We start from the raw sequence: 60,948 nt of genomic DNA, 5'->3' as shown, positions 1-60,948 counted from the left end.
TGTTTCCCCTTGCTTGAGTTCTCTTCCCATTTTGCAGTTAAAGTGGAGCAAAAATGCCCCTGACCCACCAAATCCCCCTTTCCCCTTGTGACCCAGAGCACACGCAGCCCACAGGCTGGGTTTAGTGGGTTTAGTGCTGGGTTTAAAGCCAAGTTAATAACTCAGGCAGGAGCCTTGGAAAAAAGCATCAAAGAGCAGCACAGTGGGTGAGATCTCCAAACACTGGGACTAAAGAGCCTCCACAGGGGGGACTTGCAGGTTGTTCTGTTGTTGGTAGGATGTTGTGATCTGTGGGTTATAGATAGTCCTGTACTTTGGGTTATTTGGAGCCTTAAAATAACATTTGCTGTTTCCCTGCTGTTTTTCCCCTGCCCTGGACCATCGCAGACGAGCAGGTGATGGGGATTTCTGCTGCAGTTCCCAATGCCTTTGCAGAGCTGCTTTGGGATCTGAAGGGTTTGAGGGGACCCTCTGGATGGGTCCTCCCCACACCCCACTTGCAAGGCAGCAAACAGGAAACGTGTGAGCGCCGGCAGTTGAGTGTCACCCCCGAACGGAAAGCGCCTTGAGTAAGAGAAAATGAGAGCTCAGGCACGGGGTGCTGTGGGACCAGCACCTCCCCTGGCCCGGGGGGCCCCACTGCCTCGTGTGCCCCAAAACTGAGGGTCCCTCCCGGCACGTGGGAAGGGTAAGTTCTGCTGCCCCGGGGGTAGTTCGTGCGTCACCTTAAGGAATAGGAAAGAGGGGAAATAAGGGTTTTTTCTTGGTGTTGGTGAGCTGTGGGAGGTTTTTCTTGCTGCTTGTGGAGGACTGGGGGCTGGGGGCCCTTTTCTGATGGCTGGGAGCAGCACGGGGGGTTTTGGAGGGGAGGCAGGTTGCTGGTGATGCCGTGGGGGGCCTTGCTTGGCTGGGGGTGCACAATTCCCACCCCATCCCCCTGTTTGTTCAGTGCCTCTGTGGTGCACTGGGCTCAGCCCACCCCCTGCAGGTAAGTGGGGGCTTCCTCATTCCTTAAACAACCCTCCTGCCCCCCCAAAGCTCCCACTTTTGCTGCCTGGGGGCTCCCACTTCTGCTTTATGGGGCTGGGACCACCATCAAGGCACTTGGTTTCTGCCCTGCCGCAATATCCTGTGGGACTCCTGCAACTCCACATTTAAGGGTTGGGGCTGGTTTTGGGGCCTGTTCCCACATTTCTGGAGCACACTGGGATTGAGGAGAATTGCTGTTTCTCATTGCAAAAGGAAAGAGGGCTGGGGAAGCCGGGGGTCCCCCCAGGCTGGGAGAGGAAAGCTGGGCTCAAACACGGCCCCGGCTCTGCGTCACAGCTCTCCGTGGCTGTGGGTTCCTTCCCGCGGTGTTTCAGCTTTGCTGCACAGAAAACAACCCCTCACAGGGATGGTACAGTGGCTGTTGGTGTTGGCCACCCCCCCCGGGGCTGGGGAGAAGGGAGTGGGGGGGTCCCCAGCCCAGATCCCACAGGCCAGGGCAAGCACACGGCGTGATGGAAACCTCCCGAGGCCCCGCCGCTCTCCCCGGAGGTGACTCACGGCTGTGAAAACTGGGGGAGGAATTTTAAAGCTGCTGCTGAGCTCTGAGGAAGCAGGTGGAACCACCACGTCCCACTCAGACCTCCAGCATCGCCTTGGCTGGTCCTTTGCTGGGGTCACCTCCCGGCTGTGTCACCTCCCAGGTGGCCTTTGAAGGGTGCCCTGTGCAACCTCCACAGCCAGGGCACGGGGAGGTTTGGGATGGGTTAGGCTGGCAACAGGAGAAGCTGCTCACCCAGTGTGTGCTGGGCTGGAATCCAGGGGGATGGCTGGGGGGAATGGCCATTGTTTGCTGTGGATCCAGGCTCTGTTTGTGCTGTGCAATCGGAGATAAGACCTTCTCTTCCTATTGCCAAACCCTTCTTGCACCAGCAAAATGAACTTCCAGCTTGGTCTCTCTCTGCCACCTCCCACCACGCTGGAGCAAAGCTTTCCAGCAAGGACAGAGCCGGCCAAGGCTCAGCACCCACTGGTTTCCCAGGCAGGACGGAGCTGGAGCCATGTCCGAGCGCCGGGCGGGCACCAAGGGCCGGCGTCTGGGCTCCAGCCGGCGCAGACAGATCCAGGAGGGCTCCAGTGAGGTACCAGCACCTGGCCCAGGTGAGGAACAGCCATCTGAAATAGTGCAGAGGGTGCACGACTTCCTCAGGGAGCAGGACAAGGACCAGGCAGGGTTCATCACCCGCTCAGACATACAGGTGAGGAATGGGGTCGTAAGGGGTGGGGTTGTCTTCTGCAGGTGGCTGGGTGATGGGTTGGGTTATCCCCCTGATGTGCTCTGTTTTTAGAAATTCCAGGAGGAAGGTTTCCCGTGCAGCACAGAGGAGCTGGAGCTCGTCTTCGACGGGCTGGATGCTGCTGGCACCGGGAGGTTGAGCACCGAGGAGTTCACTGCCGGGCTCCGTAAGTGCCACACGCTGCCTCCAAACAGCCCAGGCTGATCCTGGGCACGGCCCCAGTGCTCTGCTAGAGGGGTGGGAAGCGCTCCCCTTGCTGTGTGGCACGTGATGCCCCCGGATTGTCCCCATGCCCGGGTCTCAGCCCATGGCTCACCTGGTGAAGGGTCCCATTGTGCTGTAGCAGCTTGTTGAAGCCATGGGGTGCGAAGTGCCAGAGGTTTGGGCTTTGCTGGCACCCCGGCTGGGCACTGAGCATTTGGGATATCTGTTGGCAGGGCAGTTCCTGAGCTCCCAAAAAGCTGCCAGGGAGCACCGGCGGCGGAAAACGGCGTCCAGGAGGGTCCGCTTGGTCCTCCCCAGCCCGGCCTTGGAAGGGGTGGACAGCGAGGAGAGGAGACACTTTGCTGCCTTTATGGACCAGCTGGGCACCAACAACGTCTCTGAAGAGTAAGTGCCCTGCTTAGCACCCATGGGTGTCCTGCAGGGAGGGTAGAGGGGGAAAGGCCTGGGGCAGGAGATCCCTGTGCAGACCAGGAGTCCAGAAATGTGTTGGAGGTGCCTTTGGCTCAAGCACAGGAGCAGGGGACAGGATCCCAGTGACCCCAATGCTCATCTGTCCCCACACATCCTGAATGACGTGAGCTAAACAACCCAGGAGCCCACAGCTGGCCTGGTTTTGGGGGGCCCTGGGGGATCTCACCCCAAAACACCCCTGTCCCTGCAGACAGGAGATCTGGCAGCTCTGGGTGAAGCTCCAGCAGGACGAGCCCCAGCTCCTGGGCAACCTGGAGGACTTCCTGGCCAAGATGAGGCACCGCATCCAAGAAGCCAAGAGCAAGAAGGAGGCTTTGGAGGTGACCCTGAACAAGTGAGTCATCCCAGGGCAGTGGAGAGGGATGGGGACAGGGATGGGAAAGATGGCTCATCCCAGCCGTGGGAAGAAACCTGAGTGTTCTCAACATCTCCATCAGTGGCCAGAGCAGAGGTTTCGCTGGTCTTTGGGGTTGGGCTCCCTCTACAGTCAGGGATGGGATGGCAAAAGGGCTGGATTGTGTTGGACATATCCATGCTGGGTGAACCCCCCTGGGCAAACCTGGCTGCAGCCAGAGGGTCCTGTGGGCAATGTGGGGCCCCAGGGGCCTGCACCCCCTGCAGCAGAGTCTGACCACCCACCCCTTCCCCTCGCTGTCCCCACAGGCGTGTGGCTGAGCACGACAAGGAGGTGCAGCAGCTCTGCGAGGTCCTGGAGCAGCAGATCCAGCAGGAGCAGCAGCGGCTGGAGCAGAAAGTGGGTCACCAGCTGCTCCTCTCCCTTTGCCGCCCACCCCAGGGGGGACCCAGCACCCCCAAACCCCCTTGGCAGCTCCCAGACGGGTGAGTGGGTGCCAATGTCCTTGTTGCCATCCCAGAGCATGGCCCGGAGCCACCAGCAGGGCGTGGAGCTGCAGCGGGTGCTGGACGCCAGCGAGAGGGAGGTGCAGCGCTTGGTCACGGCACAGATGGAGGTGGGCTGGCCCCAAACCCCGGCCCCTTTATGTGTTATGGGTTCTCTGGGCTGTGCTGTAACAACAACACGGTGTTGTACAGCTGATCCCAGTCTGTCCCCACCAGCCCCTGTAGCAGGTTGTCACACAGGACCCTCATCTCCACCTTTTCCACCCCCATCCCCACACTCCCCCGCACCCCCAGGGGACACAAGTTGAGTTTCCCACCCACCACCCTCACGGGGGGTAGGGGGGAAGTTCAGCCCAGGGTCTAGAGGAGGTGGTTATCCATGAATTATTTTACCTGGGGATTTTGGTGGGCTGTGAGTGTCCTGGTTGCCATCCCACAGCTGGAGCGGCGGTGCCGCAGCCTCCACAGCACCCAGCAAGTCACCAGCACGGAAAACCGGGAGCTGGAGGCGAGCAACAGGATGCTGGAGGATCACCTGCAGCACCTCCACCAGCAGCTCAAGCAGACCCAGGGGCACCTGAGGACAATGAGGGCTACAGTGGCTTGGGAGCACGTGGAGCCAGGGTGAGTAGCCGAGTGATGTGTCTGCACATATGTGGTTTCCTCCTGGATGGGTCTCAGTCATCATGGTGCTTCAGAGGTCTCCATGGTACAGATTAACCATGGCTTGGTGTGAAAAGCAGCAGGGAAAAAAGGCAGGACTATCAGCACCATGCACTGCACCCGTCCCTTGAGGACAGTGCCAGCAGAGATGGGGATGCCCTTCACCCAGAAAGACCCAGCTAGGACTGCTCCAAGGGTGGTGGGGTTTGCTGTCCTGTTCTATCACTGCCCTGGGGGCTGAGGAGAGCCCTGGGGCAGGGGTGGACATGGTGAAGAGGATGCAACTGCCATTTTGACCCCTGTGCTCTGTTTGCAGGGACAGAGCTGTGGCAGAGTTACCCAGCGAGATGCCAATGTCTCCACAGGTACTTGAGCTGGGTGTGTGGGCACAGGATGAGGTGTCCATGCTCCAGAGCCTTGTGGTGCTCAATTTGGGACTGCTGGGGAGCCCAAGAGCACGGGGTGCTCCTGCAGCTGAGGCACTGCCTCCCCTGAAAGCTTCCTCACATGGGGTTGTCACGATGCCATGCAGATGTTTGGGAAGGGAGGGGGCAGCAGCACCTTAGTTCTGGTACCCCCAAGACTTTGGGTGGGTACATTTGGATACCTGCTGAAGAGCTCAGCATTGTTTCAGGTGGATACATTCCCTCACCAAGAGTTTTTCTCTTTCCTCTCCCCTTCTCACCTTGTTTCCTGCAGATGAGTCCGGGGAAGAGTGAGAAGTTCCGCTCGGAGATGCGGATCAGGCTGGGATCCCAGAGTGAGGAAAGCAAAGCCAAGAACACCCACCAAGTGTAAGGGGTCCTGGGCAGCAGCTGCTGCTCCCACATGTGCCCCTGGGGTCTGTGAGCCAGTGCTGAGCCCCCAAGTCCTCCCTCCACCCTCCCCAGGCAAACCATGATATTTAGTCCTTTTAATGCTCCCCTCCCACCCACTCATCTCTCATCCTGGAGATCACATCTCTTATCCCAGCTCATCACTCCCTTGGCTCAGGAACTTGCTGTACCTGGCTGAGAGACATCTTTTCATGTCTGATAATGTTGACATAGATACTTGTCCCCACTGCTTCCCGTGTGAACCCCAAGTGCACCCAGAGGGTAAATAAAATCAGGTTTGGAGAGGGATGGGGTGAGGTGGCAGATTGGAGGTCCCCTGGGACTGGCCAAGGATGGGAGGGAGCTGGACCCTGATGTGGGAACTGGGCTTATCCCCCCCCCCCCCATTTTCTGCCCTTTCCAGGGTTTGGGAAATGCTGCCAGCAGAAATAAGCATTTCAGGAGCCCCTCCAAGAGTGAGCTCTGCAGAAGAGGAGCCCTTCCCAGAACATCTGAAAGAGGAACACTTCTCTGACCAAAGCTCTTTGCTAAGAGAGATGAATGATGCAATCGCAGCTCTGAGCAAACATCTGAAGGCACAGGCACCGGGTGCACCCCCTGCTCTGGCAGACGCTGCCAGTCACCCCCAGGATGATGCTGAGCCCCAAGCAGAGCAGGAGGCAGCCACAGCCCATGGAACAACCCCTGGGGTTCTGCAGGACACCCTCCCTGGCCATGTCAGCCACGAGCTGTTTGAAGGAGACCTGAAAGAAGGACCAGCCACAGCTGAGTTTCGTGCTCTGGATGTGACACAGGCTGGTGCGTCCGTGGGAGCCGGGCACCACATGGCTCAGGAGCCAGGGGCAGAGCAGGGAGAGAGCCCAGAGGAGGCACAGAGGATGATATTCCTGCAAGGAAAGGGTGCTGGTGTGAAGGAGATGGTGCTAAAGGTGACAGAGCACCTGGGAGCGAGCAAGGAAGCAGGAGAGCAGGCAGTGATGGAGGTGGAGGGAGCAGGGTGGATGCAGGAAAACACAGGTTGGGAAAAGGCACAGCTCCTGGGAGAAGCTGAGGAAGCAGGGATAAGACAGGGAGAAAGTTTGGAGGCAGGTCTGGGGCCACCTGAGGCTGGGCAGGCAGGTCTAGCAGTGGGACAGTGCCTTGCCTTGGAAGAGGTTCAGCCAGGGGCAGCTCCAGGTGAACGTGCACAGGCCCTGGGCATGGCACTGCAGGAACGGGCTCATCCATCACTGGGGCTCTCTGAGAAACTGGAAATAGAGCTGGGAGAGCACCTGGAGCCAGAGCCACCGTCCCGGGGTGAGGCACAGGTGGGAGCAGCCCAGGGGGACGGTGTCACCCCGGAGGTGACCGCGGCTCCTGGCCCCGGGGGGCAGGAGGAGGAGGAGCAGGAGCGTGTCGGTGCCGAGCTGCAGCCCCAGGGAGAGCCCTCGGGTGCCGAAGTGCTGCCAGCCCCAGCTGAGCACGGAATGAGCTGCAGAGCCGGGGGCGAGGAAGAGGAGGTGGAGGAAACCCAGCCCAGGGAGGCAGAGCTGCAGCTGCAGGGCGGGTCTGTGCGGGGGGACGCGGGGCGGGGAGGCAGCGCGGGGGCCGAGGGGCCGCTGGCAGCGGCTGTGCCACCCCCCGACGTGCGGGAAGGGGGCGTGGGAGCAGATGTGGAACCGCTGGAGGCCCAGAACAGCGATACCAACACCACGCAGGTGCTGGCAGAGGTGGAGGCAGGGCTGCAGGTCTCGAGCGAGGCTGGATCCCCAGGGACAGAGCAGGGAGGGAGCGTGGATCCAGGTGTGCAGCCACTGGAGGAGGAGGACGAGCCACAGCTAGGGCTGGGGGAAGAAAGGGGGGCCGCTGAGGTGCACAGTGAGGGTCCTTCCCTCGCAGAAACACCTGCAGGGAGCTCAGGCCTGTGTGAGCTGTTCCCAGTTAGGTCTCAGGCGTGGGAGCTGGTGGAGGCAGAGGATGCCCAGGCAGACGTGCAGCTGCGTGGGGGTCTCAGCCCAGAAACCTTGTGGGGAGCGAAGGGTGGAACAGACATTCAGCTTGAGGAGGAGGAGGAGGGTGGGGCACAAGGACAGGGGGAGTGTGAGCTGCCACAGGAGCCTGTGCTTGAACCACATGGAGCAGCAGTTGGGCAGGGAGAGGGGGTTGGTGCAGGTGTGCAACCACAGGAGGCTGAAAGCCTGGACACACTGGAGGACCAGAGCACTGCTGGCAACGTGCAGCTGCTTACAGAGGTGGATGAGCTCAGACTGACCCCAGGAGGGAGCACAGAGGCAGATCTGCAGCTCTTGGGTGAGGCTGGATCCACAGGGACAGAGCAGGGAGGGAGATTAGATCCAGATGTGCAGTCCCTGGATCAGGTCAATAAAGCAGAGTTTCTGGAAACGGAGGCAGAGGATGCCCAGGTAGATGTGCAGCTGCGTGGGGGTCTCAGCCCAGGAGCCCCGTGGGGAGGGGAGGGTGGAACAGCCATTCAGCTCGAGGAGGAGGGTGGAGCACAAGGACAGGGGGAGTGTGAGCTGCCACAGGAGCCTGTGCTTGATCCACAGGGAGCAGCAGTTGGGCAGGGAGAGGAGGCTGGCGCTGGTGTGCAGCTGTGGGAAGGGGCTGCAAGCCTGGACACATCAGAGAACCAGAGCACTGCTGGCAATGTGCAGCTGCTTACAGAGGTGGATAAGCTCGAATCAGCCCCAGGAAGAAGCACAGAGTCAGATCTGCAGCCCCTGAGTGAGACTGACTCCCTGGGGACAGAGCAGGGAGGGAGTGTGGATCCAGGAGTGCAACCCCTGGACCAGGTGGATAAAGCAGAGTTAGTGGAAATGGAGACACAGGACTCCTGGACAGACATGCAGCTGTGTGGGGGTGCCAGCCCAGAAACCCCCCAGGGAAAGGGGGACAATGCAGCTGTGCAGCTCAGGGATGAGGCTGAGGATGGGGGACAAGGACAGGGTGAACTCGTGCTTGATCCACAGGGAGCAAGAGCCAGGCAGGGAGAGGGGGTTGGTGCAGGAGCACAACCACGAGAGGAGGCTGGAAGCCTGGACACACTGGAGGGCCAGAGCACTGGTGCCAATATGCAGCTGCTTACAGAGGAGGATGAGCTCAAATTGACCCCAGGGGGGAGTGCAGAGACAGGTGTGGCACCCCTGGGTGCAGCTGGGATGTGGGAAGGGGAGCAGAGCCTGACTCCAGGTGTTGGGGCAGGTCTGTGTGCAGCTCACATCACAGACACGTGGCAGGGAGCTGCTGCTGCACATGTGCCCCCTCCAGCTGAGGCTGATTCGTATCCTGGGCCTGTCACTGCTGCAGAGGGTCTTGGTCTGGAAGCAAAGCTGGGAGCACCCACTGGTCCTGATGGGCACATCCTGGGGGATACCCAGGCACTGGAATTACCACAGGGAGAGAGGGCTGCTGCAGAGGGGAGGCCTCTGGATGGAGCTCAAGGTCTGGAAGTGGTGCAGGGAGAGAGGCTGGAGGCAGGGGTGAGGAATGTAATCGAAACCCAGGGTCTAGGACGAAGTCAGGGCCACGATGACGGTGTGTCTGCACCGGCCTCCCCGGTCTCCGAGGTGCCGTCACAAACTGGCACAGTAGAGCTGGAAACGATGATGCAGGAGGATGTTCTCATTCCAGATGTGTGGCGGTTTTGTGCTTCAGGGCAGGCAGCCCAAAGCGAGCTCCAGGAGCAGGTCTCAGCACAGGGACACCAGGTGAGGATTCACACCCCTGCCCAGCGGCCGGAGGGGAAGACACCGCGTGCGGTGGAACCAGAGCAGGCGGCTGCCGGACCTGCTGAGCCTCCAAAGCAAGAGGTGACACCAGTGTCAACCCCTCAGCTGAGGGTCCAACCGCAGGAAGATGCTGGGAATGATCAGTTGGGGATGGTTCTCACAGACAGCTCCCTGGGGGATGCAGCCAACAGCTGTGTGCAGCCTCAAAGGCAGCTCTTGGGAGAGCAGAGCGAAGACCTCAGAGTTGGTCAACGAGAGAAGCCGCAAGAGTTTGGTCAGAAAACGAGCCAGGAAGGCGAGCCCAGCCCAGGAGAGCCAGAGGCTGTGACTGCAGAGGGAGCAGGAGCTGCCCCAAAGGGTTGTCCTAAAGCTCCCCTGGACCCAGACCATCTCTACAATGTGCTGTTTGTCGGGGACTCCCACGTGGGCAAAACATCGTTCCTGTACCGGTTACACGCCGACAGCTTCAACCCCAACCTCACCGCCACAGTGGGTAGGTCTCCTCCAGCTCTTCTCTCTTGGATCACCACTGCAACTCCCTTTCCTCCACCCCACAAGCTGCTGGTGATCTTTACATGCCTGTTACAGCTCACACCAAGCGTGTGGTACAACCCACCCCCAGGGACCAACCAGAACCACCAAATTCCCACGCCTGGATGCTCGTGAGCAGGCACCAATACCAGTGGCTCTCATGCTTCCCCCTTTGCCTTTCAGATCTATTCTCTTCCCTTCACCCCACTTCTCCCAGAGTCCATATTCTAAAATGAAGAGAGTGGTGAATGGTATTTAGTGATGATATTTGCAGATCTCTTTGCAGGGGTATGTTAGTCTCATCTTGAAAGTAAACATACATTAAGCCATGAGCACTGTAATTTTTCAATCATTTTGTACCATTTAAGTGCAAAAATAACCCTATTTAACACGTAGTTTTTTAAATACATAAAGGCAAATATTGTATCTATCTGTTGTGGCTTGGCTAAGCTCTTTATATTTGCATTCTTATATATTTTTCTCTTGAGTACAAGGGTATAAGAATACAAGGGTATTCACTTCTCTTAAACCAACCCCTGGAGCTGCAGCCTCAGTCCACTCTGCACCATGTTCCTTCTCCATCCATCCTCTGTCACAGGGAGGAATGCTACAGTATCCAAATATCCCCTTTCGTGTCTTCCAGGCCTGGATTATCGGATCAAAAACCTGGTTGTGGACAACAAGCGCTTTGCCCTCCGCCTGTGGGACTCAGCTGGGCAGGAGAGGTGAGGTGCTGTGCTGTTGCTGAAGGACACAACCTGTGGCTTTCTTTCTCCTGCTGGTTTGGTGGAAATGAATGTTCTTGGCTTTGCTAAGCAAAGGAGGGACTCTGTACAGCACGTGATCTGATAAAGCACAATAAAGGAAGTAATTAAGATAAAACTGGCACTCGGGCTGGCCTCTGCCATCAGGACAAGAGCCAAACCTGGGGGTAGCCTTTTTTTGTAGACAGTCCCAGTTATCCCTCTAGGATTTCACGTCACTCTGAGGCAAAACCTCCTTAAGCTGTGCTGGTGACCCTCTGAATTGCTGACAGGTACCACAGCATGACCAAGCAGTTCTTCCGGAAGGCGGACGGGGTCGTGCTCATGTACGACATCACATCCCAATACTCCTTCTCCGACGTGAGGTACTGGCTCAGCTGCATCCAGGTGGGTGAAGTCCAAGAGTTCTTGGAGCTGGTGGTGACTCTGAAACCAGCATTTCCCCACCTCACCTCTGCCACTGGTTAGGGATGGACATCTAGGGGTGGCCAAGCGCTTTGACAGGGGGACTCGGCTTGGTTTTGGTTATAAAATAATTTTTCTTGGAGGATTTAAATCAAATACAGACAATTTTCATATTTTTCCAGTGTTTCCTGGAGTAATTTGTTGATAGCACTGTTAGGATAATGAGCAACTCTTGAAAAATTAAAAACCAGCGCAGAGGAGTGGAAAATGTTGAAACTGATTTTAGAGGAATGGAAAATGTTGAAGCTGATTTTGGTAATGCTTTTAAATCAAAAATCGTCCACTTCCAGTCCCCACAAAGGGGAGGTGACTCATGTCTTACGAAAAACTTCTCGTCAGAGATTTTACATTTGAGTACAAAGCCACTGTTTAAGATCTCTGGAACAAAATAGGATGTTGCCTTGCTCAGTGCATGTAAATCCCAGCCAGAACACCTCCAGGAGGGTTCCTGAAGCTGAACACAAAGTAAATTCATTTCATGCCCTGTTAGTAGACCATGACAGATGATTTTAGGGGAAAAAATAATTTCTTAAATGCTGTTAAACTTGTTTAAGAATTTACAGTTTTGTTATCAGCCCAAATCCATGGGCATCCTTTCATGGTGTTCCAAGAAGTGTGTAGACAGTGTGGCCAGCTGGGATTCAAGGGAGATTCAAATGCTCTCCTGATTCTCCCCTCTTTGATTACTCAGGAAGCAGCAGAGGATGGAGTTGCTGTTCTGCTTCTTGGGAACAAAACCGACTGTGCTGCCGAGAGACAGGTCCCTGTGAAGGAGGGGGAATGCCTGGCCAAGGTAGGTGGTGAAGTGTGTCCACCCAAGCTTGGCAGGGACAGCTATGGATGGATTCCACCAGCCTGAGGACCTGGAGAAAGGTGGAATCCCCTAATTTACCCCTCATGCACCAGTGGTTGGCAAAGTGCTCTCTGGACTCATCTCTTGCCCTTCCCTGCCTTGCTTTCCCTTTGCTGTTTTAGCTTCAGCTCAGCACCACCCCAGTAAATCAGTTTATGGAACTGGATCTGTGAATTAAAACATTTTCAGCTCTGCTTATCTTTGCTGTGAAGTGTCACACGTCTTCTTAGCACCATAAAAACAATAAACCCACCAAGCCCTATCCTGTTTTAAAGATACTGGAATACTTAAAGTACAGTTAATCTCTACAAATATAGATGGTTAATAAAAATTAGGTGAGAAGAATGAGAAGAATCTCATCTTTACCGAGTTAATTTTAAAGTTTAGGGGAGTTGGGCCAGTATCCATCGAATGGTTTTACAAAGGAGACAGCAGGGCAAGGGAATAGATGCTTATTTTCCCAAATTGGTCACTGTCAGGCACAAATGAGCTGGTAACATCTAGTTATGTCTCTGCTAACCAAAGGACATCACATCTCATACTGCTTTGCAGTGTCAGCCTTTTCCTTGGTATTAAAAGTTGGAGTCATAGCGACCAAAAAAACTGGATTTCACCCTCACATTCCAGTAGATAAGTTACTGAGTTATTTGTTTCCTTGATTCTTTCCTGTTTCCCCTTGACAGTGACTGTCCTATGGCTGTTTATTCCCATATTAAGATATTCCAGGGCAAGAATATTACATTTCTGTTTGGGATCTGTGTCTTCCAGGAGCATCAGCTGATGTTCTACGAGTGCAGCGCTGCCTCGGGCCACAACGTCTTGGAGTCCATGGTCAGCTTCATCAGGTGAGGGGAATGTGCTTGGGTTCTGCCAGCTCTCCCCTGTTTAATGGGCTCCCTCCCTGCTTTTTTAACTCCAAATTCTGGTGTGTCACTGCCACCAGAGGCTCCACGTGCCCAAACATCAGGGAGAACTCAGGGCAGCACGTGCATGGCTGGGGTGAGCCAGAGAAGTGCTGTAAGTTGTCTCCTGAACACTCAGAATTGCAAGGAGATTAATAAAACCCTTTTTGGGATGCTGCTGGTTTCCCTCTGCATTGACTGAAACAAATTCTGTCTGTGATTTGATTTAGGTTGGTGTTTTTAGCAGAGTCCCCAGTTCTCAGATCACGCAGAGCTGGAAGGCTCCTGACTCCTTCCAGCCTTGCTGAGCCTCCTTTCCCAAGGCTTGTCAAGAGAAAGAGCACAGCAATATGAAATATAGGGAAAATACCCACCTAATTTGCTTCCTTTTCTCCCAGGTTGCTCAAAGTTCGTGAAGATGAATTAAAAAAAAAGGCAGAAGAGGTACCAAAGGCACCCCAGAAGAAAAAGAACTGCTGCTGGTGATGGACAGAGCTGCCCACTGTGAATTTAAACTGCAGGGACAGCCAGGAAAGCATAAAAATAGCCCTTGGACACCTTCTCTGCTCCCTGTGTGTTTTTCTTGCCTGATATTCCTTGGATGCTGAGAGCAAAAGGCACTGTGGAGAAGCTCCTGCCATGCCCCAGGGCACACCAGCCCTCCAAAATGCTTGTTGGGAAACTTTATCACTTTCTTTTGGAGATAAAAAAAAAACAAAGAAAGAGGTAGAAAAGGAACCTGGCTGGATCTGAGATGCTGGAATGATACTGGAAGCAGCAGGGAGCAAAACCAAGCCTTGGGATAGAAGAAATGAATACCTGGAGTCACCCAAGTATATAAAAAAAGGGGGTTTAAGGCTGTTGGTGTTCTGGACAGTGGGGACTTTTTGGATTGGATTTACCTGGAACAATGGGACATTCAATTTATCCTAACTGCACTTAAATCTCTCCAATTAGGCAAGGTAAAGCTAATTTTCCCCTCTCCTGGTTCATCCTGCCAGTGAGCAGTGATGGGTCCTGACAGAAAACTACTGAATATTTTGCTCAAAATAAGTTCAAAAGCCCCAAGAGCACATCCAGGCTAACAAAAAGATAAATGCTTCTGAGAGCTTTTTGCATTGTGTTGCCCCCAGAGCAGATTTTTGGACTATTGTAGCAAATCCCAGGCTGGGCAGGGAAGAGGGAGCTGCTGCATCCTGTCCTTCTGCAACTGAGCCAGCTCTTTATTGGTTTTAAACCCAGCTTGAAAAGTCTAAATAAGCACATGTCACAATTTCAAGGGTTGTTTTCTTTTGTTTTCTTTTTACAGCTTGATACAACTGTATTTTTTGCAGGGAAAAAAAAAACACATGCAGACTAAATAAATAAGAATACCAGTGCTTATGTTTTAGTATTTTTATCAATTCTGTGTAAATTCCCAGCAGTTCAACAGGAGTATTTAAAGACTGTGTTTATGTGCAGGTTTTGGGGAAATAATTCTGCCTAATTGGGTTTGCTTTTTGTTATTTATATGAATATAATGGCAAAGCATAATAGTAGCCAGTTTCTGCTTTAGAAAAATAAAGTGACAACAAGAGTGGGGTTTCTAGTAACACCATATATTTTTATATATAATTATACATGTTTTATATATCCCAGCTTCACCAGCCAGGTATAACTTTGCAGCGACACAGGAATTTCTGAGTCTTTCAGGATGGGTTATCTCCCCTGCACACCCCAGTTTGTCTCCCCTGCACACCCCAGTTTGTCCCCCCAGCCCTCTGTACTCTAAATTCTCCATCCCCTACGTGTCTTCCCCAAGCCTGTCCCAACTCATCTTCCCTTGGCCCTATCATTTAAATGCTTTCTTTTCTTGGTGCAATATATTTATGCTCCCCTTCCATGTCTATCCCTCTTTACCATGTTTCTTTATATGACATTTTTACTGCTGGAGCACCTCCTTGGGAAGGGTTTATGTGGCTCAGCTCAGAGCTGGGCCTGGGTTTGGTATTTGGGATACCTGGAATGGCTTCTTGTTTTTGTTTAGGCTCATCTTCACTATTTCTGCTTTTATCTTAAAATAATGTAAATCCAAGAGTACTTTGCAAGTTTGACCCATAATAAGAGATGCATCATAACAAGATCTGTAAAGTTTGATCCACAAGAGAAGCTGAAATGATGGATCAACCCAAAAAGGTTCTTTTTACTGGATCTGCAACACTTCCTGTTCAAAGCCACCCAGTCACCCATCAGATCAGCTTTTCCCTTTGCCTAAATGTGCTGGGATTAAGTGTGGAAGATGCTGGTTCACTGAGTGGCAGCAGGATTGTGCAGGAAAAGGTTTTATTTTGTTTTATTTTATTTTTAATTTTATTTATTTTTAATTTTTTTTTTAAATTTTATTTTTTTTTAATTATCTGTGGAGGCTGAAATCTCCCATTAGATGGCAGCAGCTGCAGCCATTCCTCCCAAATGCAACATTGCTGCTGCAGAGAAGGACCACCAACAGGGCCCAAAGTGGGAGCTGAAAAATAAAAGGCTTCCCAGAACAGCAGGCAGAAAGAAAAAAGTCTGTCTTGTTCCACTGGAAATCACCTCTACAAAAAGAAGCTGGAGTTTGTGCCCAAAGCACAAGTTACTCCAAACCTCCACACGAAACTTGGAAATGAATTTTTCATTGCCAGGCTGGGAGAAGTACCAGGAAAGCAAATAAATCACGTTGGAAAACATGGGCAGCGCGTTGCACTTGAAAGCATCTTTTATCTTTAATAATTCACGATCCCGGCAAACATTCCCACTCTGGAATCAAAGGCACCACTCCTCTGCAAGCCCTTAAATGCCTGCATGAGCATTTGGAGGAGGATCAAGGCCTGAGATATTAATAGCAAGCGGGAAATGCATATTTGGACCACAGGAATTTTTTTTTTAAAACCAGGTTGTTTCCTTTTAAACTGTAATTCCCCAAGGCGCTCCACAAGAATTAGAGGAGCTGCCTCAGCCAAGCCAAGAGTGGGAAGATCTCGGATACCAGCCCAAAGCCAGCAGGCGTTTACTCCCGTGGATGAATCCACCTTGGAGAATCCAGAGGAGCTTCTGACAAGTTGGAACAAATCTTCAGCCAAAGCTTTCAGTGTCCCAGCCAGAGGTTTTGGGTCTTGCCCAGCAGCATCTCCCAGACTTTCACCCCATTCCCCCTGAAAGGCAGTAAAATCAGGATGAGGAGACCATCCCACTCCCCACACTGTGATTGACAGGGCAGGAACTCCAAACCTGGGAAGTCCTTTTTCTCACAATGTTTAATTCAGCTGCAGAGTTCAGCGCTGCAGGAAGTTGTTGAGGTCAAGAACTTTTAAATGAGGCTGCTCTGAGCAACCTGGTCCAGTGGAACAAGGGCGGTGGAATGAGATGATCTTTAAGGTCTCTTCCAACCCAAACCATTCCAGGATTCTGTGAAAAGGGAGCAGAGAGATACCAAAAACACCTGTCTCACCACCAACAGCTGCCTCTGAAAATGCAATTAATTGCAATTAAGAACTAAAGTCCAGGCCTGAGAATGGGGTGAGACTGAGACCTCCTGTTCCTGCTTTCTCCTGAGCTTTTCACACTAGGGGTGGCTCCAGGGACCTCCTCTTGCTCCATCTCCCAGCCCTTTACTCTTAGAAGTCTTTCCCACAATTTTTTAGGGCTTTCCCATGTTTTTTAGGGAGTGTTAACTGCATGCTCATTGCTTGTCTCTTGTGCTGTGGGAATGGGCATCCATGTCCCCCCTGGGGTTGGATGTAACTGGGGTTCAGGGGGGCACTGGGTGGGTCTCCCTGGGGGGCTGGAGGAGATAAATGGGCCCGAAGGAGCTTCTGGTGGGGCTGGAAGGGTGATGGGTGGGTGCTATGGGGAAATACTGGGAACTTTAGGGGTGCTTGAGGGTGGAGGGAGGTGTTATGGGTGCTGTGGGATCTGTCTGTGGAAGGCTCGGGGGTGCTGGGGTGGGTCTCAGGGGTGCTGTGGGCTCAGGGGGTCTTGGTTACTGGGGGTGTTTGAATATGCTCGGGGTTCATGTGGGTGCTGTGTGGGGTGTCTTAAGGTGATGGTGGGGGTGTGGGGTTCTCAGGTGGTTCTGGGGGGGGGGTTGTGGGTCATAGGGGAGTCAGGCAGGTGCTGGGGTGGTCTCAAGGTGTTCATGGGCTCAGGTGGGTGCTGGGGGGTGTCTGTGGGTGCTGGAGGAGTCAGGCAGGTGCAGGTGGAGGTCTCAAGGTGTTTATGGGCTCAGGTGGGTGCTGGGGAGCATCTTAGGGGTTCTGGGGAGGTCTGATGCTCCAGCGGGGCTCGGGCTGCTGCTGGAGGGGGGTTGAGGGTAATCACGAATTCAGGTGGTTGCTGGGGGGAAGGTGTCTCCGTGTTCTGGGGTGAAACGTCCAGGGGGATGTCTCAGGGGGACTCCGGGCTCCGGTGGGTGTTGAGGAGGGGTCTCATGGCCACGGGCGTGGAGGGACACGGACACCGGGGGGTGTAGGGGGAACGGGGGCGGTGTCCCGGGGCCAGGGCCTGTTGAGGGCACCGGGGGCTGTTGATGGACCCCGGGGCTGTTGATGGACCCCGGAGCTGTTGATGGACCCCCGGCGGTGTCGGGGGCCCCGGGAGCTGTGGATGGACCCCCGGAGCTGTTGATGGACCCCGGAGCTGTTGATGGACCCCCAGAGCTGTCAGGGGCACCGAGAGCTGCTGATGGACCCCCGGAGGTGTTGACGGACCCCCGGAGCTGTTGATGCACCCCCGGAGCTGTGGATGGACCCCCGGAGCTGTTGATGGACCCCGGAGCTGTGGATGGACCCCCGGCGGTATCGGGGGCCCCGGGAGCTGTGGACGGACCCCGGAGCTGTGGATAGACCCCCGGAGCTGCCGGGGGCACCGGGAGCTGTTGACGGACCCCCGGCGGTGTCGGGGGCACCGGGAGGCCCCGCGGCCGTGGCGGAAGAGGAAGCGGCTGTCCCGGGTCCCGCCTCCATCGCGGGCGGGGCGGGAGGAGCCGGAGCCGGCGGCGGAGCGGGGCGGCCCCGGGCGGGCACCGGGTGAGGCCGGGGGCGCTTCGGGGGTGGCCGGGGAGGGGGGGTCCTCGGGGGTCCCGGAGCGCTGAACCGCGACCCCTCACCGTGGGCTCGGGCCTGGGGGGGCTCCCGGGCTTGTGGAGGCCCGAGCCCGGCGGCGGGGGGGGGGGGGGGGTGTGTGTTCTGCTGCGATTTATGGATTTATTTTTAAAAATAACCCCCCGGCTGGGGCTCCTCTGCCTCAGAGAGAAAGAGGGGCGAGGCTGTGGGGCTGTGGCTGGGTGAGGGTCCCTCCGGAGGGGTTTCAGCCCAGGGCTGGGACCTGACCCTGGGGCAGGGCGAGGGGGGCGGCATCAAGGGTGTTAAAGAAGATGGGAGTGTATTTTTATATATATATATTTAGTGTCTGTATCTGTTTACATAGATATGTTTCTATATGTGTGTGTGTATATATATTTTCTATATTTGTATGTATATATTTGTATGTATATATAGATACATATTTCTGTATGTGTGTATAGAAATACATATTTCTGTATGTGTGTATAGAAATACATATTTCTGTATGTGTGTATAGAAATACATATTTCTGTATGTGTGTATAGAAATACATATTTCTGTATGTGTGTATAGAAATACATATTTCTGTATGTGTGTATAGAAATACATATTTCTATATGTGTGTATAGAGAGATACATATTTCTATATGCGTGTATATAAATATAGATACATATTTCTGTATGTGTGTGTATATATGTATATATATATATATATATTTTGTTGTAGGTTCACCAACAAGGCACGCAAGCTTTCCTTTTAAAAAGGAAAGACTCCTCCAGCAGCGTTTCTATCAAAATATTTACCTTCTAAATCCTTGGACTAAACACCCACCTCAGGACTGGGCTCTTGGGTGGAAACCCTTCAAGCCAAGGGCCGTTGCTGTTTCTGTTTGTGGAGAGAGGCTGCTTATTCCTCCCAGGGTGGTGGAGTTCATAAAAAACCAGAATAACATATGGGTTCCTCGTTTAAAGGCCTTTCTCTGAGGGGTTTGCAAGGGATAAGCCCAGCTCAGTGTGTGTGATGGTACAGTAGCCTGTTGTTACTGTTTTGTCTGTTTTATTGTGGGGATAGGAAGGGAAGTAATGGGTTGTTATTTGATTTTTAAGGCCTCATCTGTTCTCCCAACAATGTGGGAGCATAATGCCTTATTTCCTAGCTGAGGATTGAGTTACTCTTGACTTTGTCAAGGAGCTTCGTTGGGTTTTTAGTGGCTTGTCTACAAAGGTGTGGAATGTAAATGTAGAGGGGTGGGAACTGGGATGTATCTCGGTGTTGTATCACAGTAGGATTCTTGTGCTGTTTGGAAAGGGGGAAACCACCGTGTTTGACAGCATTTCTGTGGGGATAATTGTTGTAAGTGCTTCCAGGCAGATCCTGCAGGCAGGGGAAGCTTGATGAGTCTGCTGGAATTCGGCACGGGACAGCTTCCTACGTGAAGGCTTTGGCACTGGGGAGCCAGAGGACACTAGATAATCTTTCAGAGCATTTAGCACAGCAGGTACTGTGTCAAGGCAACTGGAGTAATCAGGGGAAAAGGGCATTTAATATCCTGCAGATGTGCTGGCTCTTGCTTGTTACATGAATCAGAGTATTGCATGAATGAAAGTAAAACAATGGCTTGTTTTTTATCATCATGTGCGTGGCAGGTGCTTTACAGACGAGAAGAAAAGGTCCCTGCCTTGGAGAACTTAATCTATAATGAGATATTATTGATCCAGCCTGCTCTGGGGCAGCTTTGCTTGCCCATGGGGCTGCTCAGGTGGTAAGATCTGGGACAAATATTTGCATGGAACACAAGGAATGTCGGTAGAAGAGGGCCAGGAGCTAATTAACCTGGCAAAGTAGTGCAGTGTGTTCTCATTGTGCACTTGGGGTTAGGTTTTAATTTGGCATTTTACCCTTTTGGTGTTTCTCATTGTGCACTTGGGGTTAGGTTTTAATTTGGCATTTTACCCTTTTGGTGTTTGGCTGGAAATTTGACACTAATGTTAATAGAACATGTGACACTAACTGCTGGAGTTGGATGCTTAGGCAGCTGCTGACCAAACAAATCAGGGTTATTTTCCAGCCAGATAATTTTCCTGATCTGATTCACCATGTGACCACATAAACAAGTGTGCAAGAGCAGGACAGGGAGCTGATCTTGGGAGGAGAGGAGCAATGGCTGAAGCTGGTAGTCCTGTGAAAAGTGCCCTAGCACTGCAGAAAAACATGTATTGAAATTGCCATTGCTCGAGTTCTGACTTTTAGGAGCACATGGTTTAGGGGGAGAGCTGTTGGCCAGTGCTATAAAGGCAAATCAGAGTACAAATTTGGTTGCCTCACAAGAATATCTTATTTTTTGATATATCCATACATAGATGTGAGGCTGATTTGTGCTGTGGGGGCAGCCAGAGCGAGTTACAGCCGAGCAAATCTAAGTTTAGGTGGCACTTTACACTGGGCTGATCAGCATGAGCTGGTTCCTGAGGCCAGGCAGTTTTAGAACAAAAAGGAGGCAGTGGCCTGATTTCCAGCTGTGAGTATTGATTGTCATTCTTGTGTTTTTCGTGATGGTCCTCAGTCTGTGCTTCCAGGGCAAAGCATTGCTAAACTCTCTCTCCCCAGTTGTCCCAGTTTAGACCAGATTAGAGTTACCCAGCTCAGAAAACAAGAGGCAAAGCAAAACTTGGCAGATTCTGCCATTCCCCCAGCAGTGTTTTTCCAAGGCAAAATGTCTCTTTACCAATGGGATTCTCGCATTGGCAGCTTTTACCTTGTCCAGCAATTTATTTCCATCTTTTCTTCAGCCCATCTGCGAGGCCTTTGTGGCAGAGGGTGAGTGGGGGAGAAACATATTTCTTTTTTTTTTTTTTTTTTTGCCATTTAGCGTTTCTTGCTCACAGATGTGTTCTTACAAGCTTGTGTTCTTGCTGAGATATTTAGTTCTGTGGCATTTCTGCCTGTGACGACCTGCAGGCAAATTTGGGAGAGAGGAAGGTGGGAGCTTTGTTGCCTGCAAGAGCAGCTGCTGTCGCACGTTGCTGTTACTCAATAATCAGTTGGCCTGGACATTAGGTTGCGAAAATTTAAACAAATTGTAAACTGCTGAACTTTGCCCCACACATCCTGCTTGTTTCCTTGTCCTGTTCCTATTGCTGACGGGCGGGGATTTCACGAAAACAAATCCAGGTTAAAATAAGTGACTGAAATTCCAGCGCGGGAGAGCTTAACTTGGCTGCTGCGTGTGACGATCAGCTTTGTGCTGTTGGCTTTTGTACTGGGTGAGCAATCGCTTTATGGGACGGACTCATTTGGAAGAGATGAATAAATGGAGTTTCATTGATTTCTGGGAGGCTTTGTTCATTTACATAAGCTGCGGATCTCCGCCGGTTCTGCTCTTGTCGGGGGATTTCACGGCTTCTTTGAGTCGGCGGGAGCTCCTGAGCCAGCAGAGGCTGTGAGGGCTGCAGCTGAACATTGTGCTGTTGGCTGGGAGCAGGTTTGCTCCAGAGGCAGCCTTCCTGCTCTCCTGGGCATTGCCACGTTCCAGGGATCCCTGTGCCCGCGCTGGTGCTGAGCTGTGGGATTTCTGTTAACGCACCCGATCTCTCCACAGGGATTTCTCACCAGAGGCCATGGAGCTTTCGGCCAACGAGCTCAGCATCTATGACAAGCTCTCAGAGACGATTGACCTGGTCAGGCAGACTGGCCACCAGTGTGGCATGTCAGAAAAAGCCATTGAGAAGTTCATCAAGCAGCTCTTGGAAAGGAACGAACCCCAGAGGGGCCCTCCACGGTACCCTCTCTTAGTGGCTCTCTACAAGGTAAGGTGGCTGCTGTGCATGTACATCATTTGAGGGTCAGAGTCCTCCTTTTGCACCCGAGCCTTTTATTTCCCACTGCATCTTCTTGATGAACTTTCCAAGATCTTTGTTTAAAAGCTGGGAAGTGTAGCTTCCTTCCTTTGTGCCGTGAGCTGGTTTGAGAACAGGAGACAGCTGACAAAGATTTGAAATTGCTCATGTGTGCTGAAAATTTACCACATCAACACCTTCCTCTCCCTTAAATTATTAAATAATGAGATTTTGATTCGTTTTTCAGATAAAGATTCCCTGTGTTGGCAGTCTGAGTGGAAATATGAGGAAGGAAATTCTTGAAGTTCAGGGTTGAATAATGAACCCAACTCTGACCCTGCCACAAGCCTCTACCTGTCTTTATTCTCCTTCTAGTCTATAAAATAAACCTGCTACCATCATGCTTGATGCTAGAAGAAATGTTTTGAAACACTTAACTAAAAGATGCTGTAACAAGTTTTGCAAAGTAGGTGAAAGGATGCTATTGTTAGGTAGGTTTGAGGTCATAGAATCCCAGGCTGGTTGGGGTTGGAAGGGACCTTAAAGATCATTTAGTTCCAAGCCCTGCCATGGGCAGGTACACCTTTCACTAGACAGGTACTTGCTACAAGGATAAAAACCTTCCCACTGACATAATATTCAGTAATAACTTCAGTGTCATCTTTACAAAACCATCACAAGGGTTTCTATTTGGAAAAAAAAAAATCCAAGCTTTCTTCCTCATGTCCTATAAAAAGCTGTAAAATGAGGCAGGAGAACAGGAAACTGCAAACTTGAACTTTCAGCTTCTGTTCTTGTTTTTGCTGTTGATTCAGTTTGACTTTGGCCGGGGGGGGGGGAGAAATGCGTCATGTCATCTCTGGGAGGCTTATTTGGGATTCTGGTATGGAGGAGGGAGCTGGTGCCAACTCTGCCAGAGTGTTTCGAGGCTTGACGGATGTTTGCAAAAGCCACAGGGTTTTCCTTGTGTAAGAGGGATGGCAGGAGTGCAAGTTTTTATTTGATTAGGTGGGAGGAATCGGAACTATCTGTAGATAATCCTCATTGATCTCCTGCTGGATTATTTGCAGTGCTGAAATACAGGAGCAGGGTTGTGTGGTTTGGGTTTGAAGGCTGCTTAATTTCATCCTTGGGCAGCCCTAATAATAAAGCTGAGTGACAGCTCTGTACATAAATAGCAGTGCAGCTGAACGAGGAGCCACAGCAAAAATGAGCGTTCGCCTCGCAGTGCACAACCACAGCCCTCTGGTACCAGCCAGAAGGTGTGTCCTGGGCTGAGGACAGCTCAGCTCCCTGCAGGATAGTTAACTCTGTGCCTGTTTTCCCTCACAGGGCCTGCTCACTCTGGGGTTGGTCTTGCTGACTGTTTACTTCGTGATCCAGCCCTACAACCCGCTGCCTCCCGAAGCTCCGCTCTCCAGAGCCCAGGCCTGGGGCTCCCTCATCGGCCACATCCGGCTGCTCCCTCTGCCCATTGCCAAGAAGTACATGCTGGAGAGTAAGGAAATGATTTCTCTGCTGTAACATAAGCCTAGCAAGAAATACCAACTTAAATACCAGCCACAGAAGTGTCTCCCAGGGCACCAAATAACAAATGTGTTAGTGGCTTGGCATCGTGGTTTTCTCTTTTCCTATTTAAAAATAGCATCCTGAGTTCTGTCTTCATTGGGGCTGGAGCATATTTTATGTCTAACTTGATAATTTCGTTCTTGCACATTCTCTTCTCCTTGCTTTTAACACCTCGGGTTTTTTCTTCCCCAAGAGCTCCCTTTCCTCTAGAAATCTCTGCAGTTCTGAGAAGCAGAACTGAGACAGCTCTGCTGGGTAAATGTCACCTTTTCTTACTTCTTCTGAGTAATGCAAAAGCAGTTTCTCAACCAAACCTTGGTATCTGTGAGCAAAGTGTAGAAACCTCAACGTGTGACCTGGGTTTAAGGAAAAGTAGTTTTTGCCAAGTGGTATATTGGGAAAGGACTGGGGGCTTGAGTGCTGTGGTGTTTATAGCAGTTAATATAACATTAAGGGCAGTGTGTGTGTGTGAGGAAGTCAGATAAGGGCTCCCTAATGAGGTGATCCCATCACAGCAGAGGAACATCATAGATTTTCCTAGAATGGCAAAACAGAAATGGAAAAGTTTGGGTATTTCTTATTCTCAGTTCATTATTTCCACTGACTTAGCCTGGCAGATGGGTGCGAGCCTGGGCTCTGCCTCTCTGCTAAAACACAAAGACTGTCAGGAATGATAAAGCTGGGAATTATTTGGAGCAGGGATGTGGCACAATACTGATGGTCTGTCGGCTCACTGTAAAAACAAACTCCTGTAGCTGTGCCCTCGATGGGTTTATATTTAGCTTGGGCACCTCATTGTGTTGGAGTTGTCTGTGCTGGCTCTGACCTTCCTGGCAGAGCTAAAAAGGGCTCCCTGAAATGCCAGCACCATTCTGCATTCTCTGTGTGTGCCTCCCTCTCTTCCCCTGACGTTGATTCGGGTTTGTATGGGTGGGACAGGGTATCCCCCATTGTTCCTCTCCTTCCTTATACACTGGGATCTCTCTGGGAGTGAAAAAACAAAGGGGAGGAGATGGCTCTGATAAGCACCTGACATTAGGAGCCTGCTTATCTACTGCATTTCAGCTTTGCCACAGTGAACACCCCTCTGCTCCTGTATGGAGATGGGAACTTTAATGCACATTTCACTTTTCACAAGGGCACTTTTCACAAGGGCACGGACAAGGGGGAATGGCTTCCCACTGCCAGAGGGCAGGGTCAGATGGGATACTGGGAAGAAATTGTTCCCTGTGAGGGTGGGGAGACCCTGACACAGGTTGCCCAGAGAAACTGTGGCTGCCCCATCCCTGGAAGTGTCCAGGGCCAGGTTGGACAGGGCTTGGAGCAACCTGGGCTAGTGGGAGGTGTCCCTGCCCATGGCAGGGGGTGGAACTGGATGAGCTTTAAGGTCCCTTCCCACCCAAACCATTTTGTGATTCCATGATATTTGTTCAGTCAGATTTTGTCCAGAAGGTTGAGAGGTTCTTCCTTCAGATACCACAGGGTTGGGATGAGGAGAGCCCAGGGAGGTTCCTTGGGACAGCAAAAGGTTTGTAGGACAAGGGCTGCCTGAAATCACGAGCATCTTCTTGTGAAGATAAATAAGAGCAGGAGCAATTCTAGGCTACCTTTGGGGAAACAAGCTGAATGGTGAGGAGACTGGGAAACATGGAAAGGAACAGGGGAAAAGGGAAGGGTGGATGCAGAGGAAGGATGTGATGTTGTTTAAATGCACATAAAATCCCTCATGCTTCTGTGAGTCCTGGAAATCTGCAGAAGTGGTGAGCAATAGGGTGGGCAGCAAGCCAGTTCTGGGGAAAGGAGGAGAGGGGACAAGGGGATGAGGCAGTTGCCACTCTTGTTTTTCCACAGCATTAGGTTGTGGTGGAAGCCACAGCATGTCCCAGTTAACACACTGACTAGGGATGGCTGGGCAGACTTTGATCCTGCCTCGGCAAAAGGGACTGGAGGAGACCCTGGCTCTTTGAATGGGAGGGTGCAGCACCCAGCCTGAACCTTGGCTGGGTTCCTGTGGGAATCCCTCGTGTCCTGGCTTCCCAGCAGGCAGCTGCAGCCACCAGGGCTGTCCCAGTGACACTGGTGTCACCTTCCCAGCTTGCTGCTTAGAGGACACTGGTAAAGCCATCCAGTGGGGATCTGGAAGGGGGAGTTTCATGATGTGGGGCTGAGTGGTCTAATAAGCTCTTTCAGCCCTGCCTTGTGCATGTTTTCTATTATTTTGCCCCTAATTTTGGCCTTGTGGTCTATTGAAGGGAAAGGGTAAAGTTGCATCTTGTCATCCTGTTTGTTACTGGGAGCATAAGGCTGGGAGGTCTTGCAGGCAGGTCTGGTGTTCTCTGATCACAGAATCCCAGAATTGTTAGGGTTGGAAAGGACCTCTGGAGATACCCAGTCCAACCCCCCTGCCAAGGCAGGGCCACCTGGAGCAGGAGACACAGGAATGTGTCCAGGTGCCTTTGGAATGTCTCCAGACAGGGAGAGTCCACACCCTCCCTGGGCAGCTGTTCAGTTCTCTGCCACCCTCAGTGTAATGAAGTTCTTCCTCGTGTTGAGGTGAAACTTGTTGTGTTTTAGTTTATGGCCATTGCTCCTCATCCTGTCGCTGGGCACCACTGGATAGAGTCTGACACCATCCTCTTGGCACCCTTTGGAGATATTTATATGCATTGATGAGATCCCCTCTCAGTCTTCTCTTCCCTAAAATGCACGTTTGCACTGAGCAGCAGAGGAAACCACTAACGAAGGGACTCCGTGTACAGACTCCTCTTCCTTTCCTTGCGTAGATCCTGGTGGATGAAAATTTTGAGGGGGCTGAGGATGAAACTTGGAGCTTTCTGTGCTCGGGCACCAGTTCAAATCCAGCTGGGGCTGTTCTTGTTGAAAGCCACCTGTTGTCAGTGTGGAGGCTGCCTGGGCCCACCGGCGGTGCTGGCGCCGTTCCCGCGGTGCGGACGCGGCCCGGCCGAGGCGAGCGTGGGCGCACGGGTGGTCTGGTTCCTTCCTCGTGGGGCTGCAGCCTGGGATGTGCTGCCCCTCCTGAGCTGTGGGGCAGCTTTCCTGTGTCCGGGATTGAGGTTGGAGCCCGGTCCCCTGGTAGGTGTGGGCCGAGCAGCCAGGTTTGTGTTGCAGAACAAGGGGAGCTCAGTTGCTTGGTTTCCCCCAAGAGCGGTGATGAGGCTTTGGGAGGAGCAGGGGTGGAGGATTTGCTCCCTTCTCCCTCCTGCCAATGGTGACCTGACCTCCATCCTTGTTCCTTTCACCTAAGAGCCGGGCTGTGGGTGACAAGGGCTGCCTGTCTGTCGGTGGCTGTGGGTGGACCTTTGAGCAGCCGAGGTGAGGAGCAGCATCCACAAAGCTCTCTTGCGTTAAGTTTGTAGGATTGGGTCCAAAGTAAATTTCCTTTTTGCCTGTCTCTGTGCTCTCTTGCTCCCTGGCTTTCTCCCCCGGATCAATCCCATATTAAACCTAGTGTTCCCACCCTTTGTTTCTTCAAAGCTGACTCTCAGACCCTTGGGTTTAGCGTCCGTGCCTCTCTTTCAGCTGTTTTCCCAGGGCAAGATCCCTTCAGCTGGGGAAAAGATCTGTGGAAATGTGGTTTGCATTTGCTCTTCCTGAGCTGGTGTTTATGCAGAGCTCGTGAAAGGCTCAGTGCTGGGTCACACTGGCTGTTCCAGGCCTGCAGCTCTTGTCCAGGCACATCAGTGCTTCACGTAGCCCCAGGGAGGTGATGGGTTGTCAGACCTCTGGGTCTGCCTGCTGTACAGAACACGGTGGATTTTGATGGGCATGTGGGTTAACTCAAGGCTATCTAATGCTATTCCAAGGAGAAAGTAGGGTCTGTGTAACCTGGATTCATTTCTCTCCTCTGACATAGGCTGGGATGGCAAGTTATTCCCTCTGTGTTTCAGTTCTCTGGTGCAAAGTAGGAGTATGAGTACTTCCCTCTCCCTTACAAGCATTAGGAAGTAATATATGAGTTGTCAAAGTCTGTAGTAATCAAAGCCAAATGAAAAGGGGTTTTCTCTTCTTTTAAACAGAAGTTTTAAAACCACAGTGGTGGTCACTCTACTTGATTTCCAGTGGTTCTTCCCTTTGCAACCGTGTGTCATCTTTATAGCTTTTTTAATGTCTGAATATGAATTTTGATGTCAGCTGGTTGGTGACTGCTCCCTGCCAGCCACACAATGATGTGATGGGCAGAGCATTAAGCTGCTCCCAGATTGACTTGTGTGTCTGCCCATGGGAAGTTCAGTCCTTGCAGCTCAAAAACCTCAGCAGAGCAGGTCTGTCAGTGGGGTACAGGCTGTGGTCCAGCAATGGGACAACTTGCTGAAAGCAGGGGGCTCTAATGACCTCGAGGAAAATCCAGTTTTGCTTCTCTTAATGAGGCCTGGGCCTGGCCACACTGATCCTACACAGCTCAGAATCAGCTGGGTCAGAAGCTGCTCAGCACACCTGGAAAAGGGATGCTGTGCAAGTTACCCCCAGCTTGGAGAACGCTCCTTGTGTTAAATACTCCTTTTTGCTTAGACCAGTAGGGCTAAAATCCTGTTTATGGGGTTCATACATAATTATTTCAGAGCAGGGAACCCAGCTGGAGGAGCAGTGTTTAGCAGCACCTTGTAAATGGCCTGGCACTGTCACATCCCAAGGCCTGCCGGGTGCCAGAGCTATTTGTGGGGACGGGTCACAGCAGGCTGGGTTACTGGGGGAGGACAGCAGCTGGTTACTGGGAGAGGGCAGCAGCCTTTGCCTCTTGGCTGGCCACCTTGGGTTTAGCTGGAGGCTTGCCTTGGCTCCTGGCCAGCTCCTGTCTTCTCTCTGATCTTAACCCTTTGCAGGCAGCCTGCGAGGGGCCAAACACGTTTCCTTTCACTCCTCTGACTGTAGCCTTGCAGTGTGTTTTTCCTTGGCACAGCTCTGTGCAGGAAGGGAGCATCCAGCACTCCTGCCTTGCACAGGGATGGACTTTCTGCTCCTTGAGTGCAGTGTGGGATGAGCATCCAGGTATCCAGCCAGCCTTTCCCTGTGGGCTTTGCAGCCCACGCTGTGTCTGACCCCTGGGGTTCAGGGATGTCTGAGCCCGAGGAACATGGGCCTGCTCTAAAGGAAGGGTTGCACAACAATCTGCTTGGGAGGTAAGGCAGGATCTGATTTCTAACTTGTTGCCTTCAGCGTGGCTCTCTCCTCTTGCTCACAAAGGATGTTACTTTGTTTTTTCCTAAGCGAAGTCAAGCTGGTTTTTGCTCTTGTTTTTGTGCGTGTTCTCATGCTGGAGCGTTTGGAGGTGATTGTGGGTCACAGCAACTGTGCAGGGCTCCCTCCCATCTCTGCACAGCTGCCAGTGGAGCTGCTCTTGTGTGTGTGTGTGTATAAACAACCCTTTTATGATATAACCTGAGAGACCAACAGACATGTGTTGGCTCGTTCAAAGGGGAATAAAAGGGCTGACTCTGCAGTGCAGGGCAGTGCCAGGCTGTTCATACACCGTGTTACTTTGGCCCCTGTTCAGCCAGTGCACTGTTTATTTGGGTTTGCTGGCGGTAAACTAACTCCACTGTGATACTCTGAAACATGAAAAACTCTTCCTTTTGCTTCTCTGCTGTGATGCCTCCAGGATTTCTTGCTTCCTCAGTTGCAGAGCAAGTGAATTCTCACTTTGGATGTGCTTCCCCAGAAAGAGCATTTGCCCTAGGTGGCCTGTTGCAGAGGCATTTAATGGCCTGGCAGAGCCCTTTTGTGACACACACATGTCAAACCTTGTACAGGCTGAAGCCACCAGCAGGCAGGTGACAGCAGCTGGGAGGGATTTGTTTCACAAGCTGTTCCTCCAAGGCAGATTGTTGATGCGGCCACTGCCAGAGCAGCACAGGCTGTCTGGGGCAGGTAACCAGAGGTGCAGCTGGAGTGGACTTTGGATGCTTTCCTGACAGCTTGGCCCCTCTCCTCTGTTTTCTCAATTGGTAGGTGCAGATTTCTCCTGGAAATAATGCTCTTTTGCCCCAGTGGACTGTGAATTCCTCTTGGGCTCAGCTCAGCAGACTTGATTTCACAATGTCTCGTTGGATCAAAATCATTTTCGTGCTTTGTGGAGACTGACTAATCATCCTTGGGCTGTTGGAGCAGCCGGTACCCATTAGTGAGATGAATGAGTAGTTCTTCGAGCTGTTGACTTTCTTACCCAGAACAACAATAAAGGTTCCTTGATGGGTTCATTTGTAGCTGTTATTTTGTTCCTGGCTGTTCCTAAAAATGCTACAAACCAAACTGGGAGATACTTTCTTCTCCTGGCATAAATATATTCAGTATGCTCAGAGAGACAATAGAAGTTCAGTATGAGGAAGGGGTGAGGATCTTGTGCTGAACAGGGACACTCTTTGTAGTATATATTTAAACCCCCACTGTGATGCAGCCCTTAATCAGCACTCCCAGGCTGTAATTAATAATCCTTATGTTTCCTGCCTGACTTACTTAAGAACCCATCAGTTTAGCCTGACTTTGACACGACATTATAAATGATCAAATTATTTTTTTAGCCTAGTGAAGAATTTCAGCAAGATGGAGTTTGGGAAACATTGCTTGGGCAACAAAGTGCTGTGAATGCCTCTTCCAAACTGTGCCACGTGGTAACTACAGAGCTGGGAATTTCTGCAGCTGTAAAGTAAGAATGATGGGTTTACCTGTGTCATAGATTGTGATCATGAATTGATGTCTGAATTGCTTTGAGTTTTTTAAATACCGTTTTATCTTTCTGTAAAATCTGGGACAGGGGGTGGTAGGCACACAATATATCCAGCTGCAATGGTATAGCACAAGTTACAAGCTATTTACTCAAGGAGTATCTGAGTCTGCAGTGGTCCCAAGGCAGCAAGTGGCTGGTCAGATCTCAGGAGCAACAGCAACCTGCCCTGTACATTCTTGGGCTGTCAAAGCAGTAACAGTAGGTTATGAGCTGCAACTTCACTCTAAGGTTAAAGGCTGGACCTTGCAAATCCCTGCCCTTGAAATAATGGAAAGCAGCACTGGAAAATCCAGCACCTGGAAGCAAGATATGTTCAACTGCAGGCAGAGCTGCAGCCCTTCTGTGCTGGTAGGAACTGGATGTCAGAGCACTGAGGGATCTCATGGGTCCTTCATCACAGAATCATGGAATGGGTTGGGTTGGGAGGGACCTCAAAGCTCAGCTTGTTCCACCCCCTGCCATGGGCAGGGACACCTTCTACTATTCCAGGTTGCTCCAAGCCCTGTCCAACCTGGCCATGAACAATTCCAGGGGTGGGGCAGCCACAGCTTCTCTGGGCAACCTGTGCCAGGGCCTCCCCACCCTCACAGCCAACAATTCCTTCCCAATATCCCATCTATCCCTACCCTCTGGCACTGGGAAGCCATTCCCTGTGTCCTGTCCCTCCATCCCTTGTCCCCAGTCCCTCTCCAGCTCTCCTGGAGCCCCTTTAGGCCCTGGAAGGGGCTCTCAGGTCTCCCTGGAGCCTTCTCCAGGCTGAACACCCCCAGCTCTCCCAGCCTGACTCCAGAGCAGAGGTGCTCCAGCCCTTGGAGCATTTTCACAGCTTCCTCTGGACTTCTTCCAACAGCTCCACATCCTTGTGATGTTGAACCCCAGCGCTGGAGGCAGCTCTGCAGGTGGGGGCTCACCTGAGAGGGCAGAGGGGCGGAATCACCTTTTAGTGGAACAGCCAGGTTTGTACAATGGACCTCCAAGAAAGGACAGAGAAATGCCTGGGAATATTCAGTGCCCAGCCATTCTTGGGAGCCCTGACTTCATCCAAGGCTTGCTGAAGTTGCTTGAATACTCGTAGGACTGTCCCTGGTGAGGTATTTGGTGGGACTGGGGAATAATCTCATCCTCAGAAAGAGGAGTCTGGGGTTTGGAACCAACCTTTGCAGGTTCTGGAGGTGCTGCTTAGTGCATTATCCAGCCCTCTGGGGAGCTTCCTTGGAGTTATCATGGGTGATGGCAGCAACAACACCTGGGGGCACTGTGAAGTCCTGGGGAAATCTCCCTTCCCTGGGATCAGAATTCCCTGTGCTGTCACGTGCCTGCTGGCCATCGTTCCTGCCTTGGTCCTGAGTGCTGGAGAGCAAAGCAGCTTGGTGAGGAGCCAGCAAGCTGCCTCAGCACCTGCAGTTCTACACACAGGAGGTTTTGTGTTTTCAGTACTTTGTTAGGGTCAGGAGCAGCCCTTGGCTCCACATCCTGCAGGAACAAAAGGTTCCCTTTGAACCTGCTGCACAGACAGACTGATCCTGCGCCCTCCATATGGTCCCTAAAGAGAGCAGGGCTTGCTGAGATCCTGCTCCCAGATCCATGTGGGCAAGTTTCCATAAGTTAATTTGCTTTGCTGCAACAGGCAGAAGCAGGGCCAGGTCTTCTCAGAAACCTCTGAGCTTCCAGTCTGATAGTCCACACCCAGCATCTCTGGGGCTGTGCACACACACCCCTTCGTAGTGCTGGGGACAGCCAGAAATTTGGGAGATCCTCTGTGAGAAAAGCCAAGAAGGGCGGGGTACTCATTTTAAATTGATGTTGAGTTGAGAATTATTTTTCTGCATAGTGGAAAGTAGAGTCATAAACTCCTTGTAGCATTAATCATAGATGTGTTTCAAGGGAAAGTTGTTATCTCTTGGTCTGTGCTGCGTTAGCAGCTGGAAATCCCAGCCCTGGCTGTGCTGTCAGGAGCTCTCCTGACACAGGGGAGAAGACAGCTCTTGTTCTGGAGAAATAATAACAGATAAAAGCAAATCTTAGGTGGGTATGGCCATTGGGGAACTGAGGTTCTGCTTGACAGAGTGAAGGCTGCCCCTCAGAAAGGGGTGAGAAAGCACCGAGGGAAGGCGGGTTGGGACTGGCCGGTGCTTCTGTCACATAATGGACAGTTCAGTGTAACAGCTGCTCTCCTCACTCCAGCTCCACAGGGATGATTGCCCACGCCCAGCACTGTGGATGTGAGTGGATGGGCCCATGGTGTGATGGTTGTGCTGGGATGAAGAGTCCATCTTCCATTCCGTCCCCGCGCAGAGCAGAGCTTGTGTGCTCACAGGCAGTGCACTCCACTTCCACCAAAACAATCCCCCGGGCTGTCTGGGCAGGGTGATAATGTAAAAGGAATGCAGGGAGGGTAAGAAGAGAAAATAAGCATCCTGGGTAAAATCCTGCCTTGGTCCCCAGTGTGCAGCTCATGTTGGCTGCTCTGTCTCTCCTCCCGCCCTCCCTGGGAAGGGCAGGCGCTGCCCGTACTTGTCATGCCAGTCACACACATGCTGTTGCACAGACTAACACCCTCCACAATAAATCTAAAAGATTAATTACCCCCCAAAAAAAAAAAAACAAATCCCGCAACCCCACTTGCAGCATTTGAAATGCTTCTCAGCCATGCTGGTTATTCATGGGGAAAAGAAATCACCTCCTGAATCGAGCAATTGAGAATGCAAATATCCCAGCCTGGCTCAAAAGAGGAATCAAGCTCTGTACTGTCAAGCTGATTAGCATCCCATTGCATGGGGTACTGCCCTGAGCCCAGAGAGAAAATTTGGGGACAGCTGTGCTTAATGCTCTGGGATGAAGTTTCTGAGTTTTGCCCGGAGAGAAATTATAGTCCTGGTACTCCCCATCTGATGACAGACCATAAGATGTGTTTTCTTGTTCTCTTCGGGGCGACTGCCCTTTCTCTGGTGAGATCTTTCAGCCTTTTGTTTCCTGTCACTGACCAGCTGTTTTTTGTGAGTTGAGTTTTTTTGTTGTTGTAAAATTGAAGCTTTCTACAGGCAGTGGAACAAAGATTTGCTTTTTTCTCTTGTGAGCAGGGAGGGAAAGTACGTCGGAGCAGTTTCTCATGGGAGTGGACTTCTGCTTGCAAGAAGGATTTTACACTTTGTTTTGCCTTTTTACCCCTTTCCCTGAAAGCAGTGTAGATGTGTCTTCCAGAAAGACTAGGAATTATATCCTGATCCCTTTCAGTCCATATCCCAGCAGTAGGGTGGGAAATGCAGCGTTTGGGAGTCGACTGGAAATATTCAGCAGGAAAGAAACAAAATGAATCCTGGTCTGCTCCTTGTTGTCATGTCCCAGTGAACCTAAATCCTCTGTAACATTCCTTGTTGCCTGTTGCAGCTGTCAGAGGGGAAAATAAAACAAGAACTTTCCCATTAAGTGCTGTTCATCTGCTATTTCCCATGTGCAGGAGTGTGAGCATGGCTGGAAATGGTGATGGCAGTAACAGGCAGGTTGTGCGTGGTCTTTTTTCCCCCCAAAAGCTGCTGTGCATCCTCATTTCCCAACTCTGTTTTTCAGACAGACTTCACTCTTTTTTTTCCTCCCCTTTTCCATCCCCTTACTTTCCTGAATTTGCAGCAATGAGCTGTTTTGACACGTGCTGGGACGGGTGGGCCTGTTGTGAGAACAGATCCCTGGATGTTTCATGTGAGATGTGTCCCAGGCCCTGGGTTTTTCCTAACCCACCCTGGCAGATTAGGAGCTGGGATGGGTTTGCTGCCACTTCCCAAGTTAAACATCTCCCGTGGGATTAAGGTGGCAGAACCAGGGCTATTGCTGCCACAAAATTGGTGTTTGAAGTGGAATTTCCACGAAGCTCTCCCTTTTCTCACAACCTTCTGCTGTATCTCCAGGAATGAAATTTGTGTCAGAGGTTCAGGTTGGATCTCAGGAAAAGGTTATTTGTTCCCCTGGAGGCTGTTTGGGCACTGAACAGGCTCCCCAGGGCAGTGGGCACAGCACCAAGGCTGCCAGAGCTCAATGAGCATTTGGACAACAGGGTGGGATTTTGGAGTGTCCTGTGCAGGGCCAGGAGTTGGACTGAATGACTTTGTGGGTCCAACTCAGAGTATTCTGTGGTTCTCTGAGTTTAGAGCCACATCCTTTCAGTGTGGTGGCTGCTTGTGCACATCCTTTAGCATAGAAATACATGGGATATTCACCATTGTCCTGCTCATTCCATGCTGCAGCATTTCCCTTCTCTTAATGTTTGCTTATTTTTTTGTGCTGGGAGGGCTGTTAAGTTGGAGGAGGGAGGCAGGATATAGACATCAAGTTGTGCTGTCATGTAAAAATTGAATTTTTACATTGTAGGCCAGTTCAGCTGATTGTGGTATAACAACAGTTTCTGGAATTTAAAATGGATGTAGCTGTGGTCCAGGGCTTCCTCATGCTGGGACTTTTCTCCCTGTTTCATCTCCAAGTCAATGCATGGAATGAATAAAAACAGCAGCAGCAATCTTGGTGAAATCCCACATTCCCTGGCACCTTCTGCAAACTGGGCAAACATTGCCTGGGACAGAATAGTTCTTAATTAATGCAGAGGTAAAGGGGAGGATGGTGATGTCAGATATTTCCTAGCAGGGTTCCTGGTGCTAGCTGCTCTTTCCAACCTGGATTTTTTTTCTTTTTTTTGTCTCCTGGGTGTTATTTCCTTGATAACACATTTGGGTTGCTCTTTTGCTTATAGACTTGTTTCAGTTTATTACACTACATATGATGGTTGTCATCCTTCTGTTGATAATGAAAGGATATGCCTTGTGAACAAAGTGGGATTTCCACAGAGCTCTCCCATTTCAGCTGTATCTCCAGAATGTGCTGGGAACATTCTCTCAAGCTCCCTGCCCACTGAAGCTTGTTCTTTCTGAGTTACAGCCATCAGAAACTATAAGAAATCTCAGTGTTTCATGTTAGGGATAATGAGTTTATCATCGAGTTTGTCTCCTTTCCATTTCATTTTTTGGTCCTAATTAAACACATTTCTCTTTTTTCTTCCCAAGAATGCCAGGACTGGTGGGCAGCAGGTTGCAGACAGAACACTTCTGCACTTCCTGCAAACTGCACAGTCTGTTCTGCTGTGAAAAGCCTTCAGATAGTGACAGACTTAAGAGAACTATCAGAAAAGCTCCAGAGGCACCAGCCTTTTCTAATCAAGGTAATGCATGGATTTGTGAGGCTGGGTGATTAGTCCAAACTCTTCAACAGCAGCAGCCCAAGACCCCTGCCCAGTACTTTCATCCACAAACTCAAAAGTGCTGCTTGAGGTAGAACATATGTCCAAGAAGACATTTCACCCCAATTTAAAGGTGTGGGGGGTGAGAGTTCACTCCTTTGACTGATGATCATTGTATTTGGAAACTTAGCAATCTTGGATGCTCTTTGGCAGGAGGGAAATGGGAGCAGGGAGGAACTCTGGGTGCACAGCTTTGATCTTTGTTTTGTGTCCTTTAAGACAGGGCAGCATCTCTCTTATGAAGAACTGAAGCATTTCCAGTCCCAGGATCCAGAACTGGCAGAGGTTATAATAGAAGAAAATTCAGCCGAGTTGTGGAGCTGCCCGTTTTTCTTTCCCTGGTGAGCCAAAGAAAAAACATGTGAGAGATGGACACAGACTCTGCCTGTGTGAACCACCAGTGCTTGCAAATTACACTTTAGCTGGAGGGAAGGAGAACAGGAGTGGGCCACAGGCTTCTCTCTGCTTGCTGGCACTGATTTGTTCCAAGACTCCCGTGCTAAAAATGGAGTGTTGTGGCTTGGACTTCAGGTATTGCTCCTCTTACAAGACAAAAATATCCCAGTGGCTGCTCAGTCCTGTTCTTCAGGCTGTACATTAATTGTCTGGGCTGTGGTTTGATTACCTGAGGTAACTGGTTCACGTTTCTGATCACCCCTGTCTGCTCAGTGGGAATCCCCCACCACTGGTGCTGACTGAGGGGAGATTCCATGACTTCTGCAAACGCTGAGAAGTAACATAAGGCCAGGGCATCCTGCAAATTGTGTTTGGTCTCATGCAGAAAAAATGGCCAACCCTGATCCTGCCCCCTCTTAACCAAAAGCTTTTTGCCAAAGCCTTTAGTGTGGCCACCAGACGTGGAAAACTCCGAGCTCTCTAAGGCTGCAGAGCAAGCACTGGTAGGGGGATGGTCAGGGTACAGAAGTATTAATCATGTCAAAAATAACAAGCCCCACCCTGCCTTTTCCAGTTACATTTCCTTGTCTAGAGGATAAGCCTGGATCCCCCCTGGCCTCACCATGTGGTTTCAGTTATGGTTGTGTACAATGCCACCTCTCTGCATCTTTTGTAACTAATGGATCCGGTCGATGACTCGGATCATTTCAAGGCAAGAAGAGAGGAAAATTAGGTTTAGCCATCCAGCATGATCTGTCTGTTCCCTGTTCACGTGGTCCTGCTGCAGGAGCAAAGAGGAAGATAGGAAGGAGCACAGGTTTAGAGGCTGAGAGGTGGAATTTTGCTCCCAGCTCCCGGGGCTAGTCTGTCATGCTTTTATCAGGCATGAATGTTTGTGAAGAATTTTGTCAGGAAAGCATCCTTTAAATGCAGATGTTATCATTGTGTGATATTTCTTTAATATGGGTTGTTTTCTTCCGTTTAGGAACAAATCTGTGAATAAATCTCAGATTCTGCAGGAATTTTTCCATGCATCCTCTTTGCTGTCCTTCCCCAAGACAGTGTCCCTGGAGAGCTGCTTCCTCATCCGCCATCCAGATTTGGGGAATAAGGTGAGAAATTTATCCCAGAGACATTATCTCCTGTCAGTTGTCCTCCAGCAGCTCCAAGTCTTTGTGGGATTTGCAGGGCATTTTCAGCTGATACAATCCTGAAAAGAAGCATTTTAGGGTGGTATCAGTTCTGTCCATCGCTGTGTGAAGTGGCACCTCAAGGTGGCTGTTCCTCCCAGCAGTTGTGTCCAGTTGTGGGCAGGAGATACCCCGTGCCCATCTCAGCAGTTGGAGATGTCACAGAATCAGAGAATGAATCCCAGAATGGTTTGGATTGGAAGAGACATTAAGGATCATCTCATTTCAACCCCCCCCTTGCCATTGGGCAGGGATATCCATGTGGGATCCCAGCTCCATTCACATTTATATCCTGGCCTTGCTCTGTAGCTGGGGGAGGGGATGATCTTTTTGTGAACAGTTTGGCCAAATTCATTTAAGAGCTGCATTTTAGGAGCTGTTCCTGGCAATAAGTCCCATCCTGGCAATAAGTATCCCATCCCAAGGTACTTGCCCATGGAGACATTTCACTGAGGACAGTGACACTTCAGGCTTCTCGCCTGATCTCCTCCTCTTTTTTATGGTGGTTTTTGTGGTTATACATTGCCTTGGAGAGGAGGGGAACCCCTGCCTGCAGCTACCTCAGCCATGATTCTGTGATTCTGTGATCTGCTGGTACCTGGGGGGAGCAGCAAACCTGTTGTTTGCAGTCTCACCTGCCTGCAGGGCAGCGACTTGCCCCTCGTTTGGTCAGACAGATCCAAGGAAAGCTGGCCAGGCTTTTGAAATCCTGTCCTCTCATCCTAGAGCTACAGCCTGCACAACCTCTTTGCTGTTGGAAGTGGGCAGCTCACCCTGACTGTTGCACCTCTGGACACATGCAGAGGACACTGTGAGATGTTCAAGGTGGAGCTGGAAGCTGGGGATTTGGGTGAGTACTGGAGCTGTGGCGTGCAGGGACTGCTGGATCCCTTGGAGTCAGGAGGCTGCTTCCAGCTGGGTCTGTTCTGAGACCTGGGACAGTGGTTTGTGCCACTGCCACCTCCAGACTGGTGTGTGCCACTGCCACCTCCAGACTGGTGTGTGCCATTGCCACTCCCAAACTGGTGTGTGCCATTGCCACCTCCAAACTGGTGTGTGCCATTGCCACTCCCAAACTGGTGTGTGCCATTGCTACCTCCAAACTGGTGTGTGCCACTGCCACCTCCAAACTGGTGTGTGCCATTGCCACTCCCAAACTGGTGTGTGCCATTGCCACTCCCAAACTGGTGTGTGCCATTGCCACTCCCAAACTGGTGTGTGCCATTGCCACTCCCAAACTGGTGTGTGCCATTGCCACCTCCAAACTGGTGTGTGCCATTGCCACTCCCAAACTGGTGTGTGCCATTGCCACTCCCAAACTGGTGTGTGCCATTGCCACTCCCAAACTGGTGTGTGCCATTACCACCTCCAGACTGGTCAGTGCTGTTGCCACTCCCAAGCTGGTGTGTGCCTGCTTGTTGCAGTACAGAGAATGATCCTTCTGGATGGGGAGTTTGTGGCCTGGAACACAAACAGTGGGATCCCATGAGGTGCTCAGTGTCAAAATGAGCTGTGTAGGCTACCCAAGACATGATGGGTATCACAAACCCAGTGTTCCCTGAGGGAAGTGTCTCTGCAAAGAGCTCCAGCGTGCACACATCCCTTTGTGGGAAATGGGAGCAGTCATTTAAGCATGGACTCGTCTAATATGGCCTCTCCATTGCCTCTCCCAAAGGTTATGCCAGCACAGATTACTGGACAATGAGCTTCATGGCCAAAGGGACAGAGCCAGCGGTGGTTTGTGATGGAGCTGCCAGCTAAGGACAGAGGGGAGGGAAAATAGAGCTGTTCCCAGGACAAGAAGACTTTCAGCTTTGAAGCTGAGGCAACATTTTGAGAGCGAGCTGGGGCAACTGGGGCAGGCAGCTTTGCCACCCTGCATGTTTACAGTGTTTAAAAATGACTGTTTTCCTGACCCTCGAGGTAATTCTTTGCCTTTCCTCAAATGTGTTTTGGGAGAAGCTCAAGCTATTTATGACCTTCCCTGTCCCCTCAGGTAAGCCCTGAGTTTGCAGCAAAGGTTTTTTTTCCAGGAACAGCAGAAGGATTTCTCAGGATGAGATTCACCTTGTGTCCTTTGTGGATTATGGCACTTCTGAAACTTCCTGAGGGGGTTTGGGAGTGGAGGGGGTGTGTGACATTTCTGTGTACATTCCTCCTGAGGAGGAAGCTTTGAGCCTGTCTTGTCAGGCCAGTTCTATAAAGGGAATGAATTGGTGATGTGTCCCAGCCTCACCCCACCTCTCCCTCACATCTGTGGCTGTGTCTCCCCCAAAGCTGATCCCAGCTCTGTATTCCCGGGCTGGGGGGAGCCTCGAGCCTGAGGGTCTCTGCCCCTTGCCCACTGTATCATTCTTGTACCAAAAGAATCTCTTCAGGCCTCTCTGTTGTGATCACTCTTGTGGTTCTCTATCTGCAGGTTGTGAGTCAAATAGTAACTGTGCTTTTTTTCTCTTCCACCTCCTTTCCTGCAAAAAGCACCGACACACGTGTTAGTGGTGCTGGTGCTGGGAGTGCAGGAGTTCTGGATGGAGATGGGGCTGGGAGCAGAGCAGCTCTGTTCAGGTTTCACCTGAGACACCAAGGGCTGCACAGCCAGTTTCAGCTCCTTGTTTTTGGAGGCTCTGCCTGCATTCCCAGCCCAGGGGACCTACGGGAGCACCTGGAAGCTCCCTCATCCCTCATCATTTTTATACCAACTCCTTCCAGACCTGGAGCTCTGTCTTCAGAGTGAAGGTTGGTTTTTCCTGGGTCCTTTCCAAGCTGCCTTTGCATGTTTCCTGCTGCTGGAGCACTGCTGTCTCCAGTGCCCTGAGAGAGGCTCGGGTTCAGGGTCCCTTCCAAGTCTGATCCTCTGGGTCTGATCCCGCTGCTGAAGATCATTTACAGATGTGTCAGGCTGAACTCATAGGCCAGGGCTGGGGTTCAGGACATGCTCTCACACTTGTTAATATGGAACTGGGAGGGGTTTTGGTTGCAAGTGAGTTAACTCTGTTCTCAGGAGCAGGAGCCTTTCTCTCTGTAAATATTTTAGGTACGTGTGAAATGACAGATTGGAAAAATGTCTGTCCAGCCTTTGTTTTTGAGAAAAATGGGAGCAAACATCGTACTAATCTTATTAGGGGCTGACAAAAGCCGCCAAGTGGGATGACCACGTCTGGCTCCTGTACAAGGATAAGGCAAAGGACAGTTCCTGCTCCAAAGAATTTAGTCTGAGGCCTTGACACTACAAACATTTCTATGCATAACCGTTGTTTTTCTCCTGTCAAAACACTGAGAACAACCCCAGCACCTGTGTCAGTCTGTGTTAATAACCCTCAGTGCTGGACCAACACACACACCAGATGTAGTAGAACCAAAGGGGGAGAGTCTGACTCTCTCGGGATAGAAAAGGACTGATCTAATTTGTAGCAAAATATTAAAGAGAATTGGATTAATAAGACTTCCATTAGTATTCTCATTGCTTGGGGTGTATTTTACACTCATGACACTACATGCAATCTTGTACATGCCAAGACACACACACACACACACCCCACCCCCCTCCCTCCTCTTAAAACCTGGGTCTTAGTTAATGGAAATTTGGGAGTTTGGTGATGGCAGAATCAGGGCCTCGTTAGTGACTGTTGCTATTTACACTTTGGCAGCTGCTCAAATCAAATTTAAAGGCTGACAAGGTTACTTCACCTCTCACTGGTTTTGTACCTGACCCGTTTTTGTAAAGCACTTGCTCAGAGATGCTGCTGGAGCCTTTCTTGCTGAGATGGCGGCGGTTCGGTGACGCTGTCACTGCTAAGTGTCCTTGACTGTAACTTGTCAAAGAGCTGTGGAGACAATTCCCAAGTGTCTGTGAAATGCCTGGATTTCGAGAGTCGCACTTAAGCCATTGTGGCTGTCTGGCTCTTTGGGGAAGAGGCAGAGAAAATGGATCTATTTACGGTTGCTGTTTAGGTTGGGGGAGGGAAGGAGGAGGAAAAGGGCAGGTTCGTGCCTGTTTAGCAGAAGTGTTCTCACGTATATCTTCTCCCCTCCTCAAAGAGTTGCAGCTGGTTGGACAGGAGCTGGTGAGTGTGGCCTGTGTGCAGAGCAGCTCTCCAAGTGCACTTTATGGGCTCTGCATAAGTTTCCAGCTCGGTGTCTGGGCGATACATTGCATATGTCCCAGCCTTGCTCCCTTCGGAGTTTACATCATTTGTTTTTAAGCTTTCCAGTATATTTTCTCTTCCTCTTCCAAAAGCTGTAAGGAATTAGCTGCTAAACTAAAACAGGAGGGCAGTTCTCCTGCTGATAAAGAGCCGATTTTGGCTGAAGCTGCCAAGCCCCAGTCTGCAGCACAGCTTCCAGAGCAGCTCCTGTCTCCAGCTGCCAGAGGAGTGGTGCTCACACCTTTGGCTCCACAGGCGAGGAGCCAGGTGGGAAACTTGGAGGCGAGGCCAAAGTGGCAAAAACTAGGATGGCCAAAAGGAGGTTTTGATACCTTTAGCTGCAAGTGAGCCCTGGTCGTGTTTCTCATCCAGAGCTCCAGCTTTACAGAGCCCTTGGAAAGGCTGCAGGAGGCTGGGACTTCCCTAGAGAGCCTGTTGAGGCTGAACTGGGGGGATGGGGCTGTTTCTGCAGCCATTGAAGCATCTTGGTGACAGACACAACCAGATGAGTCACAGAGGGGGTGTCCCACCATGGTCTCCCTCGCCTCAGCTGCCCCTTGGCTCTCGCTGTGCTGGTTTGGACAATCCCCCACTCCCCCCCTGCCCAGTCAATGTGTGCATCCCAGTGTTTTAAAATCCCTCTGTGCTTCAGAGCTCGTGTTTTCTGAGCCGGGAGATGGATTCCTGCTCACCCAACAATCCCGGGGGCTGCAGAGCTGCTCTGAAAGCACACCAGAAATCGGTACTGCCCACAGGCAGAGGTGGGGAGGGGTCACCTCTCTCCTTGCCAGGCTGGAAAGACGAGCTGTGCCCCATCAGCTGGGCAGGAGGATTGTGGTTTAAAGCTGCTTCCCAAAGCAGGGGTCACTGACCGTTGCTCTCAGTCCTGAACTCAGGGTAATTGAAAGGAGGAGAAAGGACTATTATGATTTACTTCAGTACCAGGAAATCAGCAGCCCCCCCGGGAGCCAGGCTGACAGTTTCTATTGATTCTTTTTTTTTTTTTTTTTTTGCTTTCTTTGTTTCTTTTCTGGTTTTTTCCTCCCCGCTGGCACTGCACACACTGATTCCCCCAGGGCTCCCAGCCCCAGGCTCCCTTTGCAAGGCCCTGGAGAGCTTTCTAGAGGCAGATTTCCCGTGAGTCTCTGGACTTCAGCTTCTCCCTCTAGTCCTGTTTTTGCAACATTCTAGTGGAGAAGCTGGTCAGACTGGGCTGGATCAAAGCACCTCCCTTCCCTTGTGGCCTCCTGGGCTCCAACAGCAGGAGCATCCCAAGCAAGAGGAGTTGGGAGCAGGACATCTCATGGTAGAGATGTGAGCTCTGTAAACACCAGTGTCTCAGAAAAGGGATCCTCCTGCCTTGAAACCCCCTGGTTCTCCTCGGTAATGCTGCTCCAGGAGGGAATTTTCCACATCCATCCAATTCCAGGCTTGGTGGTCCATGTTCAACCCCATGGTTTCTAAGAGAACCAAACACTTCCTGGGGTGAGGCCATTTCAGTGGGTGCACAAAGAGCTTTTGCTTCCTGCAGACCAGACTTTCTCCTCTTGGTAAATTTTATAGGTAGAGCTCGATATTCTCCTCTTGAGGAACCTCCTCCTCTTAAAGGGCAGATTTAGTGTCCTGCTGAGTTAGACAAGGGAGATGCTGGACTTCCCCTTTGCTGTGGACATTCAAACAAATGGCAGGTGATTTATTTTTAGCATTATCTCTTTGTCTTGGGGAGGGGAGCCACATTCTAAAGGCTCAGGGGTGCTGGGAAGTAAAGCTATATATGCATAAAGACTTTCAATGCTGAACACTAAATTTAGTGGTGGATTCAAAAAAAAGAATGTAAATATGCACTTAATGCAGAATTTTATGGATGGTCATAATTTAATATATTGCAAACTTTGTAAATACTTGGGAAAAGCCTGTAAAGTGTGTAAATAAATGAGATTTGTATGTAAGAAGAATAAAAAAGTTTTTACTTTTTGCAATTAAATACAAGTGTTAATGCACCTTTTCCCTTTTCCTGATTTTTATTTCTGTGTTGCATGTCAGCCATTGAGAGGTTATTTAACCCTTTTTTAGGGCATTTTTTTCTAAGTGGAAGTGTAATTTTAAACCAGAAGTCAGAACATTTCCCAACATTGTTTGGGAAATGTCATAAGAAACACTTTGGGAAAAAGAAACTGTGCTGCCATTCAGTGGGACCTTGACAGGCTGGAGAGTTGTTGGGAGGAGAGAAACCTAATGAGGTTCAACAAGAGCTGTCCTGTTATCCCTGGGGAGGGATAACCCCAGGTATCAGCACAGGTTGGGGGTGACCTACTGGAGAGCAGCTCTGTGGAGAAGGAGCAGGGTCCTGGTGGGTGACAAGTTGATCATGAGCCAGCAGTGTGACCTGGGGGCCAGGAAGGACAAGGAGATCCTGGGGGGCAGTGGGAAGAGTGTGGCCAGCAGGTCAAGGCAGGTGAATCCTGCCCTGGTGAGGCACATTTGGGGTGTTGTGTTCAGTTCTGGTCTTCACAGTTCAAGAAGGACAAGGAGCTACTGGAGAGAGCCCAGCAGAGGCCCAAATGATTGAGGAAGTGGAGCATCTCTCTTGTGAGGAGACACTGCAGGAGCTGGGCCTGGTTAGTCTGGAGAAGACTGAGAGGGGGTCTCATTAATGCCTGTAAATATCTTAAAGGCAGGTGCCAAGAGGATGGTTCCAGACTCTTTTCAGTGGTGCCCAGGGACAGGGCAAGGAGCAGCGGCCATAAATTAAAACACAAGTTTCATCTCAACATGAGGAAGAAGTTCTTTCCATGGAGGGTGGCAGAGCACTGGAACAGCTGCCCAGGAAGGGTGTTTCTGGTCTCTGGAGACAGGAGTTGTCCTGTGCATTTGTTGGCACCAGGCACAGTGGTGCCTCTTCATCAAGGGCGATACGTGACAGGGGTGTGTCCCACGTGGGTCCAAAACTCTAATAAATACATTTCCTCCCCAATCTCGAAAAGCTGTTGGGTGTTCCTTGCTGTAAATCTCACTGCCAGAGCCTTGGGCTGCTAAGAGCAGAAGCCGACTGCACGATGCTGAGCTCGGGTCTTCCCCCCGTTTTCCTGGTGCTCACAGTGCTGGAGCTGAGCTGGTCCCTGAGTGAGGAAGAAAAGAAGATAATCCTGGATGAGCATAATAGATACCGCTCCCAGGTCTCTCCTCCTGCCAGGGCTATGATGAAGTTGGTAAGTGGCTCTTATTGCAGAGGAATCTCGGGGTGTTTGTGTGGTGCAAGCCTTGATCTCAATGCTGGGAGGGATCAGGGTGTTCCTCAGGGGAGGCAGAGCAATTGTCATGTAGGGTTACAAGTAGGTGTCAATGGGGAGGTTCCCTAAATTGGCTCTAAAGAGATGAGTTTCCTTAACTTGTAGAGTTGTCTTTGATAATTTCTGGAAGTTTTTAAGTGTGATCTGAGTCCCCTGATGCTCTGTCTGAGAGTGATGCAGTTCTCACTCACGGGTGCCTCCTGGAGCTCCTTGTGATGAGGAGGAAGGGCAGGTGAGACCTTGCCATGAGCAGGTGCCATGAGCTGGAGATGTTGCCATGGCCATTTGCAGGAGCTGGAGGGGGAATCCTGCTGATGCTTTGTGTTTGCATCAACTTCAAACATGACCCCCAGGTCTTTCAGTTTTTTGGGCTGTCCATCCCACTCCTAATCCTCACCATGCCTTGTGCATGGCTGCCTTGGAGGTGAGGGATCCCCTGTTTTGCTCAGGGAAACCGAATCATGTCCCACATCATGTGTGGCTGCAGTGGGAGAACAAACAAGCTCTGGAGCTGGTGCTACCTTTTGTCTTCTATGGACTCTTGACTAAAATTTGGATATCATGTTTTATCTTCCACCACATGATTTGTCCTCACTGTTTGCAAATCATGGAGAAAGACAAGTGTTTGTCATGGATAGTTGGAGTCCTTTCCTCTTTGGGTCACCCTGTGCTTGGAGGAGACCTCCCTGCCTGACTCGAGAGTTGCCCAGGTGAAGTAAAACTTTGTGGGCTGGTAAACAGGAGCTTAACGACCAAAAGAACCAAAAATCTAAATTCAGGGAGAGGTCTGACTAGTGACTGCAGACTCCAAGGGGCCAGAGCCAGAAGCCTGAGCACTGTGACAGTTTCTCCTCGCTGAGCTGAGGACGGTCTGTGATGATGTTGGATGTGCTCCAGGTGAGGTTGTGAGAGTCGTGCTGATGCACTGACCTTCTCCTGTTTGACCTATAAGCCAAAGTTTTCTTTGTTCTGGATCTGACCATCCTGACCTCTCCTGATGACTCTGTTGGGTGGGGATTTGAATTTTACTCCTGAATGGGCAAACTGTGTGGCCAGAGAGCCCAGAGGTCCTTGGTAAGTGCCTTGTTCACGTTGGAGAGCCCTGTGTCCCTCTCTCTGTGCTGATGCTGAGCTCCTTTCAGACCTGGGACACCGAGCTGGAGGCTGATGCTCAATCCCATGCAGAGAAGTGCATCTGGGAGGACGAGGAGAGTGGCGGACACAAGGAAAACCTCTTTGCTATGGCCCCAGCCCTGGACCTCAAACATGCTGTGGCAGAATGGAACGGGGAGAGGAAATTCTACAACTTATTAACATCCACATGTCTCCCTGGGCAGATGTGTGGCAACTACAAACAGGTACAAGCTGCTGAGCTGGAGGGATGGGGCTGGTGGGAAAGGCACTGTACCAGAGCCCCAGCTCCTCCCAAAGTCTTTGCAAAGGGATGGGGAACCAGGTGGGAATCACAATGATACAGGGGGACCTGGGCATGGTGCCAGCAATGACCAGCCTTTGGGAGAAGACCTTTTTTCTGAAACAAACCCTCTTTTAGCTGCTTAGCAAAGCTGGGTGCCAGCTTGTCTCAGGCAGAGAGACAAAGTCTGGGTGTTTCTTCACAGCTTGAGTGGGAACAAGGAGGAGCAGAGATGGTTGTGGTAATTATGTGAATGGATGTATGAAGCAGCCTTCAAGGCCAGGGGACAGGTTGCCTTCACTCACTCCCCTCACCTTCACCCCTGGTCTTTGCTGTAGGTGGTCTGGGCAGACACGGAACACATTGGCTGTGGGGCAAAGCTTTGTGAGAAGATCGAAGGAAAGGAAACAGAGAACATGCACCTGCTGGTTTGCAAGTATTTTCCCCGGTAAGTCCCAGATCCTGCATGGATTGTTGCATCTTGATGGGTTTTTTTGTGCTGGAAATGTCCTTCCTTCAGTCCTTTCATCAGAGCAGAGTTTGGCCTTGGTCAGAAATGGAAGCAAAGCAGTTCCAAAGAAAGGCCTTCCTTATCTTGGGTTGGTCACAGAGGAAGGAAGGGTTGTCTGGCGATCCTTGCCCGTGATTGCTGAGGTCTGGTTCAGCTTCTGGCACAGACCCAGGGAGGAACCTTCTGCCCTGAGAGCTGCCCGAAGGTGAAGTCGCAGTAGCTGAGGGTACAAACAGCTCCCTGCTCTGGGCCTGGTTCTTCCCTGCTGGCAGCAGTGGTTGCCTGGGGTGGAGAAGCCCTTTTGCACCAGCAGGAAGGGTTGGATGTGGAGGGAGAAGTGGGTACCCCCTTCACAGCCCTGGGACCAGCTTTGGGACCACTTGCTTGGGGCTGCTGAGACCAACTTAGAGCAGCTGGTGGCTGCAGACCTTCTTAGGGGTCTTGAGCAGAAGGGAGACAGAATCACTTGTCCCAGTGCCCATCCAGTGTTTCGTTCTAAGGGATGTGCAGGATCTGGTCCATGGAGCTGTGTCCCCTGGCTTTAGCAGCCTTGGGCTCAGGCTGTTGAGTAAATGGCACTGACAGTCTGTGGCAGGAGACCATGACCTGTTTGTTACATTAATCCTGAGTTTTGCCTTGGCTGGGATATCCCAGCTGAATCACACCCCTCTTTTTCTTGGCATCTTCTGCTTCCAGGGGTAATGGGAGTATCCGAAAGCCCTACTGGAAAGGACCCCCGTGCTCAATGTGTCCCAAGGGCACAGTCTGTGTGAACAACCTGTGTGGTGAGTGAGCGAAGCCGCGCGTGTCCCTTGAGGGGCTGTTGGGACTGAACCCCCTGGGTTGGGGTCCAAGCTCTGAACCCTCCTGGAGTTTTCAGGAAGCCCTGAGCCAGCAGGTCCAAGGCTGGACCATGAGAGCTCAGGAGCAATGGCTGCTCCTAAGACAGGTCAGCTGCCTCAGGACGAGGAGAACTGGACAAGAGCCTTGTATCCCCTTGACCAGCACAACACCAGTGTCCACCACAGCTAGACCAGTACACAAAGCATCAGAGCCCACCACAACCACAGCCAAGCCCAAACCCCCAACACCAGTACCCATCAAAACAGCCAAGCCAAAACCTGCCACCCAACAGCAACCCCAACCAGGCCAGAAGCCACCACGCTGGCAGCCACAACAACCATGGCCAAGCCAAAATCCACCAGAGCTACAGCCAAGCCAACACCCACCACACCAAAATACACCAAAACTCTGGCTAAGCCAACACCTGTTGCTACACCACCAACACCTGCCACAACAGCAAAGACACAACTGAAAACTGCCACAACCACAAAGCCAGAACCAGAAAGACCTGATCCTTCTGAGGCAGCCGGGGTAACTCTTTCCTTTGAGCCCATGTTAGACCTGGATTATAATCTCCACAGGCAGAGGTAGACACTGAAGAGCCTGTTAGCTCCTTCAGTATAGAGGATCTTCTCTTCTAACTTCATGTTTTCTCCTCTTCCTTCACATCTGCCCTGGACACTGAAGAACGGGAGACAGATCAGCCCACGACTGGAGCCGCCAGTACCTGCTCGGGGCTTTCACTCTTCCTCCTCCCCAGTGCCATCCTGGTGGGCCTTCTGCTTTGAATGGTCTTTCTCAGCTCTCCCTGCTCCAGTCACCAAGGCTTTCTTCAGCACTGGTTGTTCCACAACCCTGCTGGGCTCAGGAGACCCCTCAGACAGTTTGGGCTGACACCTCCCTTCTTACGCTGCCTTATCTGCTCCAGCCCTGGCGAGCCTTCCTGAGGAGACTAAGGGCAGGAGGGTGTCTGCCATAACACTGGTGACATTGGACACTTCTCCTTTCTTCCTGGCCAGCCTGGGCTTCTGTTCCATTTGCAAGGTGGGAGTGGTGAGCTGTCCCCCAGCCGTGTGGCCGGCAGGCCCCGCCGCACCGTGTCCCCAGGGACAGCAGGATGGCTTGGAAACCCAAGTGGCAACAAGACATGGTAGTTGGCTTTAGTGTTTTTTCAGGACGAGCCTCCAGCAACAATGCTCTCTTCCCCTCTCCATATGTCTGTTTGTCTCAGATTTGGGCAAGTTTCATCTCTTTCCCTTTTTGTCCAGTAAGAATCCAATATGAGGATTTCTATTTCCCTCCTGGTTCTGGTGTAACTTTGGCCAATACTACCCAGATATTCTCCCTGCTGCTCCTCACACCCTTGCAGCCCTTGCCTCCTCCCTCTCTCCTGTCTCTGCCCCATGTCCCACTCCTCAGTTATTGCCATTATCCATTGCCACAGCTTTATTTTACACCTGTGCCTTCACCTTTGTGCACGCACAGAAGAGAAACCTTAAGCCCTGAGAGGAGCCACCATCTCCTTTGCACAGCTTTCCCTTGCAAGGCTTCCTTTCTTCTTTCTTCTTTGTATAACTGAAGTGTAATTCAATTTAAATACAGATCCCACTTGACAAATAATCTGTGTGTGGTGGAACCTGGTCCAGGAGAAACAAGTCACCGCGTGAGTCGGTACAATCTGAGCTCAAGAGAGCCAAGTGATGGTGTTACAGGTCAGTGGTGGCTCTGCTGGCCCAGCAGCACCAGCTCTCCTGCAGGGCAGCAGCTGCCCGAGGGGTGTTTTGAGGTCACGGTCGCGGCCGGCCCAGCCAGGCAGTGACCGGCAGATGGCACTGGGAGAGACACCACTGAGAACTGGGCAGCTCGGAATGCACCGCACGGATCCCTGCCGGCAGCGCCGAGCTTTATTTAATCGCCAGCTTCACACGGGGTTAAGAATCAGATTAAAAAGAACCTCCTGCCCAGGTGCCGCGGCTGCTGCGCGTTCTCGGGGCAGGCTGAGCTCCTGCTGCCCAGCTGCTCTGGGGGGAAAAATCCATCCGGGGGCTATGGACACATGAGAAAAGTGCAGCCAGAGCAGCTGCTGTTCCCCTGGGCTGAGGGCTGAGGGGCTGGAGCTGGTGCAAAACCACGTCTGGTTTTGCATCTGGGTGGAGGAGAACGTAGGGTGAATTCCCTACAAAGAATCCAAAGAGCAGAAAAGCATTTCTCCTCCCAGCAAAATCAGGGCACTTGGGCTACACCTGATTTTTTGCAGTGCTGGAAGTGTCCCCCCTGCTCCCACCATGGTCTCCCTCGCCTCAGCTGCCCTTTGGCACTCGCTGTGCTGGTTCAGACAATCCCCCACTCCCACCCTGCCCAGCTCACAGGGGTTCCCAGTCAACATGTGTGTCCCAGTGTTTTAAAGTCACAGAATCATAGAATGGATGAATGAATAGTGTGGAAGACAATAAACTCCTCCAGAGCTCATAAAAGTGGGTGAGTAGGGAAGAGAAACATCCTGTTCCTACCAAGCCAGTGCATGAGCCTTGTTAGACACCAACCAGCCATGTTCAAGACCCTCAGGATGTGAGTCAGTAGAAAACCAGGCTTGATTACTACAGAGTGGGGCCTCTCTGGAGCCACCAGCCATGAGCAGCCCCTGTCAGGTGTCGGTGTGTGGCTCCTGTCCCTGTGCAGAGGGTCCCCGGGGTGTGGTGGACGGGCTGTTCCTGCATTCCACACACACTTACCTAATGCCGGCTGGACAGGAGTGTGTCAGCTCCAGGGTGGGGCTTGGGCCTTGCACTGCTAATCTTGATGCTTCAGACATTGGCTCCAGACAGAGCTGTCAGAGCAGGTTTGGAGTTGAGAGATGTCCCTGCACCCTTTTAGCAGCAGCTGCCCTGCCCTTGCCGATGCATCAGCTGTTACTCACGTTTCCCCACGAGCCACATGCCCTGGTGGTGACTCCTCCAGGGCTGTTTGCTCTTCCCCACAAGCTCTGGGCATCCCATTTTCCTTTATCCTTGTTGCCATACTCTCTCCTGCAAGACAGCCAGGACATTGTAGGGCCAGGGGCTACGTGGAGCCTGGCCCTGCATCTCCACATCGTTTGCAGAGACCAGCACCTGCACTGGTCTAGTGGAAGGTGTCCCTGTCCATGGCAGGGGGTTGGAATGAGATGAGCTTTAAGGTCACTTCCAATCCAAACCATTCTGGGATCCTCAGCACCGCCTTGTTCCTCATCAGCCAGGCCACGGTGAGCTGGCCAGCAGGAGCTGGGGCTTGTGTTGATCCCTTCTGGATGTTTCTCCAGGTCTATGGAGCAAGGCTGTTGAGGTGTCTCTGAGATGGATTTGCCTTAGCAAGAAATGGGAACCTCTGGTTTGACCAGCTGAGTTGAAGCCTGGTGAGATGTTGGCCTCAAACCCTGCTTGCAGGAATTGTTGGGGTATTGAGGGTATGGCAGACCCCAGACCTAAGGGAGGAGAAGGTAATACAGAGAGATCAGAGATTTGGGGGGCAGTAGGAGAGCTGTGGTGGTGAGAGAGGTGATCAGTGTGGCCCAAAACAAGAGGAAAAATGGCAAAGCACTGTCTGGGGAGCCGGGAGGGGAGAGGGGGAGGCAGAGCCGGCAGCGTGTGATTAACTTGGCTGTGCTGACCAGAGCTGCCCACCCGCTGATCCTTTCTAACAGCCTGTGATCCCAGAGGAGCCCCTGGAGCCGAGCCGGGTGGTTGCACAATCACAGATGGGGAGCCGAGGCTGCAGCAGCCGGGGGGGCTCTGCCAGACAGGCAGAGCTGGGGGCTCCAGGACCCCCGATGTTGGGCCCTCCAGGTGTCTGTGGGAGGGAGCAGAGCCTGTCCCTGCACAGCCAAGGGTCTGGTTATTCCAGCCAGCCCGGATTTTTATTATTCCAGCCCTGAGCCCGGCCCAGGAAAGGGGCATCAACCCTCTGCTTACCCCTCATTCCCAGCCCTGGGGGCCTGTTCCTCAGCTGCCATTGCTGTCCCCCCCACACAGATCTGGGGACAAGGTGGGCTCTGACCCTGCCTGGGGAGTTCCTGTGCTGCAAAGTCTCTCAGCAGTTGCCTCTTGTTGCCTTCATTTCTAACGCAGCTGCATTCCAGGGATGGGGGAGGACCCGGGTGAAAACAGGGGTTTGCTGGCTGCTGTGGGATCGTTGTTATAGACTGGGAGAAAAGGGACAGGAGGTAGAGGAGACGACCCATAACTGAGGGCTCAGGGAATGGCTGGGGTTTGGAGCAGCAGAGGCTTGGATGAAGAATGCTGATCCAGGGATTAGGATTCAGGCACAGGGTCTGTCCCAGGGAGTGGACCCCGCGCGTTCGCTGGCACCGGCCACGGTGCTGCCTCTCCATCCAGGCCGATATGTGAGATGGGTGTGTTCTGCATGGCTCCAAAACTCTAATAAATACATTTCCTCCCCAATCTTGAAGCTGTTGGGTGTTCCTTGCTTTTGGGAGGTGCTTTAAATGTGACTGCCAGAGCCGTGGGCTGCTAAGAGCAGAAGCCGACTGCACGATGCTGAGCTCGGGTCTTCCTCCTGTTTTCCTGGTGCTCACAGTGCTGGAGCTGAGCTGGTCCCTGAGTGAGGAAGAAAAGAAGATAATCCTGGATGAGCATAATAGATACCGCTCCCAGGTCTCTCCTCCTGCCAGGGCTATGATGAAGTTGGTAAGTGGCTCTTATTGCAGAGGAATCTCGGGGTGTTTGTGTGGTGCAAGCCTTGATCTCAATGCTGGGAGGGATCAGGGTGTTCCTCAGGGGAGGCAGAGCAATTGTCATGTAGGGTTACAAGTAGGTGCCAGTGGGGGATTCCCTAAATTGGCTCTAAAGAGATGAGTTTCCTTGAACTACAGAATTATCTTTGAGAATTTCTGGAAGTTTTTAAGTGTGATCTGAGTCCCCTGATGCTCTGCATGAGTGGTGCAGCTTGTGCTCATCTGGATGTGCTGGAGCTCCTTGTGATGAGGAGGAAGGGCAGGTGAGACCTTGCCATGAGCAGGTGCCATGAGCTGGAGACGTTGCCATGGCCATTTGCAGGAGCTGGAGGGGGAATCCTGCTGTGTGGGGCATCATCTGGTGCTTTGTATTTGCCTTTGCATTTGAAGAAGCTTTTATCTATAGGAGGGACCGTCAACTTCAAACATGTCAGTCAGGTTTTTCAGGGATTTGGGCTGTTCATCACATTCCTAATCCTCACCATGACTTGGTGTCTTGAAGGTGAAGGATCTCCTATTTTGCTCCAGAAAGCCAAATCATGTCCCACAGCACCTGTGGCTGCAGTGGAAGGGAAAATGAGCTCTGGAGCTGGTGCTACTTTTTGTCTTCTTTGGGCTCCTGATTTGATTAACTCCTGCACTAGGTGATTTTTCCTCACTCTCTGCAAATCACGTGGAGAAGGACAACTGTTTACCATGGATAGTTGGAGTCCTTTCCTCTTTGGGTCCCCTTGTGCTTGGAGGAGACCTCCCTGTCTGGCCCAAAGGTTGCCCAGGTGGAGTAAAACCTTTGTGGGCTGGTAAATTGTAGCAAAAAGCTAAATTCGGGGGAGGAGGTCTGACTATGGCTTCAGACTCAACGGGGACAGAGCCAGAATATTAAGGACCATAATCCTGTGGAACCCACCAGGCCAGGCACAGAAAACTTGGAGTATCAGGGCTTTGGAGCCAAAGTCTTACAGAAAGCCTGAGGAAAAGGATCTCTCAGGGTCTTTAAGTCAGTGCAATTCCAAACCTGTGACGGCTGCTCCCTGCTGAGGCTTTGATTGCAGCCCCTGTGCTTTGAGATGCTCCCCCGGCAGCGCTGCTTTGCCTCTGCTTAAACGCCCAGGACCCGCTCGTGGTCTGGAGCCAAACGCTTGGGGGTTGGTTTTCTTTGGAGCACAAAAAATGTTTAGCTTACAGCAGCCCTGACAATTCCTTGGTAGAGGTTTTCCGTGAGAGCCATCCCTGCCTCCCTCCTGGGGTGTTTGCCTGGGCTGGCTTTGCCCCCGGGCTCACCTGCTGCCGTGGCACCGCGCCTGGCTGAGGTCACCCCGCGCTTCCTCCTGGGACACGGGCTGGTTGCCGTGGAAATGTTCAGGCACTGGGGGGGATATGCAGCCTAAAGCCAATTCCGTTTCTAATGAGGCAAATCTGCAGGTGCAAGTCGCCAGTTTATGGAGCCCAGCTCGGTGCCAGAGGGAGGGGGGTGTGCGCTCCCCACACTGGGTCTCCAGCCGCCGCTCCCAGCCTGGCTGGGGCCATGGTGGGAGGTGATCCAACACCCCCAGTCCCCATCCAGGTGCTTCCTTCCCTCCCAGTGCCCTCAACACCCCGATGGTGACATGCCCTGCATGAGGGCCATGCTCTGTCCCCCTTTGGATCCAGCCCTGGCTCCAGCTGGGAAGGTCCCCCCTTAGGACCCCCTGTTTGCTGGGCTGCCTTCCAGCTCAAAGCTGCTCCTCCATCAAATGGCTCAGGGATGGTCCAAACAGCTGCGGTGTAGGATTCCTCGTGTGCATCCCTGCAGGGAGACCTCTCCTCCTCCTCCTCCTTCTCCTGCATATCAATGTGGCCAAGGGGGCTCAGCTGGTGGCGGGGCTGCTGCCGCTCCGGAGGGGGCTCCTGGCAGGCGCCCAGCCGGGAATGTCTCGGATCCAGGCAAAAACATGATGTTTCCCAGGAGCGTGTGTGCCTGGGTTTTGTACAGCTGGTAGGGGAGATGTGTCCTGCTCTCCTCCCACCCCACCCTGGGCAGGGAGGGACATCCCCAGGCCCCCTCTGGCGTGACCCGGGGTGGGTTTCCTCCTTTCCTCCACCCGACTTCACGTTTCTCCTCGCTGAGCTGAGGATGCTCCGTGATGATGTTGGATGTGCTTCAGGAGAGGCTGTGAGGGTCATGGTGATGCACTGACCTTCTCCTGTTTGACCTGTAAGCCAAGGTTTGGGTTGTGCTGGGTCTGACCATGGAGCTCCCCTCCCCTGAGGACTGTGTTGGGTAGCACTGGGAGCCTGGTGTCCATTTCTCTGTGCTGATGCCAAGCTGCTTTCAGACCTGGGACAAGGAGCTGGAGAGCCTTGCTCAATCCTACGCAGAGAAGTGCATCTGGGACCACAACAAGGAGAGGGGCCGACGGGGGGAAAACCTCTTTGCTATGGCCCCAATGCTGGAACTAGAATTTGCTGTGGAAGACTGGAACGGGGAGGAGAAATTCTACAACTTCACAACATCCACGTGTGTCCCTGGGCAGATGTGTGGCCACTATACCCAGGTACCAGCTCCTGGGGGGGAAGGATGGCTGCTCAGCAGAGCTGGGTGCCAGCTTGTCTTGGGCAGAGAGATGAGGTTTCTTCACAGCTTGGGTGGGTGCAAGGAGGAGCAGAGATGGTGGTGGATCCTGAATGCCAAAGCAACATGGGGATGTGGGATCTGGGGCACACACTAAGATTGGTGTAGTCACAGAGCAGCCTTCAAAGCCAGGGGACAGGTTGCCTTCACCCACTCCCCTCACCTTCACCCTGGTCTTTGCCTTAGGTGGTCTGGTCAGACACAAAACAGATTGGCTGCGGGGCAAAGTTCTGTGAGAAGATCGAAGGAATCGAAACAGAGAACATGCACCTGCTGGTTTGCAACTATTATCCCGCGTAAGTCCCAGGCCTGGCATGGCTTGGTGCATCTCTGTGGGGTTTCTGTGCTGGAAATGTCCTTCCTCCTGTCCTGATATCAGAGCAGGGTTGGCCTTGGTCAGAAATAGAAGCAAAGTGGTTCCAAAGAAGGCCTTTGTTCTAAGGGGAGTGAAGGATCTGGTCCATGGAGCTGTGTCCCCTGGCTTTAGCAGCCTTGGGCTCAGGCTGTTGAGTAAATGGCACTGACAGTCCGTGGCAGGAGACCATGACCTGTTTGTTACATTAATCCTGAGTTTTGCCTTGGCTGGGATATCCCAGCTGAATCAGACCCCTCTTCAGGGTGGGCGTTTCCCTTTTCCTCACGCCTGCTTTTTCTTGGCATCTTCTGCTTCCAGGGGTAATGTGAAAGGGAAAAAGCCATACTGGGAAGGACCCCCGTGTTCGACGTGTCCCGAGGGCACAGTCTGTGTGAACAACCTGTGTGGTGAGTGAGCGAAGCCGCGCGTGTCCCTTGAGGGGCTGTTGGGACTGAAACCCCTGGGTTGGGGTCCAAGCTCTGAACCCTCCTGGAGGTTTCAGGAAGCCCTGAGCCAGCAGGTCCGAGGCTGGACCATGAGAGCTCAGGAGCAATGGCTGCTCCTAAGACAGGTCAGCTGCCTCAGGATGAGGAGAATTGGACAAGGGCCTTGTATCCCCTTAGGCAGCACTTTTTGCCCCTTGCAGGGCAAGGCATTGTGTGAGGGAGATGAGGTGTCTCCAGGTTGGCAACCCCAGAGTGGGGGATGGCCCAGAGTGACCAGAGAGGGGTTGGCTGCTGCTTCTTCATCCCCTCACTGGTTTGTGCTGGTCCTGCTCAGTGCAGGGGATCCACTGAGTCAGCTGAGCCAGTCTAACCCACGGCACTTTTCATCTCTTACCAGAACTCGTTGTAGAAGAGACCACTCCGGCCTCTGTGACAACAAAGGCAAGGCCATCCACCCCAACCACAGCCCTGCCAAAACCCACAGCCACAGCCAAAACAGAACCCACAGCACCAGCACACACTACAGCCAAACCAGTACACACCACAGCCAAACCAGAACCCACAGCCAAACCAGAACCCACAGCCAAACCACTACACACCACAGCCAAACCAGAACACACCACAGCCAAACCAGAACCCACAGCCAAACCAGAACCCACAGCCAAACCAGAACCTACAGCCAAATCAGAACCCACAGCCAAACCAGTACACACCACAGCCAAACCATCACCCACAGCCAAACCAGAACCTACAGTCAAATCAGAACCCACAGCCAAACCAGTACACACCACAGCCAAACCAGAACCCACAGCACCAGTACACACCACAGCCAAACCAGAACTCACAGCCAAACCAGAACCTACAGCCAAACCAGTACACACCACAGCCAAACCAGAACCCACAGCAGCAGAGTCCATCACAGCCACAGCCAAAACAGAACTCACACCAGTGTCCACCACAGCCAAACCAGAACCCACAGCACCAGCACACACCACAGCCAAACCATCACCCAAAACCGCACTTCCAACCACAACCACAGCCAAGCCACCACGCACACCCACACTCCCAACCACAGCCAAGCCCAAACCCCCAACAGCAGCACCCATTACAACAGCCAAGCCCAAACCTGCCACCACGCTCCCAACAACAACCCCAGCCAAGCCAAAACCCCCCATGCCAGCAGCCACCACTACAGCCAAGCCAAAGCCCACCTCGCTAACAACCACCACGCCAAAACCCACCACAACAACCACTATGCCCACAAAAACAATGCCAAAACACACCACAACCAACACTACCAGCAGGTCAACACCAACCACACCAAAACCCACCATAACAACCACTACAGCCAAGCCATCACCCACTACAACCATCATGATGGCCAAACCAACACCCACCACACCAAAACCCACCACAACCACTGCTATGCCCACAAAAACAATGCCAACACCCACAACAACCAACACTACCAGCAGGTCAACACCAACCACACCAAAACCCACCACAACCACCACTACAGCCAAGCCAGAACCCACCATAACCACCACTACCATCAAGACATCACCCACTACAACCACCACAATGGCCAAACCAACACCCACCACACCAAACCCCACCACAACCACCACTACAGCCAAGCCAAAACCAACCACAGCTATGACCAAACCAACACCCACCACACCAAACCCCACCACAACCACCACTACAGCCAAGCCAAAACCAACCACAGCTATGACCAAACCAACACCCACCACATCAAAACCCACTCCAGCTTTGGCTACGTCAAAACCTGGTACAGCCACAGCCAGGCCAACACCCACCACACAATCCAAACCAACACCTGCTGCTACACCAAAATCTACCACCACTACAGCCAAGCCAACACCTGCTGCTACAACACCAACACCTGCCACAACAGCAAAGGCACAACCAAAAGCTGCCACTACCACAAAGCCAGAACCAGAAAGACCTGATCCTTCTGAGGCAACCGGGCTCGCTCTTTCCTCTGAGCCCACGTTAGACCCGGATTATAAAGTATCTCCAGAGGCAGACACTGGAGAGCCTGTTAGCTCCTTCACTACAGAGAATCCAGCCTTATTAGAAAGCAGGGGCACAGCCTTCAGCCCCAGATCAGCCCCAGAAACAAAGAAAGGTGTCAAAGAGGATGGGAAAGAGAAATCAGCCTTTTCCAGTCCACCTCCGTCCCTCAGCCAAGTTGTTCCAGGGATCAAGTTAGGTTTCAATAGAGCTGAGCTCATAACCCCCTCAAAGTCAGTGGTCCTCAGCCCTGAAGAGCCCACCTTCTTGCGCTTAACATCATCCTCCAAAGAAAGAAAAGGGCAGAGCCCCCATTTCCAGACCTCCCTGTCAGGTAAGGTATCCGTGGGGTCTGTGCTGGCACGGACACTCGGACATGCAGTGATCCCCAAGCAGCATGGAGAGGGCTTGGGAGGAACAGTGTCAGACTGGTCCTTTGGATCCCCCTCTCATACGTGGCCTTTTCCTCACTCTTTCCTCTAACACTGAGGGGCTGGTTGGATGTCTGGCCCCTGAAGCATGGTCTTGTTTGCAGCCTGCTCCCACTAACCCACGGGCTGTCACGCCTCCCCTGGACCGGAGCTCTGCTGCCCCGCGGTGCCTCGGGGCACATCACTGACAGACCTGCATGAGTGGGAGTTCCTCTTCTGTCCAGGTCTTCCCCTCTAACTCCATGTTTTCTTCTCTTCTTTCAGCAGGTGCCCTGGACACTGAAGAAATGGAGACAGACACTAAAGAAATGGAGACAGACTCGGAACAGACAAACGTGGATCAGCCCATGTCTGGAACCACCAGTACCTGCTCAGGGCTTTCACTCTTCCTCCTCCCCAGTGCCATCCTGGTGGGCCTTCTGCTTTGAATGGTCTTTCTCAGCTCTCCCTGCTCCAGTCACCAAGGCTTTCTTCAGCACTGGTTGTTCCACAACCCTGCTGGGCTCAGGAGACCCCTCAGACAGTTCGGGCTGACACCTCCCTTCTTACGCTGCCTTATCTGCTCCAGCCCCGGGCAGTGGCAACCCCGTGGGAACTTGGTCCCCTTCCTGAGGAAAGCCAAGGGCAGGAGGGTGTCTGCCATAACACTGGTGACCTCGGACACTTCTCCTTTCTTCCTGGCCAGCCTGGGCTTCTGTTCCATTTGCAAGGTGGGAGTGGTGAGCTGTCCCCCAGCCGTGTGGCCGGCAGGCCCCGCCGCACCGTGTCCCCAGGGACAGCAGGACCCACGCGGCAAAAAGAGACGTGGTGGTTGGCTTTGGTGTTTGTAGATGAAACATGGTGGTTGGCTTTGGTGTTTTCTGCTGTTTGTCAGGATGAGCCTCCAGCAAAAATGCTCTTTTCCCTTCCCAGTGTGTCTGTTTGTCTCAGATTTGGGCAAGTTTCATCTCTTTCCCTTTTTGTCCAAAGAGAGGATTTTTTATTTTCCCGTTTCCCTCCTGGTTCTGGTGTAGCTTTGGCCAGATATTCTCCCTACTGCTCCTCACACCTCTGCAGCCCTTGCCTCTTCCCTCTCTCCTGTCTCTGCCCCCTGTCCCACTCCTCAGTTATTGCCATTATCCATTGCCACAGCTTTATTTTACGCCTGTGCCTTCACCTTTGTGCACGCACAGAAGAGAAACCTTGAGCCCTGAGAGGAGCCACCATCTCCTTCATACAGCTTTCCCTTGCATGGCTTCTTTCTTTGCATAATTTCCGTGTATTTGAATTTAGGTACAGATTCCTCTTGACATATAATCTGTGTGTGGTGGAACCTGGTCCAGGAGAAAAAAGTCACCACACGAGTCGGTACAATCTGAGCTCAAGAGAGCCAAGTGATGATGTTACAGGTCATTAGCGGCTCCAGGACTTGTTGCAGAACCACTGTCCTTATCTGAGACACTGTGTTTTGTTATCCCACATCTCCCTTCACCTGAGGATTCCCAGTCAGGTGTGTTAAATATGTGACAAGCTTTCCAGACTGGTGGGAGGAAGATAACTGGAAGATACAGTCCCTTCTCTGGTGATTGCATCCTTTGATTTCTTACACAGGTGAGGTGGAGGATGACCTGCATTGTTCATATCCTCCCACCTGCTGCTCTGTCCTGTGCACTGAATAAATCCTTTTGTTAAAGTCTGTGTGGGGTGTGCAGTGTCTTGCTGCGGGATCTGAAGGCCTGGGAGCCACTTGTTTTACCTGTAAAATGCTCCTGGCTGTGTGCTCAGGGAGAATTCCTAAAAACCAACGTGACTTCTGGGGGTGCTGAAGGAGTTTTTTGGCTTTCCAAAAGCATCCAGGTGCTGCTTTCCTAAGGGTGTAACTTAGTTTTTTTAAACCCATCTAAAAGCAGCAGGAGGAGGGGTTTGAGAGTGACATGGGGATTCAGGATGACGTAGGGAATTTTCCCTGGGCACCCAGCTGAGTGCAAAGCAAAAATGTGTCCCCACCAGGAATTTTTGGGCAAGGAAAGCAAGAGAGAGCTCAGAGCAAGAAAAAAACCCAAACAATCAAAACTTCAGCTGGATCGCTTCTGGCTCCCTGTTTTAGGAAGCTCAGCACCAGCCTCTCACGCCCTAAACACACACAATTCCATCCTTGCAGCACAGAAAGAAGTGAAGTACAAATGTGTGTCCCCAGACCCCGTGTTTCTGCAGCATTTCCACTTCAGGACATCCATCTGGGAGCAGCATGTGGGGAAAGGGCTTTGTGGGGCAGGAACTCGCAGCGCAGGAGCAGCGCTGGTCTCCGACCTCGGCTTTTTGCTTTCCCCCCATCGTCCTGCCCCTGCATTTCCCGGCAAAGCTGCCCTGCAGCTCCACATTTCCCTTCCCCCGGATCCCTGCTGCAGGAGCCCAGCAGCACCAGCTCTCCTGCAGGGCAGCAGCTGCCCGAGGGGTGTTTTGAGGTCACGGTCGCGGCCGGCCCAGCCAGGCAGTGACCGGCAGATGGCACTGGGAGAGACACCACTGAGAACTGGGCAGCTCGGAATTCACCGCACGGATCCCTGCCGGCAGCGCCGAGCTTTATTTAATCGCCAGCTTCACACGGGGTTAAGAATCAGATTAAAAAGAACCTCCTGCCCAGGTGCCGCGGCTGCTGCGCGTTCTCGGGGCAGGCTGAGCTCCTGCTGCCCAGCTGCTCTGGGGGGAAAAATCCATCCGGGGGCTATGGACACATGAGAAAAGTGCAGCCAGAGCAGCTGCTGTTCCCCTGGGCTGAGGGCTGAGGGGCTGGAGCTGGGAGTGCATTTCAGAACCACTGGTTCTGGTTTTGCATCTGGGTGGAGGAGAACGTAGGGTGAATTCCCTACAAAGAATCCAAAGAGCAGAAAAGCATTTCTCCTCCCAGCAAAATCAGGGCACTTGGGCTACACCTGATTTTTTGCAGTGCTGGAACCGTCCCCACCCCCCCTCCCTTCCCCGCTGAGGTGCTGCTAATTAACAGCCTCCAAAATAATTTTAGGATTTGAGTATTTTATCATTATTTTGGGGCTAGAGAACCTTGTGAAAACTGTTGAATTTGGTTTTCCTTAAGGTTTTGACTTCTGGAGACATGCTGTTGTGCAAGGACCTATTTATAGAGTTCCTTGTAGCAGAAAACTCCAAACCAGGAGGAAATCTGCTTTCCTCTTCCCCTTGCACCCCAGGACAGCGGGGCTGAGCCCTTCTCACACAGGCATTAGGGGGGGATTGGTTTAATCCTAAATTAGGGGGCCTAGGCAGGGGCAGGGTTTGGTGTGGAGCACAGGGGAGGACACAAAACGTTCAAGGGAGGCTTTAACAGCATTTCTACTCCATTTCTGGTGTTGGCACCCCTGGTATTGGGGTGACCTTGGCAAAGATGCTGCCAGGTCCCTACAGCCCCACAGCCATGTGTGGTGGGAGGAGGAGAGGGTACCAACCATCAGTTGGGGTGAG

At 52.0% G+C, this 60,948-nt stretch overlaps 4 protein-coding genes across 7 annotated transcripts; all 4 read left to right on the top strand.

Annotated features, from left to right (window-relative positions):
• The first annotated feature begins 560 nt into the window (after positions 1-560).
• RAB44 (RAB44, member RAS oncogene family) lies at positions 561-13,925 on the top strand. The gene is made up of 17 exons (XM_027728826.2): positions 561-688; positions 2,030-2,246; positions 2,337-2,451; positions 2,723-2,894; positions 3,172-3,315; positions 3,645-3,735; positions 3,857-3,952; positions 4,282-4,466; positions 4,822-4,870; positions 5,205-5,299; positions 5,745-6,139; positions 8,972-9,562; positions 10,244-10,325; positions 10,637-10,751; positions 11,521-11,622; positions 12,451-12,527; positions 12,983-13,925. Exons 2-17 carry the CDS (start codon positions 2,049-2,051, stop codon positions 13,068-13,070), a joined length of 2,595 nt encoding a protein of 864 aa, XP_027584627.1. The 5' UTR covers positions 561-688; positions 2,030-2,048; the 3' UTR covers positions 13,071-13,925.
• A 3,627-nt stretch (positions 13,926-17,552) lies between these two features.
• CUNH6orf89 (chromosome unknown C6orf89 homolog) lies at positions 17,553-42,825 on the top strand. 4 transcript variants are annotated; one of them, XM_027728830.2, is made up of 8 exons: positions 17,553-17,629; positions 21,265-21,472; positions 22,835-23,000; positions 34,862-35,016; positions 35,314-35,435; positions 36,476-36,602; positions 37,407-37,530; positions 38,356-42,825. In XM_027728830.2, the coding sequence occupies exons 2-8, from the start codon at positions 21,284-21,286 to the stop codon at positions 38,439-38,441; spliced, it is 969 nt and encodes a 322-aa protein (XP_027584631.2). In that variant the 5' UTR covers positions 17,553-17,629; positions 21,265-21,283; the 3' UTR covers positions 38,442-42,825. The 4 variants fall into 4 exon arrangements, with proteins under 4 accessions (XP_027584631.2, XP_027584632.2, XP_039235598.1 ...); XM_027728831.2 differs by lacking the exon at positions 17,553-17,629 and adding an exon at positions 18,368-19,164; XM_039379664.1 differs by lacking the exon at positions 17,553-17,629 and adding an exon at positions 18,368-19,164 and having other exon boundaries at positions 20,838-21,472.
• A 929-nt stretch (positions 42,826-43,754) lies between these two features.
• On the top strand, positions 43,755-48,486 carry LOC113991995 (peptidase inhibitor 16-like). Its single transcript, XM_027728833.2, has 5 exons — positions 43,755-44,034; positions 45,258-45,473; positions 45,868-45,977; positions 46,737-46,825; positions 47,571-48,486. Exons 1-5 carry the CDS (start codon positions 43,882-43,884, stop codon positions 47,669-47,671), a joined length of 669 nt encoding a protein of 222 aa, XP_027584634.1. The 5' UTR covers positions 43,755-43,881; the 3' UTR covers positions 47,672-48,486.
• A 2,926-nt stretch (positions 48,487-51,412) lies between these two features.
• LOC113991994 (peptidase inhibitor 16-like) lies at positions 51,413-59,167 on the top strand. Its single transcript, XM_027728832.2, has 5 exons — positions 51,413-51,565; positions 53,928-54,146; positions 54,410-54,519; positions 54,897-54,985; positions 57,757-59,167. Exons 1-5 carry the CDS (start codon positions 51,413-51,415, stop codon positions 57,918-57,920), a joined length of 735 nt encoding a protein of 244 aa, XP_027584633.2. The 3' UTR covers positions 57,921-59,167.
• The last annotated feature ends 1,781 nt before the right edge of the window (positions 59,168-60,948 follow it).

This window comes from Pipra filicauda, unplaced genomic scaffold (assembly GCF_003945595.2).
Source record: "Pipra filicauda isolate LSUMZ 115617 unplaced genomic scaffold, ASM394559v2 scaffold172_size1731463_pilon, whole genome shotgun sequence".
Taxonomy (NCBI): Eukaryota; Metazoa; Chordata; class Aves; order Passeriformes; family Pipridae; genus Pipra; species Pipra filicauda.
The sequence above is the reverse complement of the archived record's forward strand: the minus strand, read 5'-3'. Positions and strand labels throughout refer to the sequence as shown.

Coding starts and splice junctions, on each gene's coding strand:
- LOC113991995 (XM_027728833.2), top strand. CDS start 43,882: ATGCTGAGCTCGGGTCTTCCCCCCGTTTTCCTGGTGCTCACAGTGCTG. Junction 45,474..45,867: donor TGTGTGGCAACTACAAACAG/GTACAAGCTGCT, acceptor TCTTTGCTGTAG/GTGGTCTGGGCAGACACGGA. Junction 46,826..47,570: donor CTGTGTGAACAACCTGTGTG/GTGAGTGAGCGA, acceptor TGGACACTGAAG/AACGGGAGACAGATCAGCCC.
- LOC113991994 (XM_027728832.2), top strand. CDS start 51,413: ATGCTGAGCTCGGGTCTTCCTCCTGTTTTCCTGGTGCTCACAGTGCTG. Junction 51,566..53,927: donor CCAGGGCTATGATGAAGTTG/GTAAGTGGCTCT, acceptor AGCTGCTTTCAG/ACCTGGGACAAGGAGCTGGA. Junction 54,986..57,756: donor CTGTGTGAACAACCTGTGTG/GTGAGTGAGCGA, acceptor CTCTTCTTTCAG/CAGGTGCCCTGGACACTGAA.
- CUNH6orf89 (XM_039379663.1), top strand. CDS start 20,380: ATGTCTCTTTACCAATGGGATTCTCGCATTGGCAGCTTTTACCTTGTC. Junction 20,484..21,264: donor CGAGGCCTTTGTGGCAGAGG/GTGAGTGGGGGA, acceptor ATCTCTCCACAG/GGATTTCTCACCAGAGGCCA. Junction 21,473..22,834: donor TCTTAGTGGCTCTCTACAAG/GTAAGGTGGCTG, acceptor TTTCCCTCACAG/GGCCTGCTCACTCTGGGGTT.
- RAB44 (XM_027728826.2), top strand. CDS start 2,049: ATGTCCGAGCGCCGGGCGGGCACCAAGGGCCGGCGTCTGGGCTCCAGC. Junction 3,736..3,856: donor AGCAGCGGCTGGAGCAGAAA/GTGGGTCACCAG, acceptor TTGCCATCCCAG/AGCATGGCCCGGAGCCACCA. Junction 6,140..8,971: donor TCTGGATGTGACACAGGCTG/GTGCGTCCGTGG, acceptor TTCTCATTCCAG/ATGTGTGGCGGTTTTGTGCT.